General features: G+C 39.0%; 3 protein-coding genes across 9 annotated transcripts; all 3 read left to right on the top strand.

Moving 5' to 3' along the window:
- The first annotated feature begins 32,698 nt into the window (after nucleotides 1-32,698).
- On the top strand, nucleotides 32,699-41,375 carry LOC133788590 (protein ENHANCED DISEASE RESISTANCE 2-like). 5 transcript variants are annotated; one of them, XM_062226118.1, is made up of 22 exons: nucleotides 32,980-33,115; nucleotides 33,605-33,780; nucleotides 33,901-33,975; nucleotides 34,092-34,145; nucleotides 34,265-34,330; nucleotides 34,413-34,474; nucleotides 34,691-34,818; nucleotides 34,917-34,963; nucleotides 35,097-35,194; nucleotides 36,293-36,388; nucleotides 36,490-36,554; nucleotides 36,642-36,713; nucleotides 36,948-37,094; nucleotides 37,219-37,526; nucleotides 38,208-38,271; nucleotides 38,379-38,554; nucleotides 38,901-39,002; nucleotides 39,137-39,187; nucleotides 39,272-39,415; nucleotides 40,183-40,278; nucleotides 40,755-40,856; nucleotides 40,951-41,375. In XM_062226118.1, the coding sequence occupies exons 2-22, from the start codon at nucleotides 33,628-33,630 to the stop codon at nucleotides 41,041-41,043; spliced, it is 2,199 nt and encodes a 732-aa protein (XP_062082102.1). In that variant the 5' UTR covers nucleotides 32,980-33,115; nucleotides 33,605-33,627; the 3' UTR covers nucleotides 41,044-41,375. The 5 variants fall into 5 exon arrangements, with proteins under 5 accessions (XP_062082103.1, XP_062082101.1, XP_062082099.1 ...); XM_062226116.1 differs by having other exon boundaries at nucleotides 33,901-33,993; XM_062226117.1 differs by lacking the exon at nucleotides 33,605-33,780 and having other exon boundaries at nucleotides 32,701-33,115.
- A 1,507-nt stretch (nucleotides 41,376-42,882) lies between these two features.
- LOC133788589 (protein-tyrosine sulfotransferase) lies at nucleotides 42,883-49,290 on the top strand. 3 transcript variants are annotated; one of them, XM_062226112.1, is made up of 14 exons: nucleotides 42,883-43,242; nucleotides 43,531-43,579; nucleotides 43,786-43,851; nucleotides 44,200-44,377; nucleotides 44,466-44,537; nucleotides 44,772-45,060; nucleotides 45,400-45,540; nucleotides 46,231-46,335; nucleotides 46,526-46,673; nucleotides 47,082-47,134; nucleotides 47,217-47,285; nucleotides 47,394-47,513; nucleotides 48,162-48,296; nucleotides 49,032-49,290. In XM_062226112.1, coding segments are annotated over exons 2-14 (1,518 nt in total). In that variant the 5' UTR covers nucleotides 42,883-43,242; nucleotides 43,531-43,578; the 3' UTR covers nucleotides 49,173-49,290. The 3 variants fall into 3 exon arrangements, with proteins under 3 accessions (XP_062082096.1, XP_062082098.1, XP_062082097.1); XM_062226114.1 differs by lacking the exon at nucleotides 43,531-43,579 and having other exon boundaries at nucleotides 42,883-43,246; XM_062226113.1 differs by lacking the exon at nucleotides 43,531-43,579 and having other exon boundaries at nucleotides 42,885-43,242.
- A 3,054-nt stretch (nucleotides 49,291-52,344) lies between these two features.
- LOC133788588 (GATA transcription factor 11-like) lies at nucleotides 52,345-54,873 on the top strand. The gene is made up of 3 exons (XM_062226111.1): nucleotides 52,345-52,581; nucleotides 53,162-53,422; nucleotides 53,988-54,873. Exons 2-3 carry the CDS (start codon nucleotides 53,177-53,179, stop codon nucleotides 54,738-54,740), a joined length of 999 nt encoding a protein of 332 aa, XP_062082095.1. The 5' UTR covers nucleotides 52,345-52,581; nucleotides 53,162-53,176; the 3' UTR covers nucleotides 54,741-54,873.
- The last annotated feature ends 17,216 nt before the right edge of the window (nucleotides 54,874-72,089 follow it).

The raw sequence follows: 72,089 nt of genomic DNA, 5'->3' as shown, positions 1-72,089 counted from the left end.
TGTGGCACTCTAAAATTACTCAAAACTATTTTTTCTATTTTCTCCTTAAATCTAATTTTTTATTCATTTTTATTAATAAGGAGATGATGTGTCATTATAAAATTACTCCAAATTATTTTTTCTATTTTCTCCTTTAATCTAATTTTTTTATTTATTTTTATTAATAATTATTTAAACTTTATTTTTTTAGATATTTAAATAAGATATTTTTTTAATTAAATACCTAATAAACTAACAAAAAATAAAATAAAACAAAAACTACATTAAACGTTATTTTTTTAGATATTTAAATAAGATATTTTTTGAATTAAATACCTAATGAACTAACAAAAAATAAAATAATAAAAAAAACTACAAATATATACTACATAATATACTAATAAAATAACATCTTTGAAGCGGTATAAAAAAAATTATCCAAACGAGTAATCAACATTTTGATAAAACAGAAGGTCCACGAGTTAATTTTAAAAAATAAATGGTCCAAACGGATAATCGGCTAAAATACAAAGTCCAAAATGGTGTCTATCACGAGTTAATTTTAAAAAATAAAGGGTCCAAACGAGTAATCGGCTAAAATACAAAGTCCAAAATGGTGTGTATATATAGTTTACTTTCTATAAAGAATTTTTAACACTTTGAATAAATACATAGTCCAAAGGTTAATTTTTAAAAATAAAGAGTCAAAACAAGTAATCGGCCAAAGTATAGTGTTCAGATAACCAATCTATCTATTCCTATTTTTAACATCTTGACAAAACTTGGGGTCCACAAGTTAATTTTTAAAAATAAAGACCCCAACGAGTAATCGGCTAAAATACAATGTTCAAAATGATGTGAACCCTTACAAAAAAACATAAATTATATATAATTTAATTTTTATAAAGAATTTTTAACCTTTTGAATAAATATATGGTCCAAATGTTAATTTATAAAAATAAAGGGTCAAAATGGGTAATCGACCAAAATACAATGTTCAAATAATCGATCTATCCAATCCTATATTTAACATTTTGACAAAACACGAGTTCACTCTAAAATTACTCCAAACTATTTTTTCTATTTTCTCCTTAAATCTAATTTTTTTATTCATTTTTATTAATAAGGAGATGATGTGTCATTCTAAAATTACTCCAAACTATTTTTTCTATTTTCTCCTTTAATCTAATTTATTTATTTATTTTTATTAATAATTATTTAAACTTTATTTTTTTAGATATTTAAATAAGATATTTTTTTAACTAAATACTGTTATCCAGATTTCCGGATAGCGTTTAGATGGATAGCCTCGGGGAAGCATATTTATCAATATCTTTCACGAAGGGTGACCAGGGCTCGCGGATGAACAGAAAGGCTTCGCCTCTCCCGTTTAGTGTCTAGCACACTCTCTCAAGCAACCGCGACCCGGAAGCTCGTCAATTCTCCCGGACTCCCGAAGGGATATCCTTCGGGGAAGGTCCTTCCAGGAGAAGCACTTCAGGTTACCTTCGCGGATACAGTTTCGTGCCTCGCACGGAAGAAGACCAAGCGGTCGAGTCACGGAGGAGGCATAGTTGAAATGATACTCACCTGACACAGGATCCCGCCTGACAGGTCGAGGCCGCACACATCCCAGCACGCCTAAAAGTGCCTTTTCGCCTACTGTTCCGCTGACAGCCTGGAAAAGACAGCTGCCTTTTGACATTCCCCATATTTTCATGTAATTATACCTACGTAGAGCCTTGTAGCCATGCTACTACGGTAATTGTATTCCCTATTTACGGCTGGTGTAATTAAGACTCATGGGGGCAGAGTAAAACCCTAATCCAAAACCCTAGCTATAAAGACCTCCTCATTTTACGATAGGAGGGAAGGCCAAGAAATTACAGAGCAAGAACTCTGCCAAAAAAATCTCTCTAGCTTCATCTTCTTCAAGAGAACCCGAGAGAAACATTGTGAGTTTGTGAGGGTCTTATACACCAGCCATTTTACTGTAATTCTCTACAAGTATAATAACATCGACTCGTGGACTAGGGCTCATTAACACCTGAACCACGTAAAAAACCTGTTTGTCTATTTATATTTCTGCACTTCTACAGTTCTTATCTTTTTATTATTTTGTTTGTATTCGTTTCCGAAAAACTCGGTAAACATTTTGGTGCTTTCATTGAGAGCTGTAGGGAGTTGTTAGTCAGCTCTTTTTCTGTGTACGTTTTTTGTCTTCACTCCGTACTGAAAAGATGGTGACTACGAGAAAATCCGTGATTGACAAGAATGCTAGGGTCAACCCCGATACTATGATGGAAGATGCGGTACAAAACGAACCCTCGGCAGCCCAGACCGAAGGAGAAAGTACCCACGACTCGGACTACCAAGGTACGGACCCGACATCCCGCCAGGATCGGGTCAGTACTGAAGATACGACATACTTAGAAAACGAAGAAGAGTATGTCCAAGACGGCTACTACTACAAGAAGGATCCAGAACTGGTCCAAGTAGCCGAAGAACTGGTGGCCACTAAGGCCAAGCTTGCTGAGCAGGAGTGCGTCTCCGAAAAAATGCAGCTCATGATGGAGCGCCTCCAAAGCAAGTTCGGAGATCTAGGCGACTCGGACGAGGACGCCTCTGTTTTAGGTGGTGCTGATGCCACCATGCCGGATCCAGCCGCTGCTGGACCATTCAAAGCCGCCCCTAACAAGGGCAAAGAAAAAGTTGGGGAGCCTGTGCGCACTAACGCCCCTGCACCTCCTAAAGGCGTGAATCACCAGGCCGACTGCCCCCCCCCCCCCCCCCGCGCGCAGAAGGTCTCTGGCGCTCCTAAGCCCAGACGTCCTTCAGCCCCAAGGGGGCACTCTGTGCCTAAAGGGCCCGGTGCTAAGGCACCCAGGCCTAGGGGAAGGAACAACCGCCCCAGTGATTCCGTCAACCAGGACGGTCGGGCTGCGGACACGCACTCCGAAGATAGCTGGTCCACGGTAGACCTAAGAAGAAGGTTGGAGGCCAAGTATGAAAAGGCCAAAGGAGAAAAGGCCCGGCCTCGCGGAGATGACCTGCGAAATCATCTCAACGACAAGCTCTGGGGACGTGACCTCCCGGAGAGCGATACAAAGAGGCTCGAGGAACAGATCGCTGCCTTGACCAAGCTGGTCCGGAAGCAAAGTGGGGCCCTGTCAGACTCTGAGGAGGAAGACCCGGAACCATGTATTCGGAGGATCGCTGAAACGCCCCTCCCGGAGAACTTCAAAATGCCTCATATAGAATTATATGAGGGGAGGACAGACCCGCGCACCCATCTAGCTAAATACAACAAGATGATGCAAGTGGCGCGCGTCAGTGAGGATGCCAAATGCATGTGCTTCTCGCTCACCCTTACCAAGTCTGCGGAGGACTGGTGGAAAAGATTAGCTCCCGGATCCATCCACAGTTGGAAGGAGCTACAGTCCGCATTCAGGAGGCAGTTCATTGCTGCCCGGGACCACGACATGGAGGTTGGTTCCTTAACCAACATCAAGCAGCTACCCAATGAGAGCCTCAAAGCCTTCATTCAAAGAATGATGGAAGCTGCTGCTAAGACCAAGGTCAGCGATGACATGAAGCTGATCGCCCTTCAATCGGGGCTTACCGTCGGCTCCCTGCTATGGGGAGAAATGCAAAGGAGACGAGCAGAAACTCTGTCCGAATTCATATCAAAAGCTCAGGGAATCATCAACCTTGAGGATGCCTACCAACAGGCCTTTGGAGTTCCCCCAGCTCCGACGCCCTCCGTGACTGCACCGAGCTTTGCTTCGCAAGCTCCCGCACCAGCCCTCACGCTTCCAGGAGCCCAGTTCACTCCGAGCGTGTATGGGCCTTCCGCGTCTGCTCAGACGCCGAGTCAAACCCATTTCTCTGGGTACGGAGCTGTACAAACCGGATGTAGTATCGCTCCCGGCCCGTCGCAACCGCAAGCGGAAGGCCCAGAACAAAATCTGAGCCAATCGCGGAATAAACGAGGCGGGAGAAACTCCAACCGGGGGGACCATTCAAAGAAACCCCGGAAGGACTATGAGCCCAAGTTCACGGAGTACACCAGTTTGATAGACTCACGAGAGAATGTCTATCGGGCGACCTGTAATATGGTCAACTACAGGAAGCCCCCGAAAGTGTCTCACGGAGGAAGGCGTCCGCGAGACTCCAATAAGAGGTGTGAGTTCCACGGAGACGTGGGGCACACCACAAACGAATGCCTTCAGCTGAAGGATGAGATCGAGTCCCTGGCAAGAGCGGGACACCTCGGTCAGTGGGTGAGGATACCCATGATCTATCCCGGACAGGGAGTAGTTCACGGAGCTGCGTACTCTCCGGGACAGAGGGGGACCGCTAGCGCTCCTGGAGTCGGTCACCCCCAAGCTCCTGGATCTCAGTTCCCAGCGCTTCCTGCTCCGACCTCTCCGGCACCCATTGCCATGTTGACTCCAGGACCCAGAAAACCATATTCGCCTGGCCTTGCTCCACCACCCGTTGATGGACACGTAGCCACCATTTCCGGAGGACCGCACCTTGCCGGAAGCACCCGCAACTCCCAGAAAAGGTACTTGAGGGAGTTAGAACACACCAGGGAGATGTGCGCCTTGGTTCAGTCACCTGCTCAGCGTCCCCGAATGATGGATCTTCCCATCACCTTTACGGAAGATGACGCCCGACATGTGCACTTCCCCCACAACGATCCCCTCGTCGTGGAAGCCCAGATCGCCAATAAGAAGGTGTCACGGATCCTAGTCGATAATGGAAGCTCCGTAAACATCCTCTTCAAAGCTGCCTTCCACGCGATCGGATTAACCGAGACAGATCTGACCCCATGCCCCATCCAGCTTCAGGGGTTCAATGGGGATGCACTCATGCCCTTAGGCAAAATTCAACTTCCAGTCACCCTCAGAGGAGACAACGACGCTTGTGCCTTCAGACACTACACATTCGTGGTGGTCGACTGCCCCACGGCGTATAATGCCATCCTAGGCCGACCGGTCCTAATCGATTTTGGGGCCGTAACCTCGATACGCCACTTATGCTTGAAGTTTCCATGCGACAACGGGCGTATCGGCACCCTCCGGGGAGACCAACGAAGTGCACGAAGCTGTTATAACGTCTCCATCCAATCCGTCTACACGGTCTAGGAGGCGATTGTTGCCGCTCCTTTGGCGGAGAATTTACCAGAAACTGGGGGTGCCCAAGGGGCATATGTTGACGAACTCGACCCTAGATTGGGGGTCGAGAGGGCGATAGAGCCGATGGAGGAAGTCGAAGAGGTGATCCTCAACTCAGGAGATCCCACCAAAGTCATTCAGGTGGGGAAAAACCTTCCATCGGCCATTCGAGAAAAGATCGTGGCCACTGTGAAGAATAATCAGGATATCCTGGCATGGTGCCACGCTGATATGACGGGGATTAATCCTAATGTTGCGTGCCACGCACTCAACATAGACCCATCTGCAACTCCGGTTCGCCAAAAGAGGAGGCCGTTAGACCCAGTGAGGGCCGAAGCAGTCAAAGCTGAAGTGGACAAGCTGATGTCCATAGGCTTCCTCCAGGAGTCACACTATCCCGTGTGGTTGGCAAACCCGGTTCTGGTCCCGAAACCCAATGGGTCCTGGAGAATGTGTATTGACTTCACGGACCTAAACAAAGCCTGCCCAAAAGACTGTTTCCCTCTTTCGCGAATCGATCAGATGGTAGACGCTACTTCCGGGTATGAACTCTTATCCTTCATGGATGCATACTCCGGATACAACCAGATCAAGATGCATGTCGCGGACCAGGAACACACCAGCTTCCTCACGGACAAGGGTGTCTACTGTTACGTGGTCATGCCTTTCGGTTTGAAGAATGCTGGGGCGACATACCAGCGTCTAGTAAACAAGATGTTCAAGGACCAGCTGGGGAGGAACATGGAGGTGTATGTAGACGACATGTTGGTGAAATCCAAGACCTCCGGGGACCACAGTGACGACCTTGAGGAAGCTTTCGCTGTGATCCGAAAGTACGGAATGAAACTGAATCCGAAGAAATGTACTTTCGGGGTCTCGTCTGGGAAGTTCCTCGGTTTCATTGTCAGCTCCCGCGGAGTGGAGGCCAACCCTGAGAAAATTAAGGCGTTCATAAATATGCCTTCTCCCCGAAAGCATAAGGATGTCCAAAGCGTTACCGGAAGGATAGCTGCTCTCAGCCACTTCGTATCTAAGGCCACTGACAAATGTGTCCCCTTCTTCAATGTGTTGCGAGGAAACAAGAGGTTCGAGTGGACCCCCGAATGCGAAGCAGCCTTCCAACACCTCAAGGAACATCTAACTCGAGCTCCCATTCTGTCCAAACCTGTCGAAGGAGAGGCGTTGTTCTTGTACTTAGCTGTGACAAAGCATGCCGTAAGTGCCGCTCTCGTCCGGGAAGACGGCCGTTTCCAGCTCCCTGTGTATTACGTGAGCAAGAGGTTACTGGACGCCGAGTCTAGATATACAATGATCGAGAAACTCTCCCTCTGCTTGCTAATCGCTTCGCGGAAGCTAAGGCCCTATTTCCAGGCGCACACCATCAGAGTACTCACCAACCACCCTCTCCGGCAAGTCTTGCAGAAGCCCGAGTCTTCTGGAAGATTACTTAAATGGGCCATGGAACTGAGCCAGTTTGACATCCACTACCAGCCACGTGTTTCCATAAAAGGTCAAGCTCTCGCGGACTTTATTGTGGAATGCTCAGGAATGAATGACCTCCCGGAAGATCCTGTCCCGGAACTTCCCACATGGAAGGTCTATGTAGACGGAGCCTCAAATGAAAAAGGAGCTGGAGCAGGGGTTATCTTAATTTCTCCCCAAGGACATCAGCTCCAGAGCGCCATCCGTTTCACGTTCCCAGCATCCAACAACGAGGCAGAACACGAAGCCATGCTAGCTGGATTACAACTGGCCAGGGAAGTCGGAGCCCAAAAAATCGAAGTATACAGCGACTCCCTACTTGTGGTAAACCAAATATCCGGAGAATACCAGACGAAAGGCGAAAAAATGGCTGCCTACGTGTCTCTCTCCCGCGGTCTCCTGCAGCATTTCAAAGGCTACCAAATCCGCCAGGTCCCCCGGGCCCAGAATTCACTCGCGGACACACTGGCCAAGCTTGCAACAGACCCGGAGATTGAACAATATGGCCTAGTGCCCGTCGGGCACTTAGAAGCACCTAGTACTGAGACACAGAGGGTAAATGCCATCATCGACCATTCCCATTCCTGGATAGGACCCATCCTCAGATTTCTCACCACCGGAGAGCTCCCCACTGATAAAGCTGACGCAAGAAAGCTCCAATATCAAGCTCCCCGATACGTGGTTATGGATGGAAAGCTTTACCGCAGGGGGTTGTCCATACCCTTCCTTAGGTGTGTTGCCGGAACCGAAATCAGCACCATCATCCATGAGATTCACGGAGGCTTCTGTGGCGACCATACCTCCGGGCTGAGCCTCTCCAAAAAGATCCTTCGTCAAGGATACTTCTGGCCCACCATGAAGAAGGATTGTGTGGATTATGTCAGAAAGTGTGAGCAGTGCCAGAGGTACGCCAAGGTTCCGCGGGCGCCACCTACATAAATTACCTTAATGACCAGCCCCTGGCCGTTCGCCGTTTGGGGCATTGACCTAGTAAGTTCCCTTCCAACCGGAAGGGGTGGAGTGAAGTATGCCATAGTCGCGGTAGACTACTGTGGATGCCGAAAATCCACCAAATAAGAAAAACACACAAAAGAAGTTTCTAGTCCCTTAAAGAAGTAAATAGCTAAGGGGCACCAAGGGCGCCAAGTACGCAATGAAGGCAGAAGGTAATTATAGGCCATCGAAGTGTTAGACACTCGCAGAGCCCTAGGCCTCATGAGGTCATTCCAGGCCTCCAAGCTGCATCACCTTGTTAGACGTGTTTGTCAAGCACACATGGCCCTTATCCGTGCCCCTCGAAGTTAAGGCCCCAGCCTCGCGAACACCACTCCAGCATCACCCCGCGCATGCCAACACCTCATGCGCCTAGCCTTGCCCCGAGGTGTCCCACACAAAGGACCTCACGCCAAGAAGACGTTTCGCACCTAGGATGTATCCCATGTCTCATCAAGGCATGCGCCTCGCGCCCCGCGCGCACCAGGGGCCTCGCGCCCATGCGCCTCGCACCCCGCGCGCACCAGGGGCCTCGCGCCCGCGCGCATCAAGGGCCTCGCGCCCCACGCGCACCAGGGGCCTCGCGCCCCGCGCGCCCATGCGCCTCGCGCCCCGCGCGCACCAAGGGCCTCGCGCCCGCGCGCCCATGCGCCTCGCGCCCCGCGCGCACCAGGGGTCTCGCGCCCGCGCATGCGCCTCGCGCTCCGCGCGCACCAGGGGCCTCGCGCCCCGCGCGCCCATGCGCCTCGCGCCCCACGCGCACCAGGGGCCTCGCGCCCCGCGCGCCCATGCGCCCCGCGCGCCCATGCGCCTCGCGCCCGCGCGCATCAGGGGCCTCGCGCCCCGCGCGTACCAGGGGCCTCGCGCCCCGCGCGCACCAGGGGCCTCGCGCCCCGCGCGCACCAGGGGCCTCGCGCCCCGCGCCCATGCGCCTCGCGCCCCACGCGCACCAGGGGCCTCGCGCCCCGCGCGCCCATGCGCCTCGCGCCCCGCGCGCACCAGGGGCCTCGCGCCCCGCGCGCACCAGGGGCCTCGCGCCCCGCGCGCACCATGGGCTCGCAATGAGGTATGGCCTTGCCCATGGCCTCTCCCATGGCCTCGACCATGGCCTCGTCCATGGCTTCGCCCATGGCCTCGCCCATGGCCTCGCCCATGGCCTTGGAGGTGAGAATACCCACAAAGGGCAAGGTACATGCATGAATATGGAATTTGCCTACAAACCTAAAGAAGTCAGAGTACGGATATAGTACCCTTACCAGACAAGTAGTGGGAATGCCAGGAGTGGTTATGCAAGAATAGGAGTTATGGTCCGTACGTCTACGGCCATGGGTCAGAGCCGACACCACTACCTCCTGCGCCACTACGCCTGCCACCACGCATTAGACATGGGTACCGACAAGTAGTGGAGACATCCTCCTGACACCTGCTTCTGTACGGGGTGTACGACCGCAACCTCTGAAGCCACTCCCCTGACACAGTACGTATGTACCACTTGGTCCCCTGGACCACTATGTATCTAAGGCCATTAGAGCCTACTATAAAAGGAACCCTAAGACCACCTGAAAAGGGGTTGGAAAATTCATTGTAAGGAGAGGCTATTGAGAAATATACCAGGATTTGCTTCATCATTTATCTGTGTCTACTTTTTCTTAAAGTGTATTCTTAGTTCTTACAAAAACCTCACTCGACTTACCTTTGAGTTTTCCGATCTAATTTCGTTGACGAGATTTCACCGTCAACAGTTTGGCGCCGTCTGTGGGAAGAACAAGCATCAAGCCAGTGTTCTTCCTTCATTTCCAACAAAGAAAGATGCTAAGACGTTCAAAACGCCTACGGCAAATACAAAAGGTGGAGGTTCACCGAGACGAAGTAGAGCGGAGGCCTTCCAAGAAAGACCCCCCTCTGCCCGAGCATGGAGATGGACCAGAAGAACCTCTTCCCCCGGAGGAGGAGAGGGAAGCATCGTCCTCGGCTACCCAGCCCGACGGAGGTCATTCAGAGCCGCTAGTGTATCCACTTAACCGGCCCCGGTTGACCCCACGCTCAGGCCACCGGGACCCCAGTCCCTCGACGCACTGGCCAGGCAAGGGTCCCGGGGTACGCTCGGTAAGTTCCAGCTCAAGGACGCGCTTCTACAAGGATGAGATTCACGAGTTGCATAAAAAGACTAGGAGGCTGGAAACCATGATGGAGAACATGCAGAAGGTTTTAAACAACCTACGGCAAGGGAAGTCAAGCATGCCCCTCCCAAAGCATAAAGGGAAGGAGCATGAAAAAGGGGAAAACACTGTCCCCATAGACGGTGGGGGAACCCAACTTTCCGCCAGTGAAACCCCCCAGGCAAAGTACCATGGGGGACATAGGCCAACGAAGTGTCCCCAGGAGCATAGGCAGAGAGAAGATGAGGGTCATAAGAAAGATGCGGAAGTCCCCCCAAAAGGGTCACCCCCTGGCCTAAGAAAAGGGCTCCATGAGGAGAGGTCAGAAGTGAGAGACGCACCCCCCGCGGTTCCACCGAGGGACACAACCAAGGCGAGGGATCAGCCCGAGAACCCGCAAAATTCCTTATACGAAAAGAGGAGGGGACTAGACACCAAAATGCGATGCCCTCAAGGCAAGATCACCACTGTACTTGGGGGGCACATGGATGGTGGAGAATTCGACCGTGATTCACCCTTCACAAGGGAGATTCAGGCTGAACAAATGCCCACTGGCTTCAGAGAGCCTCGCATGACTCCGTATGAGGGTACTACAGACCCAAAATATCACTTAGACTCCTTCAATAACTTGATGAGGTTAAGGGGGGTCAACAGCAGAGCAAAATGTCATTGCTTCGTCGTTACTCTTAAAGGAGTGGCGTACAAATGGTTCAGGAGGTTAAGGCCAGGAACAATCAAGTCATGGCAACAATTCTCTGATGAATTTCTTCAGCAACACCATGCAGCGTGTGACTACGTCATGCCAACTACCAGCCTCGCTAACATCAAACAAGGCGAGAATGAAAGTTTGAAGGACTACATCCATAGATTCGGTATAGAAGCAACAAAGGTGGGATGTTTAACCAAAGCAGAGCTCAAGATGGCTATTACAGCCGGAGTTCGTCCAGGAAGCAAGTTATGGAGTAACATGCTCAAAAGAGAAGTTTCGGATTTGGACGACTTCTTCGAGAGAGCACAGAAGTACATACGTGTGGAAGAGGGCCATAAGAACTTCCATGTCGAAGAGAGCGAACCTTCCTCCAGTGGCCATACTACCAGTATGTCTGGGGATTCCATATAGAAGGGGGGCATCGTGCTAGAGGGGTCCCTGACCAAATTAGAGATCGAACGAAGACCATCTAGCCATGAAAGTCTCCACCAAAAGGGGTCTACAAAGTAGACACCTCCCAAAAGGGGTCTCCAAAGTAGACACCTCCAAAAAGGGTCTCCAAAGTAGACGCTGGCAAAAAGGGTCTCCAAAGTAGGCGCTTGCAAAAAGGGTCTCATAAGTAGACACCACCAAAAGGGGTCTACAAAGTAGACACCCACCAAAAGGGGTCTACAACGTAGACACCTCCCAAAAAGGGTCTCCAAAGTAGACGCCTCCAAAAAGGGTCTCCCAAATAGACGCTATCCAAAAGGGTCTCAAAGTAGACGCTTCCGAAAAGGGTCTCAAAGAAGACGCTTGCAAAAAGGGTCTCAAAGAAGACGCTTGCAAAAATAGTACTATGCCTAATGACGAGAAGGACGCTTCTCGCAAGATATAATAAGCGCGCGCGAAGATATATAAAAGGATAACTAGAACCCAAGGGGTCAATATATCCTTACAGGTGCAACTAAGACGCATCACAGAGAGGCCTACCGAACCCCCTTTTCGCGTGGGTTCCAAAGGACCTCGAACATGATAAATATATAAAAAAAAAAAAAAAGAAGAAGAATAAGAGAATAATAAAAAGGAACGGAAGAGTCTACAAGAACGCCTAAAGGCCTCCCTATAGACTAGGGGGGTAAGTGTGGATGCCGAAAATCCACCAAATAAGAAAAACACACAAAAGAAGTTTCTAGTCCCTTAAAGAAGTAAATAGCTAAGGGGCACCAAGGGCGCCAAGTACGCAATGAAGGCAGAAGGTAATTATAGGCCATCGAAGTGTTAGACACTCGCAGAGCCCTAGGCCTCATGAGGTCATTCCAGGCCTCCAAGCTGCATCACCTTGTTAGACGTGTTTGTCAAGCACACATGGCCCTTATCCGTGCCCCTCGAAGTTAAGGCCCCAGCCTCGCGAACACCACTCCAGCATCACCCCGCGCATGCCAACACCTCATGCGCCTAGCCTTGCCCCGAGGTGTCCCACACAAAGGACCTCACGCCAAGAAGACGTTTCGCACCTAGGATGTATCCCATGTCTCATCAAGGCATGCGCCTCGCGCCCCGCGCGCACCAGGGGCCTCGCGCCCATGCGCCTCGCACCCCGCGCGCACCAGGGGCCTCGCGCCCGCGCGCATCAGGGGCCTCGCGCCCCACGCGCACCAGGGGCCTCGCGCCCCGCGCGCCCATGCGCCTCGCGCCCCGCGCGCACCAAGGGCCTCGCGCCCGCGCGCCCATGCGCCTCGCGCCCCGCGCGCACCAGGGGTCTCGCGCCCGCGCATGCGCCTCGCGCTCCGCGCGCACCAGGGGCCTCGCGCCCCGCGCGCCCATGCGCCTCGCGCCCCACGCGCACCAGGGGCCTCGCGCCCCGCGCGCCCATGCGCCCCGCGCGCCCATGCGCCTCGCGCGCCCATGCGCCTCGCGCCCGCGCGCATCAGGGGCCTCGCGCCCCGCGCGTACCAGGGGCCTCGCGCCCCGCGCGCACCAGGGGCCTCGCGCCCCGCGCGCACCAGGGGCCTCGCGCCCCGCGCGCACCAGGGGCCTCGCGCCCCGCGCGCCCATGCGCCTCGCGCCCCGCGCGCACCAGGGGCCTCGCGCCCCGCGCGCACCAGGGGCTCGCAATGAGGTATGGCCTTGCCCATGGCCTCTCCCATGGCCTCGACCATGGCCTCGTCCATGGCTTCGCCCATGGCCTCGCCCATGGCCTCGCCCATGGCCTTGGAGGTGAGAATACCCACAAAGGGCAAGGTACATGCATGAATATGGAATTTGCCTACAAACCTAAAGAAGTCAGAGTACGGATATAGTACCCTTACCAGACAAGTAGTGGGAATGCCAGGAGTGGTTATGCAAGAATAGGAGTTATGGTCCGTACGTCTACGGCCATGGGTCAGAGCCGACACCACTACCTCCTGCGCCACTACGCCTGCCACCACGCATTAGACATGGGTACCGACAAGTAGTGGAGACATCCTCCTGACACCTGCTTCTGTACGGGGTGTACGACCGCAACCTCTGAAGCCACTCCCCTGACACAGTACGTATGTACCACTTGGTCCCCTGGACCACTATGTATCTAAGGCCATTAGAGCCTACTATAAAAGGAACCCTAAGACCACCTGAAAAGGGGTTGGAAAATTCATTGTAAGGAGAGGCTATTGAGAAATATACCAGGATTTGCTTCATCATTTATCTGTGTCTACTTTTTCTTAAAGTGTATTCTTAGTTCTTACAAAAACCTCACTCGACTTACCTTTGAGTTTTCCGATCTAATTTCGTTGACGAGATTTCACCGTCAACAACTACTTCACCAAATGGGCTGAAGCTGAACCTATGAACACGGTCACGTCTAAGAAAGCACTGGACTTTGTCATCAAGAATATAGTGTGTCGTTTCGGGCTTCCACGAAAAATTGTGTCCGACAACGGGAAGCAATTTGATAGTGAGCATTTCACGAACTTCTGTGCTTCGCATGGAATCATCAAAAGCTTTTCCGCAGTCGCAAGACCTCAAGCTAATGGGCAAGTGGAAGCAGTAAACAAAATCTTAAAGACCACGTTGAAGAAAAAACTCCAAGCATGCAAGGCTCACTGGCCGGAAGAGCTTCCGCGAGTCCTTTGGGCTTATCGCACAACAGAGAGAACTTCGACGGGGCACACACCTTATTCCATGACCTTCGGTTGCGAGGTCGTCATCCCAGTAGAAACTATGATCCCCTCTCACAGGCAGGACACCTACGACCCTACCCGGAACCACGCCCTTCTCCAGGAGTCTCTGGACATGATCGAAGATCTCCGGGAGCAGTCACAGGTCCAACTCAAAATGTACCAAGGCAAGATAGCCCGACACTTCAACACAAGAGTCAAGAGCCGTACATTCGAAGTTGGGGACCTTGTCCTATGGAGAGTATTTCCTGCTACGCAGGATCCGGGAGTGGGAGTCCTCGGACCCAACTGGGAAGGCCCCTATGAAGTCCAAGAAAAAGTGGGCCATGGGGCGTATCACTTAAAGAGACTCGACGGATCTAAAGTCCCGCGCGCCTGGAACGCGGAGCACCTCCGCCGTTACTATCAGTAGGCCCCGGACTATCTAGTCGAAAGTCCTTGGTGGACGTAGCAAAAATGTAAAATATGGAGATAATCCTCCCAGCTGTAAAGCACATGCCTAACTGGCTAATTTAATAAAACACGGAGAGATTCACTCCGCTTTTACTGCATTTTTTATCCCTTTGTTCCAAGCTGCGTTTTAACAAGTGACCACGCGGTCCGGAGACGTCCGGACCCCACGCTCACTTGGGGGGGTATACATGGCTAAGGCATAGCCATACGCCCCTTGAACAAAACGTACAGAGAGCACCATTTATGTGTTAGCATTGTGTTTGAAAATTTTAAATTGTTAAGCTTAGGTTGATTTGTTGCCATGAACATATTTGCATTACGTGTCATGTGTGCATTATGTGGTTATGTGAAAATTTCCATGAAAATGTCTGCCATTATGCATCATGAAAATTATCTCCTGTGTAGCCCAGTGATGAACAGGACTGGGGGTTGAGGCACATTCAGAGAGCTACGCCGAAACACCCCCAACTTCCTGACAAGTCCTTCGCAGAATACTCCGCGACCGCTGTAAAGCTTTGCTTAGCAAGCTTCAGCTCCAGGTCTCGTAAAGTAATGCATGGCAAGATCCGCGACCGCTGAAAGCTTTGCTTCGCAAGCTCCAGCTCCGGGTCCCGCAAGGCGAAAGATGGCAAGATCCGCAACCGCTGTAAGCTTTGCTTCGCAGGCTTCAGCTCCGGGTCTCACAAAATAATGCATGGCGAGCTCCTCGACCACTGCAAGCTTCGCTTCGTAAGCTTTAGCTCTGGGAGCAGATATAATCGATCCCCCAATTACAGCAGGCCTTGCTTCGCAAAGCCCCTGCTCCAGGATCACACATGGTAGGCGTGACGATTTCCCCGACCGCAACGAACCTTGCCTCGCAAGGCTTCATGCCAAGTCCCTGAAGTCGGCCACCGTGAGGTCCGCAACGACAGTTAGTTTTGCTTCGCAAAGATCTAGCCCTAAGTCTAGCGACGCTCACCAAAAGAACTCCCGTTCCGGCACCATCCCGCGAAATCGTATTAAGTGTTGGCCTCGCAAGCTTTGTAAAGATCGCGATGGGAAGATGGAACGGGTCACCTTAGCCATCCCAGCGAACGGTATAACTACAAGTCCCGGGATTGGCTATTTACCTTAGGAAAGCTGGGTACGATGAAAGACGGAGTCTAGCCGTTGGAACCAAGAACCCTCCGTAACCTAGAAACCACGTGGGAAAAGACATAAGCCGTTGGAGCTTCAAGTTAGAAATGCATAGGTTCTGGCCGTTGGAACCAAAACCTCATACGCCCCTACAGCAGTTTCTATCGTATAAAAGTCTCTACCCTAAGCACAAAATTAAACAAGGAACTCAGCAGAAAAGGAAAGAAGAAGTCTACAATTATTACAATGAAGGCCCTGCGGACCGGGCATCTGTAATGTTCCCGCAATTAAAAAAGAGTACAGGGAGCTTCGCCCCAAAGGAAAATAAAAAAAAAATTATTATTACACAAAGGATAAGACCCCTTCAAGCACTGGGGGTGGCAGCGGCTTCCACGACCGGGGCCTCGGAGACAGCGGTTTCAACTGGGGCTGGCGAAGTCGGCTCATTGGAAGGTGGAACTTCATCACTGACAGGTTCAGAGGTCCCCGCCTCTTCGGGATCTTCTGCCTCAGGGGCTCCAGCAGGCTCGTCGATGTTATAAGTCTGGACGTACACCTCTGGGCTTTGATCTCACGCCTATACCTTTTCCCTCATGGCGGCGGCGTCCTCTCCCAGGTAGCCTACTACCTCCGGGTTTATTTTCCAAAGTTGGTGCATGAGGACCACGTGGGATAGATTAATCGTTCTATTCAGCACCACCTCAGCATCTTCCTTCTCCTTCAAGCGCTCCGCCTCAGAGGTCGCCAGCTTTGCCTCCGCGACAGCCAATTGAGCCCTCAGTTTTTCCAGCTCGGCCTTGGATGCATCCCGCTCTCCCTTAAGGGAATCAATCTCCTTGCGCTGCACCTTATTTTGATCCAGCAAGGATCGCTTCTCGGTCACATGCCCCCTAACAGCGAATTGCAAGGCTCCAATCTGTTTATCCTTCTCAGCGAGCCCCAACTCCTGCATAGACGCGAGATCCTTGCTCCTCTTGTGATCTTGCTCCTCCTCGTGCAGCCTCTTCTGAAGAGTGGCATATTCCTCGTTCTGCTTAAGGAGGATATTATTTTTCGATTGCAAGTGAGCATCCAGGGTATCCTTCTCCTCCCTGGCCTGGGATAGCTCTTCCTGGAGCTTGGAGTTCTTGGCCTTCAAGTCATCCGACCGCTGCTTGAACTCATTCTCCGCGCTGGCCCGGTACTCTTGATATTTGGCAAGATATTTCTTGTCCGCCTCTTCTTCAGCCTTGCGCCGGGCCTGGTTAATCTTCTCCACAACCTCCCCCTTTATGCTCTCGACCTGTTGGGTCAGTTTCTGCTTCTCCGCCTCCAAGGCCTGGCGAGCCACCTGGCTCTCCTCCAGCTGAACCAGAACTGCACCTACCTCCCGGAACGAGCGTTCCGCGATGAGAGAGGCCTGCGAGGGAAGACAACAGAATGAGTTAAGCAGAACCAAATGTACTAAGACAAATGATCCCAGAACACAACAACTGACAGCTTACCCTAGAAAGTTGCTGCTTTACGGCATGTATCAGCAACAGCGGGTCCTTACTGCTACTGATGGCCCATTTCTCAGAATTGAGCTCGCACAAGCTCAGGGCCATGTCCTCCATCATCTCCGCTCCGAACGGCGCCAATGCACGTCCGAGCCTAGGCACCAGCCTCTTCTCCAAGGCTGGGCCATCCAAAACCGCTCCAGCCGGGTGAAGGGATCTCACCCCTTCTGCCAGCTCAGCTCTCTTCACGGCAGACAGGTTGTCTGCCCTTCCCTGAGTAACAGCCTTCTCGGCCTCCAACCGCCTCTTCAAAAAATTATCAGCCCATCTTACACCCTCCAGGAGGGCAGCGGGGAAACGGGTTGGTTTCTTAGGGAAGTGGAACTTCAGGCCAGGCTGAGGAAGGTTTGTTTGTTGAGAAAGTGGAAGAGAAGGAGAAGAAGGAGACCCCGAAAGGGTGGACTCCCTTTGGACTGGAGGAGGAAGTAGACGGGGTATTAGGGACGGTAGCGAAGACACTACCGCCCTGGTTTGTTGTTGCTGCTGATGTTGCTGTTGTTTTTGCTGCTGCTGTGGCGGTGTTGTTTGTCTTTGTTGTTGTTGTTGTTGCTTTTGCTGTTGGGGTTGTGGTTGTTGCTGGGTGAGGGTAGTCTGGCGGGGACTGCGCGCAGCCCGGAGGTCCCCATCACCTCCGGGAGAAGAATGTCTAAGGCGTTTCTTCTTGTCGCCCTCAGCCTCTCCTCCGGGGCGCTTGCTCACCCCGATCATCTTCACGGGGAACACAAGACCTTCCCCCTCGCTGCTACTACTCGAGACCACCATGTTCTCTGAAGGCCCCTTGACAGGAGGCTTCTCCACCACGGGCACGATTGCCCTCTCCACCACCGGAGACCCTTGCGCCTCGCCACTTGTCTTCTTGGGTGTGGCAGCCTTACCTCCCCTACCAGCTCTGGCCTTTCGTCGTTTCCCCTTGGACGGGTCTTGGCTGGTGGCGGCCTTCTTGATAAGTGAGGTAACTCTCCCCAACATCTTTGCTTCGGGATGTTCTGCAAGAAATGAACGAAGCAAGGTTAACCAACCAGCAAGCGATGTGAAAAAAGATAAGCAGAAAACAAAACAAGCAACAACATAAAAGCACAAACAAGTCCACCAGCAGGGAACGAGAAGCAAAAAAGAGAAAAGTTTGAAAGGGACGACCATGCACGAGAAACGTGGATGGCCTTCCCCGAGCAAAACAAGACACCGCTTCCTGCTCCAGGAAGCTCCCGTACTCCTTGAAGTCCGGGAATGACATGCTGAGGGAAGAAGGGTCAACCATGGTGACACCTTCTGGCAGACTACCGTCACCCAAACACCCGAGGAGCTCATCTACCCTATCGCAATATTTGTCAAAGGGTATCCTACGCGGATCTAGCCTAAGGAAGCGGGGATCGAACCCCACCTGAGAAGTCCGGGAAACCTCAGACAGGCTGGGGGTGTGGATCAATCGAAAGCTAGTCTTACCTTTCCCAGAGGTACTAGCTCCCGGAGTCCCTTCATTGGGGTAAGCTGCGGCGTGGCGAGCCTCGATTTCTTCTTCCTCCGACTGGGGGTCGGGGAACCTCTTCGCCCAACTGGGGGATAAATTATTCTCGTCCTGGGCCGCCTGTCAGATCACCTTGGACAGCTTCAGGGCAATCTGCTCCCAGACGTCAGCTGACACCTGACTTTGCCCCCTGCCACTCACTGGCTCAATATTTTGGAAAGAGGCGAGTAGCCCATACTCCCTCAAAGATTCGGTGGTCACAAGTCCTTCCACCTTCAGCTCTTCCTCCGAGAGCCCCTCGTAGAAGTTTGACCTCCTTATCATCTCCGCACAGCGAGGTGTCCGCGGGACGGCTTCTGCAAAATCCAAACACGAGTGTTAGAGATTGTAACGCCCTGGATAGCCAAGACCGCTACACTGTGTGTTTATAAAGTGCCAGACTCGCTAATCAAGTCATTAAAGTAAAAACGTGTCACTCAGATAGTAGAGGAACTAGGGTTAAAAGCATTTTTGTCTCAAAAGATACATTTTCAATACTAAACATTGTTTATGTACATGGGATCCCAAAAATGACAGTTTAAAAGCCTTTAACAAAAGTTACAAAGCTTAAATACATTAACAGCCATGCTAAGGCAAAATGAGCGGTTAGGTGATCTCTGTCCTGACACACTCCTCGATCATGGTGATCGAACGGCTAGCTATGTACATTCACTTCGGAGCTCTCCACCTCAGGCCTGGTCCAGCTTGCTCTTGCCTTTACCTGCACCACGTAGCACCCGTGAGCCAAGGCCCAGCAAGAACACATATTAACAATAGAACATGCGCATTTAGCTGTCAAGTCAATCTCACATATGGCATCTCATAAACTTCAAGCATATCAACAGTCAAGTATTTCACATACAAAGCATATCAGCTCATATATCACATTGCACAGATGATAACCAGGGCTAGCGCTCACAAGCTGCTCCCTCTGTTATCCTTTCGTTTCTGGCTCCCAGTGGCCAATTCGTGTCCCATGCGCTACATTCATGAACGGTACTCTTAGACCGCTTACACGTGTCCCTTGGCATAATACCAACGATGACACAAAACAATTCTCGGGAGCACTTAGTCCCATCACAATCATACATTCGGGTGCAGTGTTCTTACCTTTCAATTCAATAGCTTTAATCCCTCGACACCTTGAGCACGATCCCACTCGAGCCCTAGCGCTCACCTAAACACAATCATGGCCAAAGTCAACATCAACCCTCAAGTTCAAAACCTAGCCCCGGGGCTAATCCCGAGCCCCCGGGATGTCCTAGTTCCACCAAACAAGGTGGTGGAACCAAACCCCAAACCTTAGGTCAAAAACCCTTGCAAAATACCCTAAAATCCCCTTCAGAAGGCAGGGTAGCGCTACAGCGCTCTTGGGAGGGCGCTATAGCGCTACAGACAGAACCAAAACCCTTCCAGCATATGGGCCTAGCGCTACAGCGCCCAAAGGCTAGCGCTGTAGCGCTAGTCACAGGCAGCCCAACACCAAAATTTCCTTTGTGCGATTTCTCTCGAGCCAAACTCAACCAAACCTCTTCCAACTCTTACCCAAACCTAAAAACAACCTCATGACCACACTCCACTCATCCCAAGCACCCTAAACCTCTAAACTCCAAGCACATGCAATCACAAACTCAAAATTCACCATAGCCACCTCCAAACTTCAGAACCTAACATAAACCAGCTGAACATCAAAACTAAAGCTTAGAATTCATACCTTTGATAGAATTTCGCCCACAAGCTAACCCTAGGCTCCCTTGGCTTGCTGCTCCTCAGCCCTAAGCCTGAATTCCCTAAAGTTCCATTCAATTCCATTCAATTCAACACAAGTACCACAACTTAAAAACCAGAAACAGAAATGGATGAACTCTAGAATCTTACCTCAAGTATTGGTGAAACCCTGTTAAACCTCTGTCAATTCCTTAGCCTTAGATCAAAGTCCTTGAGGTTTAGTTATCCCAGCTCTCCTCTAAGCTTTACTCCAGAAATTCTCCAGAAATAGGTGAAGGAAAGTGTAAACCGACTCAAGAAACTCTCTCTGTTTTCCCTCCTTCTTTTCCCTTCTTTTTCAGACCCTTTTGATATTCTATAAATCCCACTATCTTAAAACCTCAGTAATACCCTTCCTTAAAAGTCAAATGACCTTTATGCCCTCACAGTTATCTCTAATCCTTTAGTCCTCTTAAGGGCATTTTAGTCTTTTTACCCAATTCCCGCTACTTCCTCGAGTGCCCCTATTATTTCCCGCTTAGTTCCCGATACCTTACTAATCACCAATAGCCTTCCTCAATATCATAATAATCTCCAGCTTATCCACTAAATTCCCATTTACACCCCTAAGCTCACCCCGAGCCGGATATAAATCCCCGATATGACTTTTACGCTACTTTGCTCACTAGGATCGTCTCAAGTCACAGATCACAAATATATCCACATAATAATGTGGTCTCAACAATTATCACATATATCAAAGCAGTTATGCCCATAATGGCTAAAATTACGATTATGCCCTTCTAACCTAATCTGGGCCCATATGCACACTAACACGCATAGTCATGCATCTCAAGTACTCAAGTAATCATATAACATGCTTAAATCATAATCATGCATCTAAATCATAATAACCACACATAATTCCCATCATGCCCTCCTGGCACACTAACCAAGGCCCTTAAGCCTTACTAGTGAATTTGGGTCGTTACAGAGATCCTCCCGGAAGGCAAACCAAACGTGAAGAAACAAAGTTAGAAAAGAAAGGAAGGAGCACTTACCAGGGACTTTGAAGTCCAAAGACAGAGCTGGCACCCTCTTCAATGGGAAGCCAATCGTCAGGAACCAGTACTCCCGGAGATCTGGAACCCTCGCGGTATGACATGTGGGACACATCACGTCCGGATACCTCTCCAGCCTATAAAACCCCACCTTGTCTGCATGACCTCTCATGGGCTGAGACTTCAGCCCATAGAAATATAGCACCTCCTCCGGGGTAGGGGCCTCCAGGTCCCGGGACTTGCAAAAGATATACCACCCCTCCAGGCCTGCCTCTGAGGAATACAGCTCCAACATGCCGTAGTTCCTGAACAGGTTCAGCTTCTGGTCCATCTCCCAGATGGAACTGTTGATAGTCGGTGGGCTAGCCGCGGCCACTTTAGTTTTTGCTTTCCCTTTTGCGCCGGCAACAGGGGAACCTTGCTCCTGGGCAGATTCAGCCTCTACCACAGCGATGATTTGTTCCTTTGAGGTGTTTGTCACTGAGCAAAAGAAACAAAGAAGAAAACACTCCAAGCAGTCAGCACCCTTGTCATACCCTAACGGTATTAAAGGCGTCGGGGAGACCCTCCCCGAAAACTGCTTGGAGAGGCTCCCACCGAGCTTGCCGAGGGGCTGGCACCATGCCACCCGGAGGACAGCAAGGAACCAGATTCAAACTTCGAGCCTAAGCCCGCTGAGAGAAGTGTTTTCCCAGGGGAAGACACCCTAAAGGCGTTCACGCTTATGCCCTAAAATAACAAACCAGAACAGCACAAGCAGACGAGAAACAACTTTCCAAAAGCAAAATCGTCAAAGCATGCGAAGAAATGACTTATTGACTCACATCAGTCACATGCCTATCAAAGCCCTACTCACGCATGCATAAAGATGACACCGGCAGAAAACTCAACCCTAACAACTACCAACAATCTGAGGCGTAGAAGGAAAAAACAAAGTAAAAATACTTACTGGTGTTCGAATAGTTGAAGATTGAAGGAGTAGCCGGGTCACTGCACCGCATGAACACGTGAAGTAAAGGCTGCAAAGACAAGCAATGATTCAAACCTAGAACTTCGGCGAGCAAACCTACTGCCAAATCGAAAGAAAAGTTTCTGGATTCCTTACCAAAAGAAGTGGCGAATTCGAAGGAAAGGAAGCTTGGAAGCTTGAGAGTTCGAAGATTTGGGAATCTGAGAATCTGAAAGCTCGAGAATTTGAAAGCGTAAAGAGGAAGAAGGGTCCGTTCCCTCGTTTTTATAACAGGAACGAAGTCATTTCGAATTCCACAAATGGACGGTCCCGATCTTCCCATACCGCATGCATCAGATCCAACGGCTGGGGATGAAGCGCCGGTCCCATTTATGACTCCTCGGATGGGAATAAAGTATTTATTTCCCATCATTGTACCATCTCGGGCCCGGTGTACCATTAAATACCGTCAAATCACTACTCAGACGCCTGGCGCACGCATACTCAGCCAGTCACCTCACGCACACGTCTTGGTTACAGGGCCATTCCCTGCATGACGCGTGGCCCTTGCCACACTTGAGTACTTGAGTTCAAACAGAAGAAATTTCCTTTTTTTTTCGTACTAACACTCAGACGGGAAAAAGGAACCCTTCCAGGAACACAGGAGGTGACCCCACGCCTAATCTAGAAACCAGAATACCCGGAGGACTGTACAAGCTCCCGGACCTCTCAAGCTCCGTGACCTTGTGGGGTAAATGTTATCCAGATTTCCGGATAGCGTTTAGATGGATAGCCTCGGGGAAGCATAATTATCAATATCTTTCACGAAGGGTGACCAGGGCTCGCGGATGAACAGAAAGGCTTCGCCTCTCCCGTTTAGTGTCTAGCACACTCTCTCAAGCAACCGCGACCCGGAAGCTCGTCAATTCTCCCGGACTCCCGAAGGGATATCCTTCGAGGAAGGTCCTTCCAGGAGAAGCACTTCAGGTTACCTTCGCGGATACAGTTCCGTGCCTCGCACGGAAGAAGACCAAGCGGTCGAGTCACGGAGGAGGCATAGTTGAAATGATACTCACCTGACACAAGATCCCGCCTGACAGGTCGAGGCCGCACACATCCCAGCACGCCTAAAAGTGCCTTTTCGCCTACTGTTCCGCTGACAGCCTGGAAAAGACAGCTGCCTTTTGACATTCCCCATATTTTCATGTAATTATACCTACGTAGAGCCTTGTAGCCATGCTACTACGGTAATTGTATTCCCTATTTACGGCTGGTGTAATTAAGACTCATGGGGGCAGAGTAAAACCCTAATCCAAAACCCTAGCTATAAAGACCTCCTCATTTTACGATAGGAGGGAAGGCCAAGAAATTACAGAGCAAGAACTCTGCCAAAAAATCTCTCTAGCTTCATCTTCTTCAAGAGAACCTGAGAGAAACATTGTGAGTTTGTGAGGGTCTTATACACCAGCCATTTTACTGTAATTCTCTACAAGTATAATAACATCGACTCGTGGACTAGGGCTCATTAACGCCTGAACCACGTAAAAAACCTGTTTGTCTATTTATATTTCTACACTTCTACAGTTCTTATCTTTTTATTATTTTGTTTGTATTCGTTTCCGAAAAACTCGGTAAACAAATACCTAATAAACTAACAAAAAATAAAATAAAACAAAAACTACATTAAACGTTATTTTTTTAGATATTTAAATAAGATATTTTTTGAATTAAATACCTAATGAACTAACAAAAAAATAAAATAATAAAAAAAACTACAAATATATACTACATAATATACTAATAAAATAACATATTTGAAGCGGTATATAAGAGATTATCCAAACGAGTAATCAACATTTTGATAAAACACAAGGTCCACGAGTTAATTTTAAAAAATAAATGGTCCAAACAGGTAATCGGCTAAAATACAAAGTCCAAAATGGTGTGTATATATAGTTTACTTTCTATAAAGCATTTTTAACACTTTGAATAAATACATAGTCCAAAGGTTAATTTTTAAAAATAAAGAGTCAAAACAAGTAATCGGCCAAAGTATAGTGTTCAGATAACCAATCTATCTATTCCTATTTTTAACATCTTGACAAAACTTGAGGTCCACAAGTTAATTTTTAAAAATAAAGACCCCAACGAGTAATCGGCTAAAATACAATGTTCAAAATGATGTGAACCCTTACAAAAAAATATAAATTATATATAATTTAATTTTTATAAATAATTTTTAACCTTTTGAATAAATATATGGTCCAAATGTTAATTTATAAAAATAAAGGGTCAAAACGGGTAATCGGCCAAAATATAATGTTCAAATAATCGATCTATCAAATCCTATATTTAACCTTTTGACAAAATACGAGTTCTAAAAGTTAATTTTTAAAAATAAAAGGTTCAAACGGGTAATCGCCCAAAATAAGTCTTACACAAAACATAAATTTTCATATACATAATTTAGACTTTTTATGAAAAAAATCACGCAAAGCGTATAATAATGATAATAATAATAAAAAATAAATGCACACATACAACAAATTTTTTGAACTTTGTTTTCGGTACTTTAATTATTCAGAATTTTTCAAAAACTTGCAAGAGATTTTATATACAATGGACACCATTATGAAGAAAAAAAAAATTGTATTCAATACGCCATCACGTGTCCATATAAGGAACATGTTGTACGAGTATGGTGAAAAAGAATCCATGTCGTAGCATTCTCCTAAAAGTATTTTAAAATATATATATTTTTTAATAATTACAAAAGACTGCGCAAAGCGCGATTATGTTTTCTAGTATATATATAAAGGAGAGCTTCAAGGAAATGATGAGGCACTCTAAAATTACTCCAAACTATTTTTTCTATTTTCTCCTTTAATCTAATTTTTTTATTCATTTTTATTATTAATTATTTAAACTTTATTTTTTTAAATATTTAAATAACATATTTTTTTTAAGGGTTTATACTTTTTTGGACCCTGTGTTTTTTTCTATTACCTATTTGGACCCTGTGTTTTAACAAATTACTTTTTGGACCCTATGTTTTGTAAAATGATTAAAATAGAACTCTAAACCTGATTTTGGCCAATGTTTTCTCAACTAAAATCACAAATAATTTACCAAACTAACAATTCAGAACAAAAATAAAATCATTCTGCTTAAAAACTGTGTTGTTATATTCAATTTTTTCTTCATCAAAATTGAGTTTAGGGTTCTATTTTAACAATTTTACAAAACATAGGGTCCAAAAAGTAATTTGTCAAAACACAAGGTCCAAACAAGTAATGGGGAAAAACACAGGGTCCAAAAAAGTATAAACCTATTTTTTAATTAAATACCTAATAAACTAAACAAATAATAAAATAAAACAAAAACTACATTAAACGTTTTTTTTAGATATTTTTTGAATTAAATACCTAATAAACTAACAAAAAATAAAATAATAAAAAACCTACAAATATATACTACATAATATACTAATAAAATAAAAATTTTGAAGCAGGATAAAAGATCATATGGTGTGGTGATATATAGTTAGTTTGGAAAAAACATAGACACTCTATTATGTTAATCTATATCTATATATTATGAGTAATCTATATATAATAATAAATAAATAAATAATCTATCTATTTTTATTTATAACCTGTTGACAAAATACGAGATCCAAATATCAATTTTTAACAATAAATTATCTAAATGAGTAAACACAAGGTCCACGAGTTAATTTTAAAAAAATAAAGGGTCCAAACGGGTAATCGGCTAAAATACAAAGTTCAAAATGGTGTGAACCCTTAAGTAAAACATAAATTATATATATTTATATAATTTACTTTCTATAAATTTTTTTTAACACTTTGAATAAATACATAGTCCAAAGGTTAGTTTTTAAAAATAAAGAGTTAAAACGAGTAATCGGCCAAAGTATTGTGTTCAGATAACCAATCTATCTATTCCTATTTTAACATTTTGACAAAACTTGAGGTCCACAAGTTAATTTTTAAAAATAAAAGTCCTAACGAGTAATCGGCTAAAATACAAGGTTCAAAATGATGTGAACCCTTTCAAAAAACATAAATTATATATAATTTAATTTTTATAAATAATTTTTAACCTTTTGAATAAATATATGGTCCAAATGTTAAGCTAAAATACAAGGTTCAAAATGATGTGAACCCTTACAAAAAACATAAATTATATATAATTTAATTTTTATAAATAATTTTTAACCTTTTGAATAAATATATGGTCCAAATGTTAAATTATAAAAATAAATGTTCAAAATGGGTAATCGGCCAAAATACAATGTTCAAATAATCGATATATCCAATCCTATATTTAACCTTTTGATAAAACACAAGTTCTAAAAGTTAATTTTTAAAACTAAAGGATTCAAACGGGTAATCGTACAAAATAAGTCTTAAACAAAACATAAATTTCCATATACATAATTTAGATTGTTTATAAAAAAAATTACGTAAAGCGTATAATAATGATAATAATAATAAAAAATAAAAGCACATGTACAACAAATTTTTTGAACTTTGTTTTCGATATTTTAATTATTCATAATTTTTCAAAAACTTGCAAGAGGTTTGATATACAATGGACACTATTATGAAAAAAAATTGTGGTCAATACGCATTCACGTGTCCATATAAAGAACATGTTGTACGAGTAGGGTGAAAAAAAAATCCATATCGAAGCAATCTCCTGAAAGTATTTTAAAATATGTATATTTTGTAATAATTACAAAAGATTGCGCGAAGCGCAGTTATGTTTTCTAGTATATATATAAATGAGAGCTTTTAAGGAGATGATGTGGCATTCTAAAATTACTTCAAACTATTTTTTTCTATTCTCTCCTTTAATCTAATTTTTTTTATTCATTTTTAATATTAATTATTTAAACTTTATTTTTTTAAATATTTAAATAAGATATTTTTTAATTAAATACCTAATAAACTAACAAAAAATAAAATAAAACAACAACTACATTAAACGTTATTTTTTAGATATTTAAATAAGATATTTTTTGAATTAAATACCTAATAAACTAACAAAAAATAAAATAATAAAAAAAACTACAAATATATACTATATAATATACTAATAAAATAAAATCTTTGAAGCGGTATATAAAAGATTATATGGTGTGGTGATAAAATATAGTAATAAAAAAAATGTAACTACTAACTACGCCTATATATAAATTAATACATTAAAAAATATATATTTTATAAACTAATGAAGTAATGTATTTTATGTAAATATTGTTTTATTTTAGATATATGTGTTTTAAAAATGTAGTTTAAAAATAGCATATATCTATAGATAAAAAAAACATAAAGAACTATTAATTAATACTTAAATATCTAAGTTTTAAAAAAAATAAAAAACAAAAAGGTAAAATTTCAAATTCCAAACCAAAATATATTAACAATTAAAAATATCAATAAATATACACATCAATATATATACACTTGATATTAATTTGATTAAAAATTTATTTAAAGAGTTGTTAAAACGTAAAAAAATTCAAATTCAAAACCAAAATATCTTAACAATTAAAAATATCAATACATATATACATAATATTAATTTGCTTAAACATTTATTTAGCTTCATGATTTGGCTCTCAATTAGTCAAGTGAATAATAATCAATAATTTAAGTTTCAAGGTATTCAATCTCACTCTCTCTCTCTCTATATATATATATATATGAATATATGTGTATATATATAAATTGTATATCTAAAATTATTAATTTATGTATATATATCATATTAGTATATATAAACAAATATAAAATTATGTTAAATATATATAGTTAAATTACAAAATGTATAAATTCAAACTATAATATTTATCAAACAAATATAAAATTACCTTAAATATATATTTAAAATTATTATAAAAAAAATTACTCGAAGGTGGGAATATTTTCTAATATATTTATATGATGTGACACTCTAAAATTGCTCTAAAGTGCACTTTCTATTTTCTTCCTTTTTCACATTTTTTAATTTGAATTCAAATTTTGTTAGATATTTAGTTACAACAACTGTTTAATTAAATTATAAATATAAATAACCGTGAACTTTTCTTATTTTTTATTTTAATTTCCTAATTTATGGCTATTAATTAATTAATAAAAAAACTTTATCTATTTTCTCTCTTTTTTCTCTGTTATCCCCAAAAAATGGAGATCGATGACGTGGCAATATATGTGACAAGTGGCAGTACATGGTCCGTAAAAGACACATTAATAAGTCAATAAATACATTGACTTCTGAGAGTTGTGATAAAATTTTGACTGGCTTGAGAAGTGTCATGACCGACCAGGCATGACCTTGTTCGACCAGTCACGACTTTGCTACCCAGAAAAGTCATGCTAGACCAGAGTGTCGTGTTAGAGGAGAGACATGGCATGCTAGACCAGAGTGCCATGTTAGACGAGAGGCATGTGCATGTCCTACCAGCAAGTGCATGTCCTAGTAGCATGCATGTGTCCGACCAGCACTTGCATATGTCCAACATGCATGTGTCCGACCAGCACTTGCATGTCCTACCAGCAAGTGGTCCTACCAGCAAGTGTATGTCCTACCAGCATGCACATGTCCGACCAGCAAGTGTATATCCTACCAGCTAAGTGCGTGACTATCCAGTAGAGGTGTGTTCGACTAGCTTGAAGGAGATATGGATCAACTAGATAGAGGAGGACTAAGTCAAGAACCGGTCTTGGAACACGCGGGAATCTCTCATTCTTCCCACAAATTGGGTGTTCTGTTATATTTTGAATATTTTTGTAATTTAAATGTAATAAATATAATCAAATATCCCGATTCTAGGGGAGAGCAGATGTATGATCCTAAGCCTATAAATATATGGCTTATGGGATGAAAGAGGGGGCTTCTTCTTCTTTTTAGACTTTTTGGGAAATTTTGGGTCTGAGTTTTCTAGAGAGAGAAAGTGCTTGCATCTGAAAGAATTCTTGTATTCTTGTAATCTGTACTGAAGAAACTCAGTTGGCTCAGTTCATCTGATCTTGAGTACAGATCTATTATCACAACTCTAAGTGGATTAGGCTATTACCAACGTATTGGGGCTGAACCACTATAAAAATTGCGCGTGTTATTTACTTTCTGTTCAAAAACTATATGTGTCGTTTTATTTCTCTTGAAGGCTTCATCGTTTTTTACGTTCTCACGTCGTTGGCCAAAAACGCGGTCAACATTCTCATTTTTATTTTAATAATAATAAAAATATATGTCAATTAAAAATATCTCTATATAATAATAAATAAATAATCTATCTATTTTTATTTATAACTTGTTGACAAAATACGAGATCCAAATGTCAATTTTTAACAATAAATTATCCAAACGAGTAAACACAAGGTCCACAAGTTAATTTTAAAAAAATAAAGGGTCCAAACAGGTAATCGGCTAAAATACAAAGTTCAAAATGGTGTGAACCCTTAAGTAAAACATAAATTATTTATTTATATAATTTACTTTCTATAAAGAATTTTTAACACTTTGAATAAATACATAGTCCAAAGGTTAATTTTTAAAAATAAAGAGTGAAAACGAGTAATCGGGCAAAGTATTGTGTTCAGATAACCGATCTATCTATTCCTATTTTTAACATTTTGACAAAACTTGAGGTCCACAAGTTAATTTTTAAAAATAAAGGTCCCAACGGGTAATCGGCTAAAATACAAGGTTCAAAATGATGTAAATCCTTACAAAAAACATAAATTATATATAATTTAATTTTTATAAAGAATTTTTAACTTTTTGAATAAATATATGATCCAAATGTTAAATTTTAAAAATAAAGGGTCAAAACGGGTAATCGGCCAAAATACAATATTCAAATAATCGATCTATCCAATCTTATATTTAACATTTTGACAAAACACGAATTCTAAAAGTTAAATATTAGATAATATAGACTATATTAAAAAACAAATAACTAATACAAATAATAAAATAGAGAATTTTTTAATAAATATTGAAAATTTTCCTAGTAAGAAAGAAATAAAAGATTTATTAGAATACGTTAACAAACAACCTAAAATATTAGAAATAGAGACTAAACAATTAATAACAGATCAATATCTCTTATTCAAAAAAGATATAGAAGAATTAAAGACACACGTACAAAATATTCGTAATATAGTTTTTTCTTAATTCATGCTTTATTTATGTCTTTCAATAACCCTGATTATATTGTTGCAAATAATCTAGTTAAAGATTTTGATGATAATAGAAATTTAGAAGGTTTTAGTTCTTCTGCTACATCTGGTTAAGATAAAACTAGAAACCATCAACTTAATACTATAATTGAATTATTAATAAAATTGCATGAAAAAATAGATAAAATAAGTGAAAGAATAAATAGACAAGAACCACAAAAAAATAATAAATATGAAACTGACATAGATCAGCTAGTAAAACAGGTTAGGAAATTAAAAATTGAGGAGATCTTATCTTGTATAAGATTTTGAGATTTAGCTAACTTATTTATCTCACAATCTTTACTAGAAATATGATAAGTATGACAGTTATTAGAAGAATCTTTACTATTGTTATCAAGTAAGCAATACTTTTTAATTATATTGTTTGTATCTGTTTTCATAAATTAATTTTATATTATTAAAAATTAATAAAAACTTAGGAAGAGCATGTAGTAATTGTAAATTCTACCCCAGCTATAATAAAAGAGCAAAATGTAGTAACTGTTTTGAAGAAATGTGCATTAAGTGTATTAATAATTTATATCAAACTAATATAGGAGAAATCAGTCAAGTAAATAAAATTAATAGAAATTTAGTAATAGAAGAAAGAATTTCCTTTAATAATAAAATTATTAATGAATTTTGTCCATCTATTAGTCATTAATTTTTTATTATTTTGCCTCATTTTTTCATAGAAGCTTACTATTGCTTGACAATCTGTTCTAATAGTAAATTATTTTTTATTAATTAAATAAAGATTGAAAGCATCTAAAGAATATTCGATTGCCATTATTTCGGCATCTATTAGGCTGCCATCTTCCAGTATAGTATAACTGTCGGGCATTATTTAATACTAATGTTTTTTGTGTAAATCTATCATAGGATTCATTAATATCTACTACTTCATTTAGAGATAATATTTCTTGGTTATTATTACTAGTTATTCGATCTAAAATGCCCGATCTATCTAATCGGCCAAAGTATTGTGTTCAGATAACCGATCTATCTATTCCTATTTTTAACATTTTGACAAAACTTGAGGTCCACAGGTTAATTTTTAAAAATAAAGGTCCCAACGGGTAATCGGCCAAAATACAAGGTTCAGAATGATGTAAATCCTTACAAAAAACATAAATTATATATAATTTAATTTTTATAAAGAATTTTTAACCTTTTGAATAAATATATGATCCAAATGTTAAATTTTAAAAATAAAGGGTCAGAACGGGTAATCGGCCAAAATACAATGTTCAAATATTCGATCTATCCAATCTTATATTTAACCTTTTGACAAAACACGAGTTCTAAAAGTTAATTTTTAAAACTAAAGGGTTCAAACAGATAATCACCAAAAATAAGTCTTACACAAAACATAAATTTCCATATACATAATTTAGATTTTTTATAAAAAAAAATCATGCAAAGCGTATAATAATGATAATAATAATAAAAAATAAAAGCACAAGTACAACAAATTTTTTGAACTTTGTTTTCGGTACTTTAATTATTCAGAATTTTTCAAAAACTTGCAAGAGGTTGGATATACAATGGACACCATTATGAAAAAAAAATTGTGGTCATGACAAAAATTACACCGAAAACTGTTTACGGGTCGAGAACGCTGAGAGCCCCACCAATAGGGCTTAAAGTGAAACCCTTATAGGAGATTTCCCCTATAATTACTAAGGTAATAATTACAATCTATATAAGAGGTGTTTGGATATTATGTGGTTATATGTTTGGAAGATAGTCGGTAATTATAGATAAAATAATATTGGATAATAAATAATGTTTAAAATTGATAATATTTAGAAATTATACGGTATAATTACACTTAATTATGAAAATTAAAAAATGTAATCAAGATACTTTAATTTCCTCAAATTATATTATTATTATTATGTAATTATTTGATTAGACAAATATATCAAATATAATAATTAAATAAATTAGACTAATCTAATTATAAAATGGCTTTTTAAAAGCACCCTTAATATTCCTTACAACAGTATTTTGGAAATTAGAATAGCAAAATGCTCAAAATAAGTTTTTATTAATAATAAATTCAGGATCTAAGTAAGTACCCATATAAATTCAATCAATCTATTGTCGGATAAAACATTCCATCAAAAGTTTTAGACTATTAGTAGGCTCATTCAATAAGAAAGTAGTAACTTAATTATATTCCTAAATTAATAAATCTGTCTACACATTATTGAAAAGAAATTGAAACATAACAGAAATTAATAAAAACAAATAAAAAATTCACTAATTATATATATATATATAAATAAAAAAGAAAAAGGAAAAGTGGGAGACAATCGAGAATTTGTCCGCCATGGAAAAGAAAAGAGCAAAAAATAAAGTGATTAAGTTAAAGCAAAGCAGGGGCAATTTAGTAATTTAGGGATGAATTATTTCCCTGGCAATCTTTGTCTCTTATAAGCAACTATTCTTCGGTTGGTTTTAACAGAGAGAAAAATTAACATAAACTTTGTGCAATTCCAAGAGCGAAAGCAGTGATTCTCTGTATTCCTTAGCCGGTTTCAGAGACTCACCGTCTTCATCTTCGGAATCCTCCGTAACGGCTCTGCTTCTGAAACTAGCTGAGCTTTACCCAGAAAAGGATCCCCTTCTCTGTATTCTTGCATGGATTTTTGATATTATATATATAAAATATTTAATTCAATTATAAGTCGTTTGATTTGCTAAAAATTTGGGATTTATCGAAATGGGTTCTTCTCTAACTGATGGAAGAATGGAGGGTTGGTTGTATCTCATTCGGTCAAATCGGTTCGGGTTACAGTACTCAAGGAAACGGTACTTTGTTCTTGAAGATCACCATCTCAGAAGTTTCAAGTCAGTTCCCTCTTCAAATGATGAGGTTTGTCTTTGGCTCAATTCTTTTTTTTATATTCTTCTTGTTTGTTTCGAGTTATGTTGGTTTTGTGTTTGAATTTTCGGTTTTTTAACGATGAGTTGGGTGTTCAACACTGAATATCTGTATTGCTTCTTATTGTATTAGTTTCATTTTGGATTCTAAGCTTCTCTGTGATTGTTTTCATGGTGTTGAATTTGAAAACGGTTGTGTGGGATAGAAAGATGTCATTATTGAGTGGTGGAATTTTCTTGTTGAAGTGCTGATGATCAATGTAGTCACTTTCTTAGCTTCTGTGTTTGAAAATTCTATTTTCTATTTAGGTTCAATTTAAGTGGAAGATCAAGTTTGGGATTCAGCTATGGTCAAGCTTGTTTCAATTAAAATTGTTTCACGTCTGTGGTATTTGTGTTTGCCAATGTTTTATATGTATATAAAACTTGGCGTATTTAGCTATGTTTTTATGTACATAGTATAGGCATTATTACGTGACAGGTACCCATGTGTTATCGTTTGAGATGTTTGGAAGTACTCATCTTCCAATTACGTCTTCTCTACTGAAAAAGCTCTTATTTTTTCTTGAGGATGATCTTGCATTTTGTTACAATCTCTCTTTCGCAATCAATCTATGGAGTGGTAAAGTTATGGCACGAGGAGACTTTGGAGGCTCAGTTAGTGTCTTAATTTATATTTGCTTTGAATTAAGATGTAGCCTTTATCTATATTTTTTACTCTGTTTTTTAACATACAGTGTGTATGTTATACGAATTTATGATATTTTATATTTTCAGGAACCTGTTAAAAGTGCTATTATTGATTCTTGCATTCGTGTCATGGACAATGGTCGGGAGAGCATTCATAGAAAAGTATGGGCTTCATATAATGTATTTCTTTACTGGTGATTTATCTATTTGCTTAGCTTCCTAATTTAGTTAATATCACTAGTTTGTTGGTAAGAACCAATTCTTAATACCACTTTCAGGTCTTCTTCATATTCACTCTGTCCAATACCTCCAATCACAACGACCAACTTAAGGTACTGTACATTTTGGGAAAAAGTGTGTTATTTATGTGTTTAATATTATTGTTAATGATGGTTATTGCTTGACAATAAGTTTTGTTAATGTTTTGAGTAATGGATTATTTATTTCATAGTTGGGAGCAAGTTGTCCCGAAGAAGCAGCGAGGTGGATTCATTCATTCCAAGAAGCAGCTTTAAAGGTTTATGCTGATCAGTTTTCTTACTCTATAGAAAATTTGATAAAGCTTAATACGAATGCTTAACTATAAAACATATATGCAGGGTGGTCCAGAACTAGTAGATGATGTTTTGAACTGTTCAAAGAGAAGATGGCAATCATTTAGGTGTATAGCTTCTTGTCCACTATTCTTGTTTAACACACCTGTAACTCACTATTCCTTTCTTATTTCACGAAATTGCTTGATATGATTTTATTCAAATTTCTTGGTGAAGTTGATGTGCTACCCAGTGAATGTATTAGTTTCAAGTTGTGATGTGATATATTGACAATGATATTCCTAATAATCTTTTGACATCAAAAAAACATTTTCTGCACATAGATTGGGTGGACCTAGCAAGACAAGTCCCATTAATGTGATAGACTGGACTATATGCTCTACACATACAGATCCTATGACATCCGATGTTATTGCGCCTTCTCCATGGACAATTTTTGGATGTCAAAATGGTGAGAATGAGCTGTTGGACGCAGCTGAAGCTTTGTCCAAATTCAATGGTTTGCAGGTCTATGAACTTCTTTTTTTATTTTATTTTTTTTATTCTCAGGTTTACGATTGTTTAAAGAAGCAAAGGATAGAGACTCTCATGGAAAGGTTGGTTGATAACTTGGTATTTAAGTTTTTTTAAATATATATTTATTTATGCTTTATATGTAAATGGTATGTTTGTTCCCCATTCATTGGGTTCTAAAGAAATTTATATCATCCATGGTCCTCTCTTGAGCAGTGGGACGATCATCCTGCTATAATGGCTGTGGGTGTTGTTGATGGAACTTCAGAAGCCATCTTTCAAACACTTATGTCTCTTGGTCCCTCGAGATCACAGTAAGTTTGCTGAGCACACCTTTTAACAATTATTTTTGCTATTTTCTACTCATTATTTAGTCCCAACTTGAAGTTGTCAACTATGTATTGGTAAGTTAATTGTAGTAATTAGTTTCAGAATTAAAAACTGGAATTCAGAATGTTGAATTCCTCTGCTGCCTTTTCATTGAAATACCCAGAATTCGAGAGCTGGGATTCTCTCCAATACAAGAAAGTTCTTACTGCTCCAAAAGACACACCAATACACATATTCCTCTCCCTTTATACTAAGGCTCATCTACTCTATCATGTTCCCCCATACACGGTACCCCAATCCCCTCTAACTACCTGCTGACCTGTCATTCCTTTTGCCCCTCCTAGCGTACACATAGGTCAAGGGTGGCCTATCATGTATCTGCTGAATTTTCTAGGAATCATACCACACTAAAACGTCTTATAGATGTAACTGCTTATTTTATATATACATGTTTATCAATAAAAAAACAAACAAAAAAAAATGTATAGAAGTTTTGATGTAATAAATTGTATAAATGGACCATGAGTTCTGTAGATAAAATACCGAGGAACAAGGCACCTAAATAGTGAATGAAAATTGTGTGAATTCGACTTGGATATTATACATTCCTTTGTTTAACAAAGATTGAGTACTATATTTCATTTATTTATGCATGTAACCCAAGCTCCTATTCTGAGTGACTGAAAGAAAAAAAGTTTCCTGCGGAAGCAATATTGTATATAATGTCTAACCAGTATCTTGCTAAATTTCTGATTGAAAAGGACAGTTTGAATTTAGAAACCAGTAGTATTAAGAAAAAGATAAATCTGTTGGAAAATCTGGTTACAATGCCCTTTGAACTGTAATCTTTCTAGGTAATACTTGCTCATGCAGTGCAGGAAGGAGGGAAGATAGGGGGATATCTGGTCCAATTTTTTTTTTTTATATATATATATTTATATAAATTGTGTGGAGAGCTCTACTTGATTCTTTCTCTATCGTATCATCTCTGCAGTAGTACTTTGTTAACGCTTCAAGCTTATTCATATATAAGTGGAAAGTTTGATTCTTGCTGAAAGTTAACTTTTCATATTGACTTGTAGGTGGGACTTCTGTTTTCACAAGGGCAGTGTGGTTGAGCACCTTGATGGTCATACTGATATTATTCACAAGCAGTTGTATAGTGATTGGTTACCATGGTCAGTCCCACAGTTTATTGTACATGATCTAATTTCTAAGTTTAGTCTTCTTTAATGAGTATATCTCTTCTCATTATTCATCACTTTCTCAAATTTTGAAGGGGAATGCAACGGAGAGATCTATTATTGCGGCGTTATTGGAGGAGGGAAGATGATGGGACTTATGGTAATATCATTTTGAGGAAATATTTGCATTTTGACCAGTCTTATTATATTGATACAGAAATTTATGTCTTGGTTTTTCTTGTCACAGTTATTCTCTATCATTCTGTCTATCACAACAAGTGCCCCCCTCAAAAAGGCTATGTCCGTGCCTGCCTTAAAAGTAATGTACGCTTAGAAGTTGAAACTATATAATAAAATATTTCCCACAAATTATTGTTTCCATCATTGTGGTTTTGTTTTTTTCTTTCTATTATAAGTGATGTTGTACGTGGTAATTTTACTGAATTGCAAAGTGGCGATGAACAAGAATGAACATTTATGTCTCTACAATGTTACAGAGATTTTGTTTTCTGTTGCTTGTATTGACATGGTTTCATACCTAACACTTTTTTAGGTGGAGGATATGTTATATCACCCGTGAATCAAGGGAAACAATCAGTTGTGAAGCACATGCTTGCTATTGATTGGAAATTCTGGAAATCATATTTACGGAGCTCTTCAGCTAGATCCATAACCATCCAAATGCTTGGGAGAGTTGCTGGTAAGTTTTCAGCTATTAGAGAATTTTACACTGCAGTGTAAGTAACAGCAAATGCCCCATATCTTATGGAATTTATTTATTGAATTGGAAATGATTTTCCACTATTTATTTTTTCAAATTACAGCATTGCGAGAGTTATTTAAAGCTAAACAAGGATATTCTTCTTCTGAATTTTCATCTGGAGAGTTGACAATGAATAATGGGTCGTGTCAAAATGAGATGGACAACAGATTTGACGTTCAAACAATGACTAGGGAAGGAAGCAACAAGGGAAATATAGCTGAAGAAGTAGATAAAGCACCATCAGAACATGCTAGCCTTGTTAGCCTGAATGATGCCGCTGATGAATTTTTTGATGTTCCAGAACCCTCAGATTATGATCAATCAGAAACTGATTGGGTGCCTGGTTTTGTTCCAGAGATGCATTCGCAGGTAAGAGCAGCTACATGTACTGTTTCACTACCATTACTAGAAAGGAGGTTTAGATTTGCAATTGAAGGATCTTGAATGGCCATATAAGGTGATCGATCCAGAAACTTGCACGAAATGAACCAAGTCTTCTAGGAAAACCTTAAATATAAGTAAAAAAAAAAGTTTAAAAAGTCGCTGAATTTGAAATTATTTCTTTTAAGCTTAAGTAATGGGGAAGCAGTAAAAGACCAAAATGCTTTCTAGATCCAGATAAATACATGCATATATATTTTATCTCTTGCAGCTGTTCTTTTAAATTTCAACAGTGCATTGTGTGTGGTGTATTTATTTAGCAGAAGATCAGCTATGATTGTGTTTGTAGTGATTTTGAAGTTGGTTTAACATGATAATATTATGTGTACGAGTACATGATTTCAAATGATTATTTGTGGACTAAACTTATAATTGATTATTAAGTTCAATGAGGCTCTAATGTGTTTGGGATTTAATGCACCTTTTGTTCTGCCAGGTTGCCTCTGGGCATTAGTTTTTTTCATGACATATTTGTGCTGCACATGATTGCTATATGGCATTTTCACCCCGTTCTATGCTCTAGTTTTATCCTCTTTGATTTGAGCAAACATTAAGATCTATTTCTCTTATGCTTTTCTCATTGGGCTTTAATGACATTGTGATTTTCAGGATGCACGTCCTCCAAAGTTATCAACTGCTGCTGGTTTTGTGAAAAAATTACATGATCTTGCAGGTCAGTTTCTCTGTCAATATCGCTATTAGCATTCATTGGCAAATAGTGTTTTTTTCATCGTATATGGTATATTGGTATAAATGATGGCTTCTTTTCACATGCTCCAGTTCAGAAGAGGGGGTATATAGACTTGCAAGAGATGGCAATGGAAGATAGTATCCCCTGCTGTTATGGGTCAACTCTTCCAAAAGATCCAACTTGTACTTTGCCTTGCAGCTGGACAACAACAGATCCCTCTACTTTCCTTATTCGTGGAAAGAGTTATTTGGAAGACCGTCAGAAGGTAAGAATTGCAATAGTTTAATTGGAACTAAACTATCAAGGCAAGCAGTCTCAAGATAATTTTTGTTTGTGCATTTTGTGTTCATGACCATCTTTTAAAATTTATTTATTATTACTTTTTGTAAAATTGTTTTTCATTTCCTTTTTGATAGTAAAAGGTAGGAAGTGAAGGCGAAGGTGATACTCATAGTGATGTTTAGTTTATATTTTATAAAGGGTGAATGATTATTAAAATGTGAACACAATGTGTGTTGATAAAGAATCTTCTCTCCTCTGTACCATAGTTTATATTTTTCTTCCTTGTGAATGTTATATAATTTTTTATACATATGCTTTTCATTTTCTAGGTTAAGGCGAAGGGCACCTTAATGCAAATGGTTGCTGCTGATTGGTTAAAATCTGACAAGCGTGAAGACGATCTTGGAGGGCGTGCTGAAAGCATTGTTCAGGTTTTTATTTGTTATTTCCATTTTATAGTTGCATGTTAAAGTTTGTTGTTGATGCAATTCTTATCATGTATTAAATTTTTTAAGGTACTCATAGGCACAATAATCATTTAACTCTTACAAATTCTCTTCTGCAGAAATATGCCGCACAAGGTGGGTCAGAATTCTTCTTCATTGTGAACATACAGGTAAAATCCTGTTCCTTTTGTGTTTGTACTACAAATATTTTCTTTCATTATAGTGATTGCCCAAAATTATTTCCTATCCATTAGGTCCCTGGCTCAACGACTTATAGCCTAGCGCTTTACTATATGATGAATACTCCGTTAGAAGATTCACCCTTGCTAGAGAGCTTTGTCAAGGGGGATGATGCATATAGAAATTCGAGGTTTAAGCTCATACCATATATATCCAAGGTTGGTACATGTAATGCTTGTTGTGGTCCATCGAGATAGAGTGAAAAGTCTGAATTGGATGAAATTACCATGTTTGTGAGCTGCCAGTGATTTTGTGTTTTCATTTCTTGTTAAAATATACAAACATAATGAGTAAAGTTTTTTATTTTTTATTAATTTACTCTGTTTGGACCTCTCTATCTCACATAGGTGCACACACATAGAAAACTTGTCTCTTTGGAATCAATTATACACGCAGTACCACAATAATGATGCTTAGATTTACTGAATAGAAAATGTCTTTTTTAGTAGTTTTCAGGTGACTTATTCTTGTTTTAGAAGGAAATTAATATTTGTTAATTGGCAACTGATCAGGCAGAACACAATCACACTCCATTATATGCATAGGTCAAGTAGAAAAGGATAAAACATATGTTACCAAAAAAATATTAGAATATATATTTCTGTGTTCAGATCAATATCTGAATAATTATCTTCTATCTAATGTTCTTCAACAAATAACATAAAATAAATAAAGTTCTTTGCAGATACAGTAAATGGAAACTGTTGCCTATCCTATAGTCAGGAATTGTGAATATTTAAGAACTGAGAAGTTGCTTTTAGATTTGTCTTCTTTGAAACCGCTAACTGTGATTTTATTTTTTCTTTTTTCTGAAATCTCCGCATGAAAACTCTTTCTCGTCATGCAAGGTGCATGGTAACAAGTTTGAAACTGCTGTCATGCTAGGTGCATGATAATAAAGTTGATTTTCTTTTCTTTTTTTCAGGGTTCATGGATCGTTAAGCAAAGTGTGGGAAAGAAGGCATGCCTCATTGGTCAAGCTCTTGAAATGAACTATTTCCATGGGAAAAACTACTTGGAGGTATGTAATAAAAAATAACCGTGCTTTATTTTTATGAAGTTTCGTTTGTAACGGATTTGTGTTCCCATAAGAGTTCACTTATTTTTCCATCATCATGTATAAGATGATGATGCTTCTACAAATGTCTATGGGTAGTTCAACAAAGACAGAGACTGGCTTTTATCAAAGCTATGCTTTATTCAACATGTACAAGCATCAACAGGAATTAAGAGATAGCTTGAACTACTAAGTTTTTTTTTTTACTTTACTATATTGGTAGTAGTAAATTGATTAATATTATATGGGTCCATAACAATTGATGTAGAAAACTCATAGAAGTAAACTTAGCATAGAGCATTGTGTTGTCATTAAATGACTGGAGGAAACACATGTGATGTAAGTCTATAAATAAAACTATAATAGGGAAGTAAAATGGAGTTGTGAAACATAATTGTGTTGTTATCCATGCTAATCCTGAACAATATGGCTACATCCAGCTTGGGATCGATATTGGATCATCGACGGTTGCCAGGGGTGTGGTTAGTCTTGTTCTTGGGTACCTTAACAATCTGGTTATTGAGATGGCATTTCTTGTACAGGTAGAACAAACCTCAACTTTTTTCACCAAGATAATGTGACATGTTGAATATCTTAGTGACACTTGTGTAATAATGTCAATCTTTCCTTCCTCAGGCTAACACAACGGAGGAGCTCCCGGAGTATCTTCTTGGAACCTGCCGCCTTAATCATCTGGACGCATCGAAGGCAGTTCTAGTGAATCAATGACAATATCCCAAAACTTGAAGGAAAACATAGATAATATCCCAATTCATCATACGCATTGAAAGAGTGAATTTATCTCCCAATACATGAGACTCACCCCTAGCTTTTTGGTGGTGGTCATCACATTCACATGTATAGATTGACATCTTATGAGGATGAACATTTTGTGCTCTGCAACCATAGTTGCAGCAGTAGTAAGGTCATTCTTTTATTCATATATTGAAATTGGAAGGAATTTACGGTGGCTGTAGATAAATATTATTGGGTTTGGGATAGAACAATCAACCTTTGTAAAGATGACATTTTCCAAATGCCACTAGTGTTTTTTTTTTTCATTCCGAATTATAGATATATCATTATTACAAATGTCAAAAGTGAACTGCTCTACTCATACTCAAATGGGTTTTGTGATATAAATTAATAGTAATAATTAAAAAAAAATTGAATAATAAAGGAGTATATGAGATGAAACAGTGAGTGGACAGACAGTGGGTGTCCAGTATGGGAACAAATGAAATGAAGTGAATTGGAGAAAGTGGTAGAAAGAGCTTTACACTTGTTTGCCACTCATCTCCTCTCATCCTAAATTATATTGCTAATGTTATACTAGAAAGGTGTAATCATATGTATGCATCAATAATGTTATGTTGCACATATGATTCTTCTACTATAAAGATAACAATAGTTAAGTGTTTTAGTGGAACAAGAAAAAATACATTAAAAAAAGGTGACCTGTGTCGCACCAAAAGCAATTTTTTTAATAGGAGAGAGAAAGAGCAATACAGGCAGGGTTAAAAATGTTATTTGGGCTTATGAGAATTGCAGGGTTTTTCAAAGTCACATTCACCCATACATTATTGTTGACAAGCAAGCCATCGAAACCAGAAGGCGCCACCATTGCCATTGGCATTCCCAAGCTCTGCTCCCTCCTTCTTAGTCTCAATTTTAATACACAACAATTTTGGCTACTCGAAATTTGCACATAAATTTCCTCATATGAATCAAACCCATTTTAATACACTACATTTTTATTGGAATACTATATTATATTCTTAGACAAAAATTGATGCTCAGTTCAATTATACTATAACAGAATATAAGATGTAAATAAACTTTACACATGTTGATGTTGTGTTGCACCTAACTCATTTATACGAGTTCATGTTGATGTGTAATATATACAATTACACGTATTCATAACACATCACAAATTTGATTGCACTAATCACTAAAACTAGTTACTAGTTACTGGTTACTGGTTACTGGTTACTGGTTACTGGTTACTGGTTACTGGCTACGCTACATTATTAAAATAGACTTAAGAATTACACATCATTATTTTTTATATCACATTTTCAAAAAAACTTAATCTTACTTCTGCTCTACGAGTTGCAATACTGGAGGAGACAAAAAGACAGAAGTCAGGTCATCTGTTTATTTCTATTATTTTATTTCTTACAATTTTGAGAGCAACATTTAAAATATAAAAACTAAAAAAAACTGGTTGGGTTGGGTTGTGAGTCTTGACTCTTGAGACGAAAAGTAGCTTTGTAAAATGCAAAACCAAATTCCCAAGAACTTGTCTTGCTTCCTTCCTAACTAGACACCCTTTTTACCAATTTACCCCTATTGGTGGAGTGATTATGAAACGAATAATCACATTTTTTCTTTCTTTTTGTGGCAATCACATAATTAATTTTAACTAACTACATTCTGCACAGCACACTTCTTCTTCTCTACCCGCCACTTGCACACGAACTACTAGAGTGGAAACGACGTCGTTTCATGACTCCACCCGTCAAAATAGTAAACCAGAATTTGGAGAGGAAAGGAGTCAGGAGAGCTGTTGTTGTCGTACGGTCGTTTTTCCCAGGAAAATTAATCATTTACCTTAAACTTTCTATTTTCTCCCATATTCAATTCAATTCAATTAGAGGCTCTTTTTTGTTTCCTTGCTCAGATTTTTTTTTTTTTAAAAAAATAGAGAGCGGGCTGGATACCCAATTCAATTAGGGGCTCTTTTCTGCTTGGTTGTTCAGATTTTTTTTTTTTTTAGGGAGAGCGGGGTGGATATTTAAGCCCTTCCCACTCTCCCATTCGAAGATCTCCAGGCGACTCTGAAAGGTGGGGTCCCTCCGCCTCATTAATCGTGGTGAAGGAAACGGAATTTATGAGCACGAGATTACCATAATCGATACTCGGGTAGGTAACTCCAATGAATTTCGTTTCGGCTCTTTTCTTTATCCACCGGTTCCTTTCTCTCTCTCTCGATTGATTGAAAATTGAATGATTCAACAAAATATGTGGTGGGTTGAAGTTGTTTTTGTTGATTTTATTTCACTCCTCGTTGATGGTTGTAACTTCGAAAAGGAAACTTCTTCCTGGAATTGACCATTGAAGACGTTGATATGATAGTTGACACTCCCATAAATGCTTTTTCTCTGCTAATACCCAAAATGAATTTTTTTTTTTTGGGATTTTTTTTCTTAGGGATGGTTTGAACTTTGGAGAGTGGTGGAGCTTCTTCTCATCATTTCAAGTTATTTTTTCTAAATTTCTTGTTGGCTTTTATTTATTTTTTAGAAATAAATATCTCTATAAGTCTCTCCCTCCCTCTCTCTCTCTCTCCATATATATATGTATATATATATATTAAAATCGTGGAATATTTCTATGTCTCTGTATGCAGATATGTGTATATACATTTTGGTTTGTAATCTTAACATCCATGTTCTAATATGTCAGTGAGGAATAGCGTCTATATGGATCCTGCTCAGAAGTTCTCCTTGCTGCTGTTATTTCTTGGATTGGGTATGGTATTATCTTTTATTGAATTCCCCATAGTTCTTGCTTTTTTTATGTTCCTTGTGATATGTGTGAAGAGCAACTCTTGTTTTATTTGAAGCATTTTGTTTTATTGAAATTTTGTAATAAAGATGCATTTTTACACCCTTTTGTAGCTCTTTTGTTTTATGCTTGCATTTTCTACTATTTCAAAAAAACTGTTCAAGATGAACATCAAGATGACAGTACTTTTCCAAAATTGCCACAATTCATTTATTTTTATTTTTATTATTGTTATTAATTTCTTTCAACTTTTTTGTACAATTATGGGAATCATCTTGTGTTTTTGTTTTCTTAACACTACCTCTTCCTCAGTCTGTGTATTAGCGAGCGCCTCTTCTCTTAAGGATGATTTTGAGCATTGCGAAAGAGTTGTCCAGGAATGGGCTTTTTCTTCTCTTGAAGAAGAAATCAAAGCAGACAAACACACATTAAGGGATTTGCTGTTCTTCCTGCACGTCCCTAGAACAGGAGGACGGACATATTTTCATTGGTATTTCCATATTTTCAATATACAATTAGCACACTTGGCATTGGTACATGCACTCATTTATGCATCTGACTGTAATCTTTTGATGCAGTTTTTTGAGAAAGTTGTATCCTAACTCTTTGGAGTGCCCCCGATCTTATGATAAACTGCGATTTGATCCAAGGTAACATCTCTCTCTCTCTCCCTCTCTCTCTGTGCATTAATGCTAGACATTGATTGAATATAATATTGTCAGCATTGTTACATCTTGTTGATTTCAAAATGACGATTTTTCCTTTTATTAGCACACACCTGCTGCTTTTTGAGGTAATTGGATTAGTTTATATAATTTTACTCCACTATCTTGCTAAACTTTTGGTTTGGAATTGTACTTGGTAGTAATTTTCTTCATTTGCAGAAAGCGCAAATGCAGGTTGCTGGTTACTCATGATGACTACAGCATGGTATCCAAGCTTCCAAAGCAGAGCACGTCAGTAGTGACAATACTCAGGGATCCAGTTGACCGTGTCTTTAGTACTTATGAATTTTCAATAGAAGTAGCAGCTAGGTTTTTGGTGCATCCTAATTTAACTTCTGCAACACAAATGGCTAAACGATTGCGTGCTAAAACAACTGGTGTAAGCACACTGGATATATGGCCCTGGAAATATTTGGTTCCATGGATGAGGGAAGACCTTTTTGCTCGTGTATGTTTGCTTTTTTTTCTGCTGTTTGGTGTATCTTCTTTTGATTTTTATTCATATATATGTGTGCACGCGGATTTCTATTATGTTTAGTATTTCCCTTGACAGAAGGAGCCATAATTTTTTTTAAATCATACTTGGTTTACTTGGTTTTTGGGTTTAGTTTATCTATGTCTGATAAATGGTAGCAATATGAAAAAGAATTCTTGTTGGGCAACCGCCAATGGTAGTCATATCTTTCTTAGATCTTTTTTTAAGATATATATATATATATATCTTGAGATGCTGCCTTCTTACCCGCAGGTTGGATATACTAATGTGTGTGTGTATATATATGAACAGAGAGATACTAGAAAGCATAGGGGCTTAAATGACATCATGAGCAGTGACCCATATGACACGCCGGAGATTGCTATGCCATTGCATGAGTACATTCATGATCCTATTGCTCATGACATAGTTCACAATGGAGCAACATTTCAGGTAGATAGCCCATGTTTTTATACAGCATCATGATTTTATTTTATTTTGGGTGGGACCAGGGGTTAACACAATGCCATTATGTTATATGTCCATGTATGTAGTATAGTTACAGCAAAGTTGCATAATTCTTTGTTTGTACTGAAGGTAACTATTTCCACTTGCTTAATATTGTATCAATATCTCATTATACCATTGCATGAGTACATTCACGATCCTATTGTTCTTGTTCATGACATAGTTCATTTCACAATGTAGCAACATTTCAGGTAGATAGCCCATGCTTTTATATGGTATCATGATTTTTTTAGGGGGGACAAGCGGTTAACACAATGCCTTTACATTAAATGTCCATGCATGTAATATATTTAACGAGAAGTTGCATAATACTTTGTTTGTAATGAAGGGTAACTATTTGCATTGGCTCAATATTGTATCAATATCTCATTTGAAGAATTAATTCTATTAGGATAAAATAAATAAAAACATGGGCGAGTTTGGTATTTACCCTTGCTGTTTTACCTTTTCGCCTTTTTAAAAAAAATATTATGTTTGGGCATGTAACATGGAAGTACTTCATAAAAGCTCTCAAGTGGACTAGAATCACTGTTTTTTTTTTTTTTTACATTTCTGTATAATCTTTTATCAGTCTGGTGTTCATTGAGGCTCAATACCTGACCACTTACCTTAAAGGTTGCAGGTTTGACAAACAACTCCTATACTCCAGAATCACATTTTGTGCGCCATTGTGTGCAAAAGTACAAGGCTCTTGGTCATCATGTGCTTCAAGTAGCAAAGGTGATAAATTAATGTATTCTGCACAGGAATTTTGTAGTGGATTATCTACCATCAAATACCTGTTATTAAAAAGTAGTCTTAGTGTTAGACAGCTGGCTTAATTGTAAAGTAATGAAAAATTTGTCAGTACATGTCTTTCTCATCTCCTGGTTGATAAATTGTCATGATGGAAATTTGCTAAATCTTGCAGAAAAGATTAGATGATATGTTATATGTTGGTCTTACTGAAGAACACAGAGAATCTGCAACCATGTTTGCAAATGTAGTTGGTTCGCAAGTGATTTCCCAGCTCAGAGCATCAAGTTCAAAAACAAAGGGAAGTGCTGGCAAGAAATCAGGTTGGTGTAGTGAACACTGTATTTGCTATGTTAATCAACCTTTTGTATGTAGCAATTGCAACATTTGAATATGTTTGAAAGCTGGAGCTTGAGTTGAAAAGGAGACACTGCTCTGATTTTGTGTTTATTCGAAATATATTGAAAAATACAAAGGTCTGCTAGATCTGCTAAAATCAGAGAGATTTGAATTTAAATATGAAGGTCTGCTAAAATAAATGGACTAATAAAACAGAATAAAAAAGCTGAAACAAATATTTTGAAAAAATAAAATCAGAGAAATTTTAATTAAATATTTGAAGTGACATGTCAATGCTTTATTTCCAGTATTAAGTAGGGTAGATGCTTAAAATGATGTTAAGTCTATTGAATAAAACACTATTTAAGTTTATGGAGTTTATACTTCTACAGAATGGAGCTCTTTGACTTCGGAGTCCAAGTCCAATAATAATAATATTGATCAGGTAATCAATGAACTTTCTCATTGTAAATGAAAATTTGGTAATATCTCTACAACTTCCTCACTGCTTTTTGCTTGCACGACAGAACAGCACTTCAAATCAAAATAGAAGTGAAATTGCTTCACCTGAAATTGATGAAGCTGTAAATGAGAATGTAAGCCACTTTATATGATTTTAAGCTTTTCACATAGACATAATCTAATGAGATCTGCTCTTTTACCTTTGAAAAATAGAGTTTTGACCCTATCTAACTTCATATTAGATGACTGTGGGAGAACTCATGGATTCTTATGAAGTATGCATATCTAGTTTACGCAAGTCCCAGACACAACGACGCACTTCTTCTTTGAAGAGAATCGCACCAGCAAACTTCACCAAGGAGGTATTTTAAATGCCAGCCAAAATGTTTGATAACATTTTCCACAATCTATTATATATGTTTGCACATTTATCTTTGTATTTTTATATGAATGGGGTACTGGTCCCATTCAATTATTGGGATTATTCTTCCTTGGTTTGATACAATTAAATCTTAAGTTGATTTAGTATAAGAATGGCATTGTTCGAGAAGTGAACTTATTGCTGGCAGCAATGCTGAATTCTGTGTTATAGATTTTCAATTTCCATGTGGTTTACGTGGTTGTATGTTCAGTTTAGCCCATATTATTTCTTATGATTGAGTACTTATTGCTTTTACATGTTAGACATTATGGTCCGATGTTCAATATGATGTTAATTTATGTTTAGTTTTGTGAAAAACATTGTAGGTGGTTTGTTAGGTTCAATGGGCAAAATTATACATTAAGCTTAAACCAAAATTGCACCATTAGATGAAGAAAGATCCAATGGTCAAAATTGGAGCACCTTAGTAATAATTAGAGTAAACAGTCATTGTTTCCATTGCATACTTTTGCCTTGTATACTATACTCCTAACTACAACATTTACTTAATTAGTTTTGGTTCATTGAATTTGCATAACTAATGTTTATCCCCTTTGATTTATATTCCAAACTTCAAAATATTCAACAGGCACGCCAACACATCTCTGCTGTGGTCCTTCAACAGATAAGGTCACTTAATCACCTTGATCTGGAACTCTACAAATATGCCCAGGGCCTTTTTGCAAAGCAGCACAGACGCACAATGCAGAATTTTGTTGGAATGGTAAGTCTCCACGCCAAGATTTTTTTTTGAGTTGCTTTTATGGTGCTTAGAATTCATCTTTCTTGGGTGAAATGTGTTGTGTTATTCCTATTTAAATATGTTTCTGTTCCAGAAGATTAGTAACATGCAATCCATAATCTATTCTCTGTTGAAGTTGTGGTCTCAGAAGACATTACTGGCATATTATGATTCAGAAGTGTTTCATATCCATTTTAGTATTGAGGTGGTCATATAACTGAAAGATTAAACCAATATATGGTTACTTTTTTATGTATTGATCATCATGCATTGTAAACCAATATAGGGTGCATATGATAATGTATTTCTCTATTTACCCCACTCTCTTTCTTTTGGCCTGCTTGGAGAAGCTAATCTATGTAGTTCTATTCTACGTGCTTAATTGGTATACATTACTATTTTCTTGTGTATATAAAGTGTTATTTTTGGTCTCATGGCATGTTTTAAACACCCAGTCATGTTAATGCCACTTGTGTCTATCTCAAGTGGTTGGATTGGACGAGTGTCTGTGAGTGGTCCGAAGTTCGATAAGTCAACTCTCAAATCGTTTTTTTGGTCTAATATCTAGAGGACATGTGGTAGTTTTAAGTTTCTTCTTGTTCAAGGGGAAAAGCTGAAGAAGACAATTGTCCTTTTGTGGACATCATCTTGATTGCTTCAAAGAAGCAGCATGCTTAAATTGTTTCTTAAAATTCTTTTGTGAAATCCAAATTGCAGGAGGGATTAGAAAGCTTGTTCAACAATTCATATACCATCTCGGGTTGGAAGCTTCTTTCAGTAGGCACAATTGTTGTCTCACTTCTTATCACCTTTATACTTGTAAATGCTCGACGAAGAACGTTGAAACTCAAGATATGATTCATCGTGTGCTGTAATTACTATTTACCTTAAAAAAATTTAGGAAACAGGTGAAAGAAAAAGAACCCACATTTTTGTATCGGATGCCAGTTTATATAAATTGGGATTTTTGGTGGTAGACTCGCATCTTCTGCCTTGTCTCTCTTGCTTAAAAGCTTAATTTCAATATGTGGACTTATCTAATTGGTGGAAATTTTGGCGGTTTCTTAGGCATGTAATACCCTGCATTTAATTTGAAATTTCATTGGGAAAATGATCAGAAGTGAGAAATCTAGTGCCACATTTGATGTTCCAAAACACTAAAATACATTTGACCCTTGTTGAATAATGTGGTGAGACCCACCCTCTCCATTATCAGCATGTCCTTGAGAATTGAGATGGACGAGACGATCAAGTTACTACTCGATAAGGACACCCTTTGTGGAAGAATAGCTGAGGTGGTTTATTTTGAGTGGAGAAGTAATGTTATTTCTTGCATATTTTGGATCTGAGAAAGCAGAATCTGGCACTCATATGGGTTGAAATTGTGTAATATATAAATGAATATTTATATATATAGTATAAATAAATAGGGGCATTAGAGCTAGCTAGCTAGCTAGCGTGCAGGTGTAGCCAAATTGGTGGTGAGGCAGCGTAGAATAAGGCCATTCTGGTGAGCCTTGTCGGGTAAGAGAAACCAAATATTATGATATTTTGAGGCATTGAAAAGACTACAGAAGTGGAATTTGTTGCCATTATTTTCACCATGTGCACAGGGGTCCCATCACCAGATATGAGATATTGTACTTTGTATTTATGGGAATATAACAGAAGAGTGGTGAAAAAGAATAATACGGCTCCTTTTCGTCTTTTTTTCTTTAAAAGAAATTTTTTCATGGACTTCAAATTAAGACTTCACAGGTGCCAATTTGGCTTAGAATGAGAAAATTATTATTATTATGCAACAACAGATTTCTATTATCTTTATGAAATTGATGTGTAACTATTTTTATTACTATGAAATGTTTGTATCTGAACATATTAATTATTATTTTTAAGGCCTTTCTGCTAAAGGACCAGATCTGTCCCTATTACAAGATCTAAGAACTAAAGTAATATTTCTTGTCAAATGTGAACATGTTACCTAATGTTGCATTTGCTGACTTAAAAGAAGTTTGACCAGGTTGGGGTATATATATATTTATAGAGAACTGGTAGGTTTCTTAGTGTTTACAATTCGTGAATAATTTTTGGATTGATTTTTTTTTATGACTGTGTATATTGTAGTTATTTAGAGCATTACAGTACCGAAAATTAGGTTCAAACGTGTTGTTGTACGCGTGACTAATTTTTTTTATGCACATGGAAAACAACATGTTTGAACCTAGTTTTCGGTACTGTAAACTATTCGAAATTTTCTGATAATTTGCAGGATGCTCTAAATAACTACAATATACACGGTTATAAAAAAAAGTCGCGCCGAAAACTGTTCACATGTCGAAAAACACTGAGAGCCCTACCGATATGGCTTAAAATAAAGCCCTACAGAAAAATTGTCCAATATATATACATATTTTTTTTTAGGAAAATTTATATTCTTGATGTTAAATGTTATAATTTGAAAAGTTTTATTACTTTACAAGTTATTTCGTTTATAAATAATGGGTTTTTTTTTTTGTACACATTTTGTTAATATCTTCATGAATATTCTTTTATGCGAAGATACTCAAATACTGTCATTTTATATCTTAAATTCTACAATCCTGCTTAGTTTTTGGGTTAATGCAAATCCGAATGACTACCTAGTTTGTTTTGTGTATGTTTTTTTTATTTTAGAAGCCAAAAGTTAGAAAATAAAAAAGATGACTTTTTCTCTTTTATTGGGAAAAAAAATAGAAACGATGTTCCACAGCTATTTTTCTTTATGTGTAGTTATTTTTTTTTTTTTGAGGAGTTTTACGGCGGGGCTTTATTTTTGCTCCAATTAGTTGGATTGGACATATAAAAAAATTATCATTTTTTTTTTATGTAACGGCATACAATATAATTATTGTATATATTCTGCTAATTTTTTAAAAATTCTAAATAATTTATTGTATTGAAAACAAATTTCAAAGAATCAGTTACATACATACTTAATTTTATATATGTGTATATATATATATGTCTGTAATTAATTATTTGAATATTATTTTTAATATATAAATTACTCAAATTTTTTCAAAAAATTAATGGAATGATTATAATGTACACCATTATATAATTTTTTTTTTGATACATTCTAAAACCAAAGACATCCTTACCCATAAGAATAAAAGAGGCGCCCCACTATTTACTCTTGAATATTTATTTATTCTTTCTTTTTAAGTTTTAGTTGTTTTTGGAAAGAAGAAAAAAAGTAGTAACCACAATCTCTCTTTTTTATGTGCATATTAATTAATAATTGTCTTCTTATGAACTAGTATTCTCACAAATTGTATATTACGTTGTTTGGAACTAGTTTAAGTAGTTGAGATTATTCAAATTACCATAATAAAAAATATTATTATTTATTATAAAAAATGTTACAATTAATTTTTTAATATAATTATTTAATTATTTTAATATATCATTTACTAAATTTGTTTCGTGGAAAGATATTGACATAATATAAAAATATAGAATTGGTTTGTAATTTTTCTTTCTCGGATAAGGATAGATATAATTTTTTTTTATATAGAATATTATATTTAATATTTATTGTCACTGATTTTATATGAATAAAAATAATTTATGAAAATAAAAGTATTATAATCGAGTTTCTGTTATAAGAAAAAAAATCTCTGGGGCAATAACACCAAAATATGCAATGCATAATAAATATAGTATTATTTATTTTTGAAATAAGAAAATCAATTTTCTTAAAAGAGACCTATAAATAATTTAGAATTAAATTATATTTCATCATATATATATATATATCTATTTTTGTATATTATTATTTATTATATAGAAAATTAATTACACTAATTATTCCTAAAATCTCGCTTATCCAACAAAAATTACTGTTAATTATTACATGTAATGATTTCAATCATAGATGTACATATATATATAAAAATATCACATCAAATATTCTATAAATAATAAAAAAAAACAAAGCAACGGTGATAAGAAAGGAGGCTCACAGTAAAGTATGTGAGGTTTCTATAGAGTAACAAAATGGGTGTAAGAATGAAAACCTAAAATCCAATTTGGACAAGAGAACGAACAATCCCATCTTCATCTTCATCTCCTTCTTCTACTACTACTGCACTTCTTCTGACAATACGCTGTAAGCTCCGCCTCTACACCTCCGATCTCTGCTTACGTTACACTCTCATGGCAATGCCGGACTTCCCAATGCTGCCCTTCTTCTGAATTGTGGGATTTTGTTTCTCCGCCATTGGAGGTTCGCTCTTCCTCTACGACCTTTCATGTCTTATCTTACTTCAAATTTTTTTAAAGTTTTGTTGGAGATAAATTAGGAATATTGTAGGAAAATGGTGCCATTGTTTTCGTTCTATGGATACATATAATCTGAACAAAATAAAAAAAAAATATTGAATTTTATTCGGTACTTTGTATGATATTTTGGGGATTTTCTTTTGATTTTTTTTAATTTTTTTAATATTATGTTAGTTAAGCTTATAAGATTTAAGAAAAAAGATTTTCCAATACGTACGGAGATTATTTGCAGTTTTGTGAAGATCTTTCAGTCCTTTTATGGATTTTTTATTTTATGTAAATATAAAGAATTAAAAAATAATAGATATTTTTTCAATGAATAATTTTCATTTCTGAAAAAAATAATAATAGAAATATTTAAATTTGAAATTGAAATTGAAAACGCTTAAATAACTGAAATTTTATAGCAACTTATATATGTATGTGTATATAGACAGTGCCATAACTCTGTTTTTGGCATGAGTTTTGAGATTGATACAAAATCATATCACATGATGTTGCTTTGTATTGTTGTAATTTGGCAGAGTATATCAATTGAGATGTTTAAGAAGTTGGATTGTGATGAAGGACCTAAGGATTTTGATGGACCTAAGGACCTACCTAAGGACATTTTTGAAATGCTTAATTTTCCACTAGAAGATGTTGAACAGGATATTGATAAAGATGACTGGAATGATATTCCATTGCCTGATCTCCCACTCGATTATTGTGTGGGTTTTACAAACGGGTTAGTTGGAGTATACCAAAATGATTGTTCTAAACCAAATAAAATTCTTCCTACCTCGGTGAGTTTTTATTTCATTATTTCACCTCAAACTTAATCTTACACCATTGTTTTGATTTTTGATTCATGTACCATTTAATGAAAATTGTGCTTATTCTTACTAAAAAGTATCAAAAAGTGCAGTGTATGATTTCTCTTATTATATACCATCTTGTTTTAAGTGAATGCATATCTTACTACTGTTTTCTTTTCTTTTGTAATAGTTTTTATTTGGTCAATAACAACAGATTATTAAATGTTATATTTTATTTGTCACTAAAATTTTATACCTTAGTCAAGTAGGGCAACAAAATTATGAAAGAATAAAATGAATAACAATTTTTTTTTTTTGTGATGGTTACTTTATATACCAAATATCAATTTTGATGAAGTAAGATGATGTTTTTTTGTTTGCTGGTTTTGATTTTAATTAATAATTGTTACGATAGCTGTTGACTATGTGTCACCCAAGTGCTTAATTTATTATTGTGGGCTGAGACTAGTAATAATTATAATGTAGTTGCAAAAACAGCTTAACATCTTTGATTTTTCTGATATTTTGAACTGTTTTGTTCTCTGCTATTCAGTATGAGAAAGCTTGTCGACTAAAGCAAATCCCGAGTGCTGCTGCTGAGAGTACTATTAAGACTTCTAGTGCTGGAGGCAAACTCCTCAGCCATGACTCTTCTGATGTGAAAAACGTGCGACTCTTCAAAACCTCCAGTCCAGTTTCTATCCTTGAGAGCACCAGCTCTTGTTTCACTGAAAACCAAATGCCGGTTGACAAAAAATTTATAGTCCCAAAGAAGCGTGCCAGAAGCAAGCGTACACGTTCCTCAAATGTCAACAAACTACGCTCACTGTCTTTTCTTTCATCAACTTCCTCTTCATTTGAAAGTCTTTGTCTTGAATCAGATTCAGGGACTGTTGATGATGGCAAAATGTTTAAACAGTCTGTGAAAAAACCAGTCAGGAAGGGGAAGATTGCATTCAACATACCAGGTACTGAGACGAAAAACTTCAACTCGCAGGAACAGAACACAACCAAGAAATGCACGCACTGTGAGGTGACGAATACCCCACAATGGAGGGAAGGACCATTGGGACCGAAGACCCTCTGCAATGCTTGTGGGGTTCGATATAGGTCTGGCCGCCTCTTTCCAGAGTACCGCCCTGCAGCGAGCCCTACTTTCATTCCATCGGTGCATTCCAACTCTCATAAGAAGGTTATAGAGATGAGAAACAAGGGTAACCAGGGTACCAAGAACAGCAGTAGGGCTAGTGTTGAGCTTTATTGTTGTTCTCAACCAGGAAATTCAGTTAGACATGTATTTGTTTAATTATATATTAAAAGAACGGTCTTTATGGTAGGATCTTTCTTGTTAGTCTGTGCTTGGTTTGTTTCATAATTCTCTTTATCTAGTAGTAGTTTATTAATGAAAGCTAGGGTTTATTTGCCTTCTTTCGCAGCAATTGGTCTTCTTCACTTAACTCAGTTCATCTCTGCTATTACTTCATTTTCAAAAAAATGAAAAAAAAAGATACATTATGTTGATATAAATAAATAAGAACTAAAAAAATGAATGACTAGACTATAACAGGAGACAAATGGATGAAATTCCCCTTGCACATGTATAACTTGTATAGAAAATTATTGTAATTAAAAAATTGTTGATAATATGATAATTTTTTTATAAACTAATAATAAATTAATAAGCATGTTCATTTAAAAAATCTCAAATTTTAAAAGGGAATCATTTCACATCTAATTTTTTTTGGAAGGAATCATTTTCGCATCTTGAAAATATCAATTTAGTTGGCTAGCTTGATTCAAATATTTGTTTATTGTTTTGGATTATTTACATTTGAATTCGATTGTATTTATATTAATTCAATGAATAAAAAATAAAGAAGAAGAATAAGAGGTAACTAACATGAGATTGGATGTTGGCTTTGGCTTAATGGTAAATCACAACGGGCAAGTTTACTTAATTTTAAAGTTGTAGACATGTTTACAAACATGTATTTTTTTTTAATTATCATATAAATTTTAAATAAATGAAAAATATCATAAAAATAAATAAAATATGTTTAATATAATGTATGACATAAATGTATTAAAGAAATTAGGAAAAATATTGTCTATAATTTTAATAAAAACCGGTTAGCTTTTTAAAAAAAATATATAATAGGATGAATTATAGTTCTATAGTATATATAAATATGTATATCAATAATATCTACATATATGATATCTAGACAAAACTTACATATATATATTTACATTGCTACATGACATATATATAAATTACAATAATATTTAAAAATTAATTAATAATAGAATAAAATAAGAATAGAAATAGTTATAGTGTAGAGTAGTATTACATACATTAACTATTTAGTTTCTAATGAAGAAAAATGACTTCAATTACTTCATAAAAAATAAACTATCACACAAATTTAGAAGATAAAAAAATATAATTTAATTATATACATGATTATAAAATATCTTAAAAATATCATATTTTAATTAATTAATTAATTTATTTTTGTATAAGTTTATGTTTGTTCTAGTTTTAGAATTTGACAGTGACAACAAGAGATTATATATATTATATGTTTAATTTAATAATAATAATATTATATATGAATTTTAAATTTAAGTTTGTTGCTAATTTAAAAAAAAAAAAAGTTTGTTGCTGGTTGATAGTAAATTATATTATATTATATGTTTAATATGATATTATTCTAATAAATGGAGTTTAAGTTTAATGATATTTTATTTAAGTTATAAAACTTATGGTTTTATTATTTTTAAATAATATCATTGTAAAATATTTTATTTTAATTTGTTTAATTATTTATTTAAATTTAAATTATGTTTACAATCTACCATTAAATATAAAAATATTATAATATATATAAAATATTATGTTAAAGGTAACAGAAAAAAAAATAAAAAACTGTTAAACCCACCAATTTTTATTTTCAACACATTTTTATATCAAAGAGACATATATTTTAAAAAAAGAAAAAGAAATTGTTATATTAATCTTCTTTCACCATGAGCACAACTCCAGGCTGTATTTTTGGCCTAGTATGATGTTCTCAAAATAAAAATAGAAATATTGAATAAAAGGGTGCATTAACAAGCAAATCAAATCTGATTATTAGTATGTTGAAGAAAAAGCCAACGTGAAAATTAGTCTCTCTATTAATAATACATGTACCCCATGCATTTACAAATTAGAATATTAGCTTGTCATGGGTCACTCTCTTCCAACTGCATGTGCACCACAATACAATATTCATCCCACCATTACTACATATTTGCCAATTTAATCATTTTTCTTCATTTTCCAATTCATATTAAATATAATTGCTTGGATTATCATGATATATTTATGTTCCTTGTTAGTATATCTCTCTTAAAAAAATATATACATTTCTTATATTTTATTTTTTCCTTTTTCCTAACCTATTGGTCTTCTTGGAAACTTCCGTCAGCCCTAGTAGAAAATTGTAGGATCCATTCAAGATCAATGGTTTTTCCCAACTATTTGGTTTTATTGAAAGAAAAACTTTGTTTTAGAAGGACAATAAGAGAATAACTTTGTATATTGACTTTTGAACGTAGAACATGATCAGTCCCTTATATAATAAGCAATTTAATTACGATTTGGATCTAAAGAAATCAACATAGCATCCTTTCAAAAAAAAAAAAAAAAAAAAAAAAAAACCAAATTAACATAGCATTTGATGAAGCAAGTCATAATTATTTATAAAAAAATCCTTATTTAGCCTCCTTAATCTTTATTTGACTATCTTAAGGATTTCTAGATACTTTTAGACCTAGTATCTCATAACTAAATAATTATATCCCATAACTTAAATAATTATCTCTTGGATAGATAACTGTGTTTTTAGAACTTTTAGACATCATTTGTTATTGTTTGTATCAGGAACAAGGACATGTGTCTAATGTTCGTAGCGAATAGATTGTCTACAATCCTCCCACTACGATGTTGCAACTGGGTCTCTTTTTCAGGAATACAATCCTCCCACTACGATGTTGCAACTGGGTCTCTTTTTCAGGAATCATGATTTCCTCAGTTTGTCGTTTATCATTTAATGATGAAGGTTATTATGATGGAATCTTATCAGCTATGAGTTCCTCCAATACTACCTTGCTCCGAGGTTTATAGTTATTCATATAGTCATGTTCAAGGAATGTCGCATTTGTGGAAACAAATACCTTTTGATCCTTGGGACTATAGAAATAACCACCTCTTGTTTCTGGAGCGTAGCCAACAAAAATGCACACTTTCGACCTTGATTCAAGTTTCGCTGATTTAGGTCTAAGAACATGAGCAGGACAACCCCAAATGCAGAAATGGTGCAAACTAGGTTTGTTTCCATTCCACAATTCCTGTGGCGTTTTGCTAATGGTCTTAAATTAGACTACATTCAAAATGTACGCAGAAGTTTGAAGTGCATATCCCCAGAATAAGAGAAGAAGTGAAGAGTAGCTTAACATAGACCTGACTATGTCCAACAATGTCCTGTTTCTTCTTTCAGAAACACGATTTTCCTGTGGCGTTCCTGGTGCTGTGAGTTGGGATAGAATACCATACGCCAGCAAGAAATCTTTGAATTCTAAATCCAAATATTTTCCACCTTGATCAGATTGAAGTGTATTTAGAGTCTTACCTAACTGCTTCTCAGCCTCAGCTTTGAATTCCTGAAACTTACCAAAGGTTTCAGATTTCCTAAGCATTAAGTAAGTATGAACATATCTTGAGTAATCTTAATAAAAGTGACGAAATACTCATACCCACCTCTTGCTTGTACATTGATTGGACCACAAACATCGCTGTGTACAAGCTCCAAAGGTTCTTTGGCTCTATTGCCTTTCGTTGAGAAATGACATTTGGTCATTTTTCCTTTCTAGACAAGATTCACAAACCGGAAGAGTTCCAACTTTTAATTCTCTTAAAGGTCCATCTTTTGTTAACCCGTTTATCCTATCTAGACCTATATGACCAAGTCTAAGATGCCAAAGATATGTGTCATCCTCGTTTAAAACTTTTTGTCTTTTGTTACCTTGCAGTTTTGCTACTTTAAATAATTATGAATTATTAAGCGTTAGTTCATTTTAATGAAAGCGATAAAGTCCAAATGTTCAATTGCATGTCTAAAGAATTTTTTAATAATAATTAAATTATAAATAAAATATTCTAAAGTCACTACATGCAATAAAATTCTAAAATAAACTAAAAGGAAAAATAACTAAACATTGTTCAAACAACAATAAAGTTTTCTTTTAATAAAACTAAATAATTTCAAATAGATGGACTTTCTTCAACGCTTTCTCGAACTAGACGCTTTTCCTCTTTTCCACTTCATGATCTTCATCAGCAACCTTCTTGAACCATTAGATTCATCCATTTACATAGAAGAACAAACATCGTTAGTGGACCCTGAGTTAAGAGCTCAGAATGGCCCACTTAGTTATAAGAACAAATAAATCATATTTACCTTTCTTATTCTTCATAAATTCAGCGATTAATTCACACTTGGCCGATAGAATTTCATTCTCATAAAACCACTTATCATATATATATATATCCATACGTAGCATGGATCCTGAGTTAAGAGCTCAGAATGACCCACTTAGTTATAAGAACAAATAAATCATATTTACCTTTCTTATTCTTCATAAATTCAGCGATTATTTTACGCTTGGACAATAGGATTTCATTCTCATAAAACCACTTATCATATATGTATACATACGTAGCATGGATGACCTCCCATATATCATATGCAGATTTAAGACTTTGCAGAGTATTTTTGGTCTCTATATTCACTGATTGGAGTAAATAATACCTAGGCATATGATTTATTCTTAACCACTTGACATACTCAAACTGATCAATCACTGAAGCATCTATTGGTGGTTCATCGATTGGTGGTATTTTAACAGCCTCCATCAAATTCTCTCTTAACAATAATATATCCATATCATGTCTCCAAAATACTATATTTTCATCATTAAGTTCAACCACTACATTGCAGTTGTTTTGAGACATTTGAACTGAAATAAATAAAATACAATAATATTATTATTTAAAAAAAATATCAATGTTTTGGAAAGTAAACATGATGCATGAATGCAACAATTAAAACACATAATTTAACATTTATTTTTCGACGATAAAACTACCCAACAAATAAAGTGCTGCCTTAGGGTCGGTCAAGTTAAATTCAAATATCTTATAAGACAATCTTATCTTTATAATTTAAAACTTAAAAAAATTCTTTATTTTCTCTTTTAAATATAAAGTACCGCTGGTTTGGTCAAGATGAAATTATCCACCGCAAAAGCTTAATTACATCTTTGTAAGTATAACCCATTATTTCATAATTCATGACTTAACTTAGAGAGTGTCGCCTTAGGGTCGATCAAGCCTAAAATACATCACTTCTTCCTATCTTTGTAAGAAGCCAACCTTGGTATTAATATGTCTAGAAACCTTCCTTAGGGGGACAGAAACAAAGCCTCATCGAGGTCTTATTAATATCTCACGGTATTGTACTAATAATGGAGACCATAGGTCACATTGAGATGTTCACCTTCTCCCACTTACTATTTTAGATTAAATGTGTTTTATTAAACTAGTCAATTAATTCCAAATTAATTTCTAGTTTATTAATAACCCTATGAAATGTAAGTAATTACAAAATTCATAATTATAAAAGATCTTGTTTCTATAATTAATGCGATCTAAATAATTACCCATTAAATTCATCTAACTTTACTAAAAATGCTTTTTTACAAAAGAATTGGTTATCTTAAAGACCTATAAAATCTATTGCCTTTATTATGGTGTGAGTTACCAAGTTTTAACTAATTTAATACTTAGTAGTTTACATGCAATTTATTTTACCAAAACAATTCATATAAACAAATAGGAAAATCCTAGATAATCATGTTTCTAAAAAATACATGATTAATGAGAAACTCTGTGGGGTTTCATGAATGGCATGTAATTGACTAATGCATGATCATGTTATCAATAAAACATCAATGAACATTTATTTAAATAAATACAATAAATAAATAAACAATAAATGATGAATTGAGTACTAATGGGTATTTCTAAGATTTACAACCCTCTGAAAAAATTAAAAATAAAATTGCAATCTAAGCCTATGTTATCTTTCAAGATTCTCCAAAAATGCTCTTCCTCTCTCTAGACTTTCTTGCTAATCTTTAGGAACTTTGTTTTGTCCAATTTATTAATTAGAAACAAATTTTCTAATTAATTTATTTAATTAAAACTAAATTTTAATTAAATAACCATTTTTGTCTTCTTTTTAATTTAGTTGAATTTAAATAATTAAAGAATAAAATTCAAATAATTATTTAAACTTAAGATATTAAAATATATTAACAAACTAAAAGATATTTTATTTTCTAATTAAATAAAATAAGAAAATTAAAATTTTAAATTCAAATAATTTAAAAATTAATTAAATAAAAGATATTTTCAACAACTTAGAAATTAGGGTTTTGGACACCAAGATGGTGCCCTAGGGCCGGCAGCACAAGGTGCCAAGCTCGGGTGGCTGGCTGGCATGCAGGGGCTCGACCAGGGGCCTGACACACGGGCGCAGCAGGCGAGGAGGCAGGCTTGTGCATGGCGTGCGCAGGGAGCCACAGGGTTGCACGCATGGAGCCACGGGGCTGTACGCAGGGATCCGTAGGGTTGGGGCTATGTTTGGCGCGCGGCTGCAGGAGGCTCGAGCTTGGGCATGCACATGGGTGAGTAGGGGCTTGGGCCGTGTGCCTCTTAGGTGCATGGCTCAGGTTCCTCATCTTTGTGTACAGATTTTTTAAAATAAATATTTCTCAAATAAATTTACAAAAATCCTATGCCCTTTATGGCTTACACAAGATCTAGAAAAACAATAAAATTCCTAACCCAATAGCACCATATAATTAACAATCCATTATTCAACCATATATTCAAAAAACATATCCATCCAGTCAATATAGATATATCAACATACATATAACAAATGCAAGAAACCCACACAATATTTAATATATAAATATATAGACTGCTTTGGTACCAATTGTTGGTATTAAATTATCAAATCAAATGTATGCAGAGGAATATAATGACCCATTTTAATAAATATTAATACCAGCCAGGATCATACACATATATAAATATTAAATCACATACAAATAGATCAAAGATTACCTCTTGTAGCCTATCAAGTGTCCTTGAGTCTTTTTGTATAAATCAACGATCTTCCTATCCAGTGTTATGAGATCTCACACCCTGATCTTCCAGACCAATCCTCAAACACACAAGGACGTATGTGGGCATGTAGGATTCAAAATGTTGATTTATGTGACTCCCTAGATGTACTCAACACATGAGATCTAGAGAGTTTTGACAGAGAGAAGGTTAAGAATAGTGTTGCGTAAATTTAAGCAATTAAAATTGTGCAAGTGTACACAATCGGCAAACAAGTAATAAAGTGATAAGTTGAATATCGTCTTCACATGGATTGAATTAGCAAATAATTTTGCACAAATCAACTACCAAACAATTTAATAGTGATGAAAAATAAATTGAAAATGCTTCAAAATAAACTAAGATGACAATATAAAAGCAATGAAAATTAAATTTGGTGAAATGGGCTTGAATTATTAAATTCGTCTATGTCAATTGACCTGTATGTTTTGTTGCAGCAAATTCTCAGCAAATTACCCAGAGTTAACAAGAATTCCAAATTAATTCATAGAACTTTTCCAAATCCTATGGTATTAATTCTTTCACCTAATTCAACATATTCCTATGCCAATCAAGTTTAAGAACCCAAAATTTAAGCATCAATTCATAATGGTTACACAAGGTAAATAACACATTCCTATGCTATTCACAAACATAACCTAACAAGATTATTCACTTGTGTCATTTAAATCTTTCAATTATATTCAAACTTCCCAGCACAAATATAACTCAATATCTTGCCATTGGTGGCCAATCAACAACAAGTAATCATTAATAAGCACATTTGAATGAACAATGGGTAAATTGCTAAAATAAAATGCTAGAAAATTAGAATTAAGACATAGAGTTAATTAATAATTCAAGCCTCAAAAGATTTAGTTCATGGTTGAATTCAAAAGTGTTGACCGCGTTTTTAGCCAACGACGTGAGAACGTCAAATACGACGAGCCTTCAAGAGAAATCAAAACGACGACAAACGGTATAAACAAGAAAAGTAAAGAACACAGGAGATTTTTATAGTGGTTCAGCCCCGATTGTCGGTAATAGCCTAATCCACTTAGAGTTGTGATTTATAAATCTATACTCAAGATCAGATGGATTATGCCAACTGAGTTTCTTCAGTATAAATTGTGAAAATACAAGAATTCTCTCTAATTTCAGCACTTTCTCTCTCTAGAATAGACAGACCCAATTTTATCTCTCTAGAAAGAAGAAGCAGAAGGAGCCCCTCTCTCATCTCATAAGCTCTCTATTTATAGAGATGGGATCCTCAACTGATATCCCCTTATAATAGGGATATTTTACTATATTTATTATATTTATATTACAAATAAACATTCAACATTCAAAATGTAACAAACTCCCCATTTGTGGGAAGAATGAGAGATTCCCGCGCATGTTGTTGAAGTTGTATCTGACTTAGTCTCCTCTAGCTAGTTGGTCCACCTCCTACTCGCTACCCATGCAAGGGCTGGTTGAACATGCATGGTGGTAGGTTGAACGTGCATGGTGGTAGGAGATGCACTTCTCTCCTCTAACATGCACTCTCCTCTAGCATGCCATGTTCCTCCTTGAACCAATCTCCTTGGCTTCTCCTCGGACTAAGGTGGTCCGAGGCAACCTCCTTGGCACCTCACCTTGAACAACATTGAGGGAACCTCACCTTGGACAATATTGAGGGAACCTCACCTTGGACAATATTGAGGGAACCTCACCTTGGACAATATTGAGGGAACCTCACCTTGGACAACATTGAGGCAACCTCACCTTGGACAACATTGAGGCAACCTTCTTTAGCATCTCCCAAACATGTCCAATCGAACATTGTATAGACTTTCCTTATGAAAGTCTAAGTCTCCATTCTCTTGCATGAGACTCCTCCTCCTTAGCTATTTACCTTGGACACGTTCGAGCCAACACTTAGAAAACCTTGGGAGGCTTGCCTCCTACACACCCTTGGGGTCTCCTAGGACCACACCCTCCTTGGGGTCTCTTAGGACCACATCCTCCTTGGAGTCTCCTAGGACCACTCCCCTTAGCTCTCCTAGGAGGCACTCTCCTAGATGCATTCTCCTTAGCCTCCTAGGATGCATTCTCCAATTTTTGGGTATAACAAAAAGCACAAATCAAAAATCAAAACAACCCATAACAAAATAAATCATAGTTAAAATACAAGAAAAAGAAAATAAAATATTAAGGAGAAAGGTAAGAGAATCAAGCCAAAAAGATGTTCCCAAAATGATCCTCCTCTCTTGAATCCTTATCTTTCTTCTTCTTTTTCTTTTTCTTCATTCTCCACTTTTCCTCTCTAATGGCTGCTGGCTATCCCTTGCTTTTACTGTGCGTGTCCTTCCAAAGAAAACGGAAAAGGTTCATTATATATGATATTAGGGCTTCTTTTCCTTACCTCACGTGAGCTACTTTTTTTTTATATATATTTTTTCTTTTAACATATGGATCAACTCATTTAAAGGCCCATATATCATCATTTACTTCCCAACCCAAGTAAAGTTAATTGAAAATGCTGATTTATACTACTGTACGCCCTAAATGTCCGCACACACTTTGGCGAGCTAGAGAAGAGCCTAAATCGATCAGCCACGTGTCAACCGTCCACCCGGAGCTGTTTGTTATGGTCCCCTACCTAACTAGCCTGAGCTGGAGGATGATTTAGCCGCTCCTTGGAGCCATCGCGTTGGCATAATAGAAACCACGAGCTAGTGCCGCACTTAGCTCGTGATACATCAGAGATCTGACACCCCTGAATCCTTGTAAAGTCATCCACGCAATATAAATGTGCGTATATCAGACATCACGTGTCTGTTTTATTCTTGAATTTTCGGATACGCAGCATAAATGTGCATATTCGGACATCCCTTGCATGACTTGGGCCATGCGGCCCATTACCCATCCTTACCTATTGATTAGACCACACTTCACTGTAAGGTTTATAAATTAATCACCAGTGTCACGTAAATGACACTGATGGATGATTAGACCACGGGATGACCCCAGTACCTACTCAAAGATGAATCTTTTATAAATACTGAAGCCCTAGGTAGTGCAAAGGGTTGGCCCCTCTTCTTGTAAAGCAAGCATTTTTTAAGAAAGAAGAAAGAGATATCAATAATATCGACTGGTGGACTAGGGGGATTTGTAACCTCCGAACCACCTAAAAAAGGAGTGACCATCTTTTCCTTACAACTAGTTTCCACATTCTAGATTGCTATTGTTTTCATATTACGGTTGATCAATTCGCACTAATCCATCCTATTTATTCGTATAATTATCTGCTAGCGAAAAACCGCGTCAACAGTTTGGTGATTTCATTGAGAGTGTTTAGATTAGTGCTATCACAAAAACTTGGTCATGGTGGTTACTCGGTCAAGGCATGGTAACGAGGAGGATCAACATGATGGGAAGGAGGCCCACCATTCCACCATATCCAACGAACCGAACCCGGAGGTACAGCAGCGATCAGGAAAGCAGCCGATGGGCCATGGCGACACCAGAAGTTCGGCGCCCCGACCGCCAAATCCAAACCCTAGTTACCTGACGACGATAGAAATGGAGAACGTATAGTTGAGGAGTCAGCTATCCAGAGCAAGTAAGCAAATCAAGGAGGTCTTCGCCCGACTACCCCCTCTTGCAACCGACGTTAACGTCGGAAAGAGGCAAAGCGGGACTCACAAGTCCCGTAGGGATAGTCGGCCCAGACCTAGTCGATCAGTCAGAACCTCAACCCCGAGTTCTACACCCATGTCACACCATAACCAGGAAGCTATGTTTGAGGAGTTTCCCAGGGCCAATCAATAGTTCAGCCGATCAGTCAGAACCTCAACTCCTAGTTCGGTACCACCATCGAATGCGCCCAGAAGGGCTCATGGCAGCTCGCGGAGGAGGTCCAGGGAAAGCTCGCGCAGAAAACCTGCTCCGGCCAGCCCTCCCATGCCGCGGTCAGACCGTCGGGCGCAGGAAGGTGGAGATGGCAGAGTAGAACGATCGAGAGCTAGTTTAATTCGGCTGGACGGGATGAGGATCGCTTCACCAATTAGGCATCCCCCTTCACTGATAAGATACCCATCTCCCCCTCATCCTGCTCGAGATATTCCGGCGCACGGGGGCAGCAGGAATCCTCCTTCCACCGCTCCTGCCTATCGCCCACGAGAACGCGGGAATGCTCTGGATCCTCACCCCCGACAGCAGACTCAAAGCTTTTCCAATGGGAGCTACTGGACCAAGAGCCACCAAAGTGGAAGATCCGGTGGAGACCTGAGTAACTGTTTAAGTTCGGCGCAAAGCTCTCGAGCCGCCTCGAGGGCCGACCTTTGAGATCGCCTCAACTCGCAAAGGGGGGATCCGGCCAGAAATGACAGTCATGCTCGCCGAGAGGATGGTCTTTCCGAAGTACATGGCAGTGGGAATGTCCCGCCAAACCAAGCTCAAGCTTGGAGGGACAATAACCCGCCTAACGCGTACAATGGAACTGGAGCCGTTGAACAGCCCCAGAACAACCAAGGGACTAAGGACCAGACCCTAGAACGGTTAGCTCAGATGGAGGAGCTAATGAAGAAACTCTTGTTAGAAAAGGACAAGGATGAGTATGACTCGAGGGACGAGCTCGAGCTCTTTGCCCCCAGCATAGCGGCCACGACGTATCGCCGGGTTTCCAGATGCCCCATCTGTCCAAATTCGATGGGGACGGGGACCAATCAGATCACCTGGGTATGTTCAATACCCTGATGATGGCCCATAATATTGGCCCCGAGCTGAGATGATTGATTTTCCCTTCCACCTTAATCGGGCCAGCTAGACAGTGGTTCAAGCAGGGTAAAAAGCAGTCCATTAACTCGTGGAAGAATTTTTCTGCCGATTTTAAGAGGGCATTCCGAGATTCTCAAGCGGCCCGCGTCAAAGCTGACACCCTGGAGAACGTGAAGCAACAACTCGGGGAACCCTTAAAAGCTTACCTGAGCAGGTTCGCAAACGTTGCAGCCCAAGCTAGGGACGCGGATGATAGTTCCAAGCTCATGGCTTTGAGGACTGGAATCCTTGTTGGGGGCGGGCTGTGGAAAGAAATCCAAAGAAGAGGTGTCAGCACCGTGGATGAATTCTTGAACAAGGCACAGGAGTGGATAAACCTGGAAGAGGTGTGAGCATCGGGCTTGGGAACCAACCAAACCCTTGATCAGCCCGTTGGAGCAAAAACAGATGTCGTGAAAATGACTCAAACTGTTGCCCAGAATAACCAAGGGGGTGGAGGCAAGAGAAAGGGGAGCGGCGAGGGTGGCTAGCACGACCCAAAGAAGAACAAACCCGCGGAAAAGTTTAAGCCAATCTACGCGGCTTATACCGAGCTCAGGAACATTAGGGAACACATTTTCCTAGCAAATTCTGCCCGCCTTCCCTGGAAAAAACCAGAGCCTTTGAAACATCAGAAGGCCAAGAGGGACCCTTCCAAGTTCTGTCGATTCCACAACGACATTGACCACAAACACTGACGATTGTAGGCACTTGAAGGATGAGATCGATACACTCATTAGATCCGGACCTTTGGCTCAGTATGCACAGAATCGGGTTCCTACTAGTCAGCCAGCCCCGGAAGCTCCAATAAATCAACCCGGGGCCCGGGTAAATCAGGATACCCCTCCTCCTATAATAGAAGGACAGATAACCACCATCTCCGGAGGCCCTCATCTGGCAAGCACGAGCAGAGGTGCCCAGAAGAGGTACATCAATGAGCTGAATTCTCATAACGGAGTTGAATTTATTCCAGAGCAGCATCTACCCAAATAGCGGCGATTGGAGAGGCAACCAATCAATTTTACCAAAGAGGATGCTAGTCATGTCCAGTTTCCACATAACTGCACAGCTCACCAATTGGAGAGTTAGGAGGATGCTGGTTGATAATGGGAGTTCGGTGAACCTGCTGTTCCGGTCCACGCTAGAAAAAATGGGGTTGTCTGTAGTCGAACTAAAGGTCACCTCCATGATGTTGTATGGGTTTTTCGGAGAAGGGTCGACAGAGATAGGAACGATCGAGTTAGTATTATCCTTGGGAGAAGGACCCTGAACTGTCTCAAAACTCCTTGAGTTCGTGGTTATCGACTATCCCACCGCATACAATGCAATTCTGGGCCGGCCTACGTTGATGGCATTTGAAGCCATAACTTCTATTCGCCACCTCGCAGTCAAATTCCACTTTTCTACGGGGATATGTATGGTCTGAGGTGATCAGCTCGCCGCCAAGGAATGTTATAGCATTTCCATGAAGGGAAATCACAACCCGGGCAGCAGACGATGACCATCCAGGGCGGAAGCGAAGAGTCTCAAGAAGTAAGATCTATTCCTGGGATAGAAAAACCTCAGGAAGCTGATAGTGTAGGTATCACCTTGAGTGATGATATCGACCCAAGGATAGGCGAAGATAGATCCGAGCTCCAAGAGCTCGAAGAGGTGAACATCGATCCTAGAGACCCTTCGAGGGTGGTTAGGCTCGGGAAAAACCTTTGTAATGAGAGAAAGGAGGAGATTTTGAAATTTCTACAAGAAAATCTAGACGTGTTCGCCTGGTCTCATGAAGACATGATAGGGATCAGCCCAAGCGTCATCATGCATACCCTTAACTTGGACAAAAACATGCCTGCGAAGTCCCAGAAACAGAGGCGCCTGGGCATAACCCGAGTTGAGGCCCTAGAAGAAGAAATAGCTTGACTTTTAAAATGCGGCTTTATTCGCGAAGCGAAATACCCGATCTGGGTCACCAATCATGTTTTGGTCCCGAAGCCCAACGGGAAGTGGCAGACCTGCATCGACTTTTCTGATCTGAATAAAGCATGCCCCAAAGATTGCTTCCCCTTGCCGAGAATTAACCAATTGGTGGATGCCACTACGGGGCACGAGCTCATGTCCTTCATGGATGCATACTCAAGCTATAACTAGATCACCATGAGCCCTACGGACCAGGAACACACTAGCTTCATGATCTCAACCAACGTTTATTGTTACAAGGTCATGCCCTTCGGGCTGAAGAATGCGGGAGCTACATATCAGAGATTGGTCAACAGAATGTTCGCTAATTAGATCGGGAAAAACATGGAAGTATATGTTGACGACATGCTGGTCAAGTAAAAAACAGCCGATAACCATGTTCCCGACCTGAGGGAATGTTTTGAGATCTTAAGGAAATATGGTATTAGGCTGAATCCCCAAAAATGTACCTTCGGGGTTGCGTCAGGAAAATTTATGGGTTTCATAGTCAACACACAAGGAATAGAGGCGAACCCCGATAAAATCAGATCGCTACTCGAAATGCCATCACCCCGATCACGAAAGGACGTCCAAAGTCTGGTGGGAAGGGTGGCAGCCCTTAATCGGTTCATTTCCAAATCAACCGACACGTGTTTGCCATTCTATAACCTGCTCCAAGGAAATAAAAAGTTCGAGTGGACCGATGAGTGCGAGCGTGCTTTGCTCGACCTAAAATCACATTTAGCTGAGCCACCCGTGTTGTCTAAACCAACAGCAGGAGAGCCTCTTTTTCTTTACCTAGCTATCACGGAAGATGCGACTAGCGTTGTGCTGGTCCGAGAAGAGGACCGGTCTCAGAAGCCAGTCTATTATATTAGCAAAAGGCTCCTCGGAGCCGAATCTTGATATCCATTGATGGAAAAAATGGCATTCTGCCTCATCACGGCCTCCAGAAAGCTCAGGCCGTATTTCCAGTCACATTCAATCCACGTCATAACCGATCAACCTTTGAGGCAGGTATTGCAGAAACCTAAGGCATCGGGATGTCTTTTGAAGTGGACCATCGAGCTCAGCTAATTCGAGATACTCTACGTACCGCGAACTATAATCAAAAGCCAAGCTCTGGCTGATTTCGTGGAAAACTGCACTAGATTCCAAGAGGAACCGATGGAAGAACCGGTGCAGGCCTTGTGGAAAGTCTTTGTGAACGGCTCATCTAATGAGAACGGATCTGAAGCTGGAATCATTTTGATATCCGCAGAGGGACACTGTTTCCACTCCGCATTACGATTCAGATTCGAAGCGTCCAACAACGAGGCTGAATACAAAGCTTTGTTGGATGGGCTAAGGGTGGCCCGGGAGCTGAAGGTGTAACGCCCTGGATAACCAAGACCGTTACACTGTGTGTTTAAAATAGTGCAAGACTTGCTGACCAAGTCATTCAGACAAAGTGTAAACTTTATACCACTATCAGAGTAAGAAAAGAAAGATTTTGGTCACAAACAAGCTATTTTCATTAAAAATGACGGTTTAGTACACGGAGACTCAAAACAAGGTTTAGGTGTCTTAGTTACAACAAATTCTAGTAGTTATAAATAGTTCAAGCCACTCTAATGGCAAAATATACATTTTAGGTTTCCGTTCCTGTACAATTTCTCGACCGTGGTGGCCGAGCAGCTGACGATGTACACCTCGCCCCCAGAGCTCTCCAACTCATGGTTGATTCAGCCTACCCTTGCCTTTACCTGCACCACGTAGCACCCGTGAGCTAAGGCCCAGCAAGAAAGCATAATAACATAGCAAGATCAGCAACACTTATATAATATTTCACAATGCTCAACTAAGAATTCGATATTTCATAACATTTATCCAATCAGTAATAACAGTTTGTCATCCAAACAATCAACCAACTACATTCATAACACAATATTCACATTCATAATCAATAGATTGTCAAATCCATCAAATAACATTCAGGGTTGGCGCCCTTAGTCGCACCCTCTATTTAACACACTGTCTTCGACTCATTAGGGACGCCCCCAGTGTAATACACACTGACTCCGGCCAGCTTAACCGAGCTCAGTGATAAATAAACTGCCTCAGCTACCAGTGGCCGAGCCGCGCCCCAGTGCGCAAATATTGATTCCGACACCCTTAGGCCGGTAATCGCATGTCCCATGGCATAATAACACCATCTCACGACATGATATACAAATGTAAGGAGCTCTTAGTCCCATCGTGTCCACATGGTTAATCACATTCACATAACAATGCATACAAACATAGGGAACACTTAGTCCCAACCTAACCACATAATCAGGTGCAGCTTTCTTACCTTTCAATTCACTAGCTTTGATCACTTGACTCCTTGAGCACGATCCCCCTCGAGCCCTAGCGCTTACCTAATCACAATCATGGCCAAAGTCATTATAAGTCCCCAAGTTCAAAACCTAGCCCCGAGGCCAATCCCGAGCCCCCAGGAAGTCCTAGTTCCACCAAACAAGGTGGTGGAACCAAACCCCAAACCTTAGGTCAAAAACCCTTGCAAACAACCCTAAAATCCACTTCAGGAAGCAGGGTAGCGCTACAGCGCTCATGGGAGGGCGCTACAGCGCTACAAACAGAAGCCAAAATCCCTCAGCAAACTTGGCCTAGCGCTACAGCGCCCAAAGGCTAGCGCTGTAGCGCTAGTCACAGACAGATTTACACCAATTTTCCTCCTCTGCGATTTTCTCGAACCAACTCGAACCAAAACTCTTCCAACTCTTTCCCAATCTCAAAAACAACCTCATGACCATATTCCACTCATCCCAAGCACCCCAAACATCTAGAACTCAAGCACATGCATCCACAAACTCAGAATTCACCATAGCCACTCCTAAGCTCCAAAACTCAATCAAAACCAGCTGAACAACAAAGTTAGAGTTTAGGCTTTATACCTTTGATAGAATTTCGACCACAAGCTGTCTCTAAACCTTCTTGGCTTGCTTCTCCTCAGTCTTAAGCCTGAATTCCCTAAAGTTCCATCCAATTCAACTTAGCACCATAGCTCAAAAACCAGAAATGAAAACCAACCCAGCAACTGAAGAGATTACAGAACCTTACCTCAAGTGATGGCCTAATCCTGCTAAACCCTTGCCAAATCCTCAACCTTTGCTCAGTAACCTTGTGGCTTAATTGAACTAACTTCCCTCTGAGTTTTTCTCCAGAACTCCTCAAGAAATTGATGAAGAAAACATAAACCGACTTAGAGAACCCTCTTTGTTTTCCCTTCTTTCTTTTCCCTTCCTTTTCTCTCTTTTTTCAGACTTCTCCAATATTCTACAAATCCCACTAACATAAAGCCCTGATATTATTTAACTTCTGTAAGCTAAATGACTAGTATGCCCTCCCCATTAAGTCTAAACCCTTTAATCCACTTAAGGGCATTTTAGTCATCTTACCCAATTCCCGCTAATTCCTCGAGTGTGTCTAATATTTCCCGCTTAATTCCCGATACCTAGTTAGTTATCAATATTATTTCTCAATGTCACAATAGACTCCATTATATTCGCTAAATTCCCATTTATACCCCTAAGCTCACCCCGAGCCAGGTATAAATCCCTGCCATGACTTTTCACCACTTTG

The sequence above is a fragment of the Humulus lupulus genome, chromosome 7, assembly GCF_963169125.1.
Source record: "Humulus lupulus chromosome 7, drHumLupu1.1, whole genome shotgun sequence".
Taxonomy (NCBI): Eukaryota; Viridiplantae; Streptophyta; class Magnoliopsida; order Rosales; family Cannabaceae; genus Humulus; species Humulus lupulus.
Note: the sequence above shows the minus strand (reverse complement) of the source record. Positions and strands in the feature narration are given on the sequence as shown.

Coding starts and splice junctions, on each gene's coding strand:
- LOC133788590 (XM_062226115.1), top strand. CDS start 32,963: ATGGGTTCTTCTCTAACTGATGGAAGAATGGAGGGTTGGTTGTATCTC. Junction 38,272..38,378: donor AAAATTACATGATCTTGCAG/GTCAGTTTCTCT, acceptor CACATGCTCCAG/TTCAGAAGAGGGGGTATATA. Junction 39,416..40,182: donor TCATACCATATATATCCAAG/GTTGGTACATGT, acceptor TCTTTTTTTCAG/GGTTCATGGATCGTTAAGCA.
- LOC133788589 (XM_062226112.1), top strand. Junction 45,061..45,399: donor GGGAAGACCTTTTTGCTCGT/GTATGTTTGCTT, acceptor ATATATGAACAG/AGAGATACTAGAAAGCATAG. Junction 47,135..47,216: donor ATAATAATAATATTGATCAG/GTAATCAATGAA, acceptor CTTGCACGACAG/AACAGCACTTCAAATCAAAA.
- LOC133788588 (XM_062226111.1), top strand. CDS start 53,177: ATGTTTAAGAAGTTGGATTGTGATGAAGGACCTAAGGATTTTGATGGA. Junction 53,423..53,987: donor ATAAAATTCTTCCTACCTCG/GTGAGTTTTTAT, acceptor TCTGCTATTCAG/TATGAGAAAGCTTGTCGACT.